The sequence below is a fragment of the Argopecten irradians genome, chromosome 11 (genome assembly GCF_041381155.1).
Source record: "Argopecten irradians isolate NY chromosome 11, Ai_NY, whole genome shotgun sequence".
Lineage (NCBI taxonomy): Eukaryota > Metazoa > Mollusca > Bivalvia > Pectinida > Pectinidae > Argopecten > Argopecten irradians.
In genome coordinates this window covers 37,805,284-37,877,372 of record NC_091144.1, presented here as the reverse complement: position 1 = coordinate 37,877,372, position 72,089 = coordinate 37,805,284, and the positions used below count along the sequence as shown (strand labels likewise).

Sequence of the window (72,089 nt, the reverse complement as noted above, 5' to 3'; positions counted from 1 at the left end):
AGTTTCAACAAAATTAATAATAAACTCACTTAGAGAACGTTAATCTATGATCGTAAAAAAATTATCGGTCTGATATGAGATTATTTCTATTTTGAAGCTTCAGTTTTTAAATTTCATTTATTTATTTATTTATTTATTTATTATTTATTTATTTATTTTTTTATTTATTTATTTATTTATTTTATTTATTTATTTATTTGTTTTTTTGCATCTTCATATCTCACATATTAAGTATTCTTAATTATCTAACCCTGTGAAATAATATCCTCGATACTCCAGTGGTTGCTATCACTTACGTTATATCCAACCCTGGACTATCTTATACTAAAACTGGAGGTAACAGAAGACAGACGTAATTTCATTAAACATTAACGGTGTATTGTGGTTGACTGTGTTTCTTTGAAGTTAGGCATCGCGCTCTCTGTGTAATCATCAAAGGAAGTCTTTACAGGCCTGTGATTGGTCAGGTTTTTTTACGGAGCTGCGTCCAAATTTACTATGAGATAGTCCAGGGGTGGATATAACATCAGTGATAGTAACCCATGGAGTATCGATGATGGTGAGATAACTTCAAATCATTTATTTTATGTGCAAATGAAATACATTCTTCAATTAATAATGTAGCACACTATATAATTTAATATTACATTCAGAAAACATGATCCAAGTCAATAAGTTTTTTTTTTTTTTAATTTTAGTTCTTTAGTGTAAGAATATGAAAGATTCTTTTTTACAAAATTCTTTTTTACAAAACTATTTTTTTTTAAACTGAGATATTGTTTAAAAGCTTTTCATAAATACCGTATAGTTGTAAAATTGCGCGGTTGTAAATGTTTGCGATTTGTTGTTTGGGACTTATTCGCGGGGTTTTATTTCGCGAATTTTATTTGCTTTTTAATTTGACTTTTCAAAAGCGTCTTGCATATGAAAGGTTGTAATATGTAAAAACCTTGATTTTAAAGATGTTCCACCACTGACAAATGGTATTATTTCACTATCAAAAATAGGAGCAGATAATTAAGTATTTTCCTTCAGTCACAAAAGTTACTTACTTTACACTATTACCACCACCGAAAAGTTTGAGTTTCTAATTTTACTTCAAGATAGAACTATTAAAATTAATTAATCGCATCCCGAAAACATTCCGTCGTACTATTTCCTTTATTAAAGTAAGTACTGATTGCGCATGCACCAAAATTAAAACGGATTATTTTATATGCATTTCTGTGTTAATTAGACAAATATAAACATGATTATACATCAGTTATTGTTCAAATGATGGGCATCATTTATGCTATGTCGGCGGTGGAGCATCTTTGATTTTCATGAGGTACCAAAGTGCGTAAATATGGATGAATCCCCGAATTTAGCGAAATTAAAAAACCCACAATTATTGGCTAGCAACTACATGTATGTAGATATAGTATAAGTAAACATAATTCGTTTGGGTGTATATGTTGGTTCATACAGTAAAAATTGTGTATGATTCATCAGCTATTAAATTATATCTGATCAATTTCCTTGCGTCTTAATCATGACATCTCACAAATTAGATTTCCTTGGTAACCTAAGTCTGTTAAATAGATGAAAATCCAAAGAATGCCGTATAATGTTAGTCAATGTTATCACATATTAAATCAAAGGACCCGTGCGAAATAAATTATATGATTTTGAGAACTCGTGAATTGCTAGTTACAGTACCATCCATATTTACACAGGAAAGAAATCGGTTGTTGTTTTTTTTAACGGTTTTTTCTTCTTTTTCTTTTTCTTCTTGTCATTCATGTAGCTACACTCATCTTATACTTATTAAATACTGTACATGCATCTACAAACGAACAAAATGTTAGGCTTAAATTACAAGTAGGTGATATGAATTCGCTGAAATGTACGCGCTTAAGAGCAATTTTAACCGAAATGTTTGGCTTATTTCTAAGCGTTTACATGTTTTACGAACTTGTCTAAGTATAGTATATACTCGTACTTTGTTTATTAGAAGGAAACTGGTCAGCATCATTTAATAAACAGCATATCAATTGATTATTTTTTTATTTTGACTGAGACAGCATCATCTTGAAAACAAAAAAATATTTTTCTTCAAACAGGAATTGTCAGAAGATTTATGCAAGCAATATTTGTAATACATGGCTAATTGTATTTCAAGGGAGGCAACTCTTACATATAAAAGATACATAGAACGGAAAATAACTTATCCACTGGTGTTGCTACATCTGCTCAGAAGCGATTTTTGAGAAATATCCGTTTATTATGTAGGTGATTTATAATTTAAAAGCTCTTGTATAGTTTTTAGTTTTGCATGGCGATTTATATCCATGAATTCTTATCTCCAGCAAAATATGCAAATGTATTCACAGAAACACGGAATTATTCGGCAAACCTCTATTCCGTTATCCAATATCGGAATCGGCCGAGTTTTGCCGAATGAGACGGATTTAACGACGATGAAGAAGATGATGACCGTTCAACCTTGATAACTACTGGACTGACATTACACTCAAAGTCAGACACTGGCTTAATACCAGCAGAGGTTATGATCTTATTATAAGAAACTATCACACGTCTATATGCCTATATAATTTATATCGTATAGGGCCTTATATAAGAAAAAAAATGTCACTGCAAACATTTGTACCGAACAAATAATACTGTGTTTTTATTACTAAAATCAACGGAGATATGGTTTGTAATTTCAATCTTTATACCGGACCAGACAATTTTTAAAACATAAAGGGTCAAGACCCAGACTGACCTCGATTATTACTTGTCATCCAGACGTATCATACGAGCATATGACCAAGTATTAGAGGTTTCATTCCGCCAATAAACTGCAGAACACAAAACGACAGACGGCGCGAGCTGTCGGTCGTCTGCTAATTCACTACCAAAGTTGGTCGTTTATGATAAATACTTGCTAGAGATACTGGATCAGGCCGATATTACCCATCATCTTAGGAGATTAAAAGTAATAATTCTTTGTTCGTGCTTTATTGGAATCCGAGCGTTGCTTTCGTTTGATGGGAAATGCTGTAACTTTCTACTTAATATATCATGGGATTTCTTGGAAATTGTGATGGAAATTAAAATGTTCATATAATCTTTAGACTGTTTCATAAATGATGATTTTTATAAAGATTTAAGTATTAACGACTGACATGAATTGAGAGTAAAGCATGAATATATTAAATGAGAGGGATTTCTGTTGGTACAAAATACATGTTCTGTACCAAGGTTTTGGAATGTTGCCTTTAGTCTTTGCTTATAATTTGCAAATGAAGCGGAAATGGCATCAGGAGAAGAAATCTGACTCGTTATTACAGAGAGTGTTGAAAAATGAAAATAAAAACAATGAAATCAGTGTAGCTTCATGAAATTCTTATTAAATTCTAAATGAGGCCAACAACAACAACAACAACAACAAAACAACAACAAAATTTAAAAAAAAAAATCAAAAAAAAGTAATGAGTAAAGTACTGTGTGACCTAAATCGTGTTACACTTTCAAAGTTTCATATTTTGTATAATTCAAAACATCAAGCACCTGGACTTCGATTTCAATAAACCTGCATTTCACAATTTTATACTTTTGCAATAAAACAGTTGAACAAAACACTTCTAGACAAGTCAGGCATTTTTTTAATAAAGACATTATTTTGCGAAATGTGGTCTAAACGACGTTAACCCGGAAGTTTGATATTTAAAAGCATCTTGAAAAATTATTAGTATGTTCTCCTGTAAGTCAACTGGTCAAACGTTTCTGGCGTTGATGATTGCCTTCAGCCATTCTGATTTGATGTCTGTGCATATTACAGAGTTATCTGCTCATGGTGATTGATTGTAACGTCATGTGTTTGCAACTTCCCCCCGTTCCCCAGGACGGGGGAGGGGGGCAAACATGTCTTTTTGCCCCCCCCCCCATTTTCGCCGACTGAAATTTTTAAAAATGCTTATTTGAAAGAAAAAAGGGTCCTCCTGCACATTTTTCGTACTTCATTCCAGATAATTTTCCGCTGCGCGACGCATTTCCTAAAACGTTCAAGCACATAATGTCAAACCTTACTTAAATAGTAAAAATTCAATACACACGAACTAGACTAAAAATGTCCATCAAGGGATTCTATGTACTATTTAAAAAAAAAATGTCTCTTAAAAGATCAATTTGTTTATATGTCTTAGTGGGACAATTAATTCATTTTTTTATGTTACACAACAATGTGCCGATGGTGTGAAGCCGTATATTCAGATCGAGTAGGGTTGCATAATGTTATGACGACACAATTATCATTTCTCAATGCAGGTAGCTTTAAATCGAAATATTTCCATGTTAAGAACGCTTTATAATTATTAAAATACATCGTAAAACTCATCTCAGCCATTCTAAATCGTAATTTTTTTTCTCGGGGGAGACCCCCTGACACCCCTAACACCAAATTCTCGCGCCTTTGGGCGCTCGCAAATTCATCAAAATGCATCGTAAAACTCATCTAAGCCATTCTAAATCGTGTTTTTTTTTCCGGGGGAGACCCCCGGACCCCCCAAACACCAAAATCTCGCGCTTTCGGGCGCTCGCAAAATCATCAAAATACATTGTAAAACTCATCTCAGCCATTCTAAAATACAATATTTTTCCCGGGGGTCACCCCCAGACCCTTAAAACACCAAAATCTCGCGCCTTTGACGCTCACACGCTAATTTGGCCAATTTGCGTATTCGTTAATTTCCTTTTAGCGACCCCACTGTCTATAAATGTGTACAAGGATTAAATTTAATGATATATGAAAAATGTACATAAAGCATATATGGTTGGGAGTTGAATTAATCTCCTCCTGAAGGTGCGACGGCGGGAAGGGGGGGTGTTTACAAAATATTGAGGACCTTTGCCCCCCCCTCCCCCATTACGTTTCATCTTCCTACGCCACTGATACATGTCATTGAAAACGACGTGAGTTTTGCTCACAAAACAATGACGCCACAATAGCTACTTACCCGCAAGGGAGTTAACTCTATAATATCCAAAGACGGAATTTCTGTACTTGTGGGTAAATCCCTCCCAGGGTTCATTGCAGTCCACATATTCAACTCTGTCAACTGGTCGTCTGATGACTTCGGGTCACCGGATATCACGTCATGACGATTGTTAAATACAGTGCAGGGATAGAAACTAACTTTTTCAATAAACTTGTCCAAAGGACTAGTAAGAAATATATTTAGATAGACATGTTTCATTAGTACTAGTCCCTTCTGCTGGGGGGGGGGGGGGGGGGTCCCCCGGAAATTTTTTAAAACCAAGATGCTCTGAGATGAGTTTTAGCTCAGCTCTCAAATTCTGCACTTTTATGTTCTTAAAATAATGATTTTTGTAAAAGATATAGTTGATGACTGTAGTAAGTTAGCGATGTATAACGCTATCTCTCATTGGCTGATGCAATCGTGGTTTATCCAATGAACGCATTCCTTACGTAAAGGGCTACGGATCCGGAAAGCACGTTTAAGAAAGTCGTAAACAACACTCGTTCGGATGTCATTCTTACGGGAGCATCAGTATTAAATTGATATGATAACTAGTCCACGGGACTATCAGACAGACAGAATACGCCGATTCCGGGATACAACATTCAGTCAGTTTAGTCATGTTACTTTCATCACCACGTGACTTAATTTAGGGCACATTTGAAACAAAATGGCGTCATATGTAATGATTGAACACGGTGGAAAATTACATATCATGATAGAACATTTAACATTAATTATCAGAACATATTGTATTAAATTTAATCTAAATATGCACGAAAATTGAATTTAGATACTTTATACGAAAATGATATGTAAATTACGGCATCAAATGGAGCTGTCGCCTAGCAGTTGGAAATCAGCGGTATCTGACGTCTCACTCACAAATATTTCATAACTTACCTTGGTGCATTTTCCCAAAAATCGATAACAAATAAGAAACACAAAACATAACAGTTTATCTTAGTTCCGTTATCGAGCAATTATTACCGACTATGACCTTTGCCAGGACATTGGTATTCTCTGCCTATAAGTGTCACCGCCATGACGGAAAAATGTGCCCTAATTTTTTCGCGGTCACATGACCAAATCAACGTTTTCTAACTCCTACCAGAAGAGTTCCTTAGCTTGTATCCCGGAATCGGCGTATTGACTAGTCCTTCAGATTTTTAGCTAGTCTCGGACTAACGGACTAGTGTTAGTTTCTATCCCTCAATACATTGCGCCTCCTTCATATATGACGTCAAAATGATTGTTTTTGAAACGGAAGACGACGTATGCAGTCATACTAGGAACTGGGAAATCGTGTTAACGCCGGTTGTCACGCAAGAATACATACACCGGTACTCTGATTTCCGCAAGTATTTTTAATGCGCATCAGATGTGTGTTGTTTCTGTATTTTAAATTCTTCAATTATACAATTTGAATGTAATTTATATCTTTAATTTTATTTCAGAAAATAAAATATTTGAGAAATTTGCATCAATGGAACGAAAAAGATGGTATTATTGTGGAAATATATTTTGTGTACTTTTTTAATTTGAAAACATTTCCAGACAAATTGGAGCCAGCTGTTTCGGGATTCCATCAATTGACTTGCTTTTACAGAAATCGTATTAAATTACAAAACAAATATTTGTATTTTATCAAAACATTGAATTTTTAAGAAACAGTCGGTTGAAATGTAAATATAAGGAATGATTGATTATTTTTGTTGTTTACTGGAGTGTAAACTGCATTTCTTGGACAGATATTCCAACATGACACGCCAACGCGCATCATTTAAAATATCTGTCCAACAAATGCATTTTACACCAGTAAAAAAATAATAATAAAAATAATGTCTTACCAAATGTAGTGTATCCGCAAAAGAATCCATAATTATTAGGTTTGATATCGTATGATTAAATCATATTATGTCGACATTTACAATCATTTACAGGAAAATGAAAATAAAAAAAAAACTTACAGTATGTTTAAAGATGCTCCACCGTCGACAAATGGTATTTTTTCACTATCAAAAACAGGAGCAGACTATTTAGTATTTTTCTTCAGTTACAAAAGTTACTTTCTTTACACCATTACCACCATTGAAAAGTTTGAGCTTCTAATTTTACTTCAAGTTAAAAAATATGAAAAATAATTAATTGCATCCCGAAAAAAATCCATGTCACTATATCTTATATGGAATGAAGTAATGATTGCGCATGCGCCAAAGTCGAAATAAATTATTTTATATTATTTTTTTGTGTTAATTAGACATATGTATACACGATTTAACACCAATTATTGTTCAAATGATGAAAATCATTTATGCTCTGTCGGAGGTGGGGCATCATGAAAGGCCCACTACCTTCCCGGAGCAAAATTTAAATGTTTCTTAAAAACACTAATAACATCAGAAAATACATACCGAGGGCCAAAGATAAGGTAACAACACCAAACATATGCAAGATTTCCTGAAAATGGACAATTCCGGAATTAGCTTTTTTCTCCTTAGACCATAAATTTGATCTTACCAGATATCTCGTAAACCAGAAAATACATATATATGACACAAAACATACTTAAGTGAGAAGTAGGTTACTTTTTAAAGAACAGTCTAGGGAACGATACCGGTAAACACTAACTATATCAAAGACAAACGAGGCCAACTTTTTATGGCTTGTCAATCATAATACAATTGCACGTATTTGAAGACCCACTATCACTTTTGGTATTTTTTTAAGTTGAAAATTAAAATAGAATGGTTTAGATGTACTCACATCATCAACGATGGCTGGGTATTGTACAAATATCACTGATTAGGGAGTGATTACATTTTTGACCCTCGTTTAGACAAGACTACAACTTAATCAGCCGATTTCCTTCTGTGTAAGGTAAAAACAAAGCCTGCAGTTTGTCACCTAGTAATTATGGTTAGTCCAGTCGTTTTCTGCAGACGCTTGCTGATTATTTTGTTGTTTTTGTGTACCCTCAAACTAATTATTTTGAGCAATTTTGCAATTTCTGTTAAAAGATTTTGGAATGATTACTACATGTGCTCAGGTTTATCATTACACTTGCGAACAAGCCTAAAGCAGCCCCCCCCCCTTCCATCCTAACATAACGGTAAACGTTTCTGTCTAGTATTATCATCATTCTTGTGGTGCACTTATTATCATAACTAATTCATTTCACAATTGGATAGTGTAAACTTCCTATAATGTCAACTCAAACTTAGAGCGACAGATGACAACATTTTAAACAAACTGAAGATATTTTAAGGTATGAAAAACACCAACATTAGAAAATATAGGGCATGGTATTGCGCTACATTTTTATTTCAACTCATTTTTATTATAGTTCATCACTTTATATATCCATTTGGACTTTGGATTTAGATTTATTTTAGCGAAATATGTTTTTATATATATATATATCAAAGAGAAAACATTTTTGTGCCTTTATTTACAATATTTAGATGTTTCATTTCTGAATTAATGCAAGATTGGAATAATTTAAAGAGAGACAATTCCGTTTTTGCATGTAACAGAGTTACCTCCCTTGCGGGTAGGTATCAATTGTGACGTCATTATTTTGTGAGCGAAATTCACGTCGTTTTCTCCGAAAAGTATGACGTTACGCTCTTAAACGCATGATGTTTCAACCAATACTACCCGCAAGGGCGGATAACTCTGCAATATGCAAATATAAAATAATCAATGATTCGACATTTAATTGACGTTTTACTAGTTACAACCACCATCCATCTAGGTATATGAATCATAGCTGGCCATCCGTGGTAGCGTTTGGTGTTTGATAACAACATAAACATTTTCTATATTCTTAATTGATATATAGATATGTACATTATGGCACATAAAACGTTTAAAAAAGTTATATGTGTCATTATTTTCATACTCAAGAACCACGTTTTTAATATGTTTAATATGTTTACCACCAACGTTTTGAGAAGAGTAAAACTTAAAATGCACAGTTATAACTTTACAAATCCAAATAAGAGCTCAAAATTAAAACTTAAAATGCACAGTTATAACTTTACAAATCCAAATAAGAGCTCAAAATTATATTTTGTCAATACAGTTAAAATCTCGATAATTATTATTTACGTGTAAAGTGCAACGAAAAGACTACACAAGGTCTAAGCAGAACGCCTAAATTGTGGTCTAACATTCCATCTGACATTGGTACAGTGATAATAGTAATTATAAAGTGAATTCATCAGATATATTTTCATCTCAATATACATCAAGTTCATTAAAACCATTGGTTTTCATTAGATACTGGAGGAAAGGGACATGTCTTAATTTTCACACTGTTATGCCACACACAACTTTTTACTTCTTTTGTTGATGATCTATTAGCAATCTGCACAATTGCAAAAATCCTAATTTCGAAAACTCATAGCAATTTTCATTAAGTAGTCTTTCGGCTTTCTCGATCATAAATACATTTACAGTAGACAAAAAACAATGATATTTGACTCTTGGGTTTCAAGCAAATGTCTACCTAACATAGTATGTGTTAATTTGGGAGAAAAGCTGATTTGACTTCTGAAACTGCTAAAAACCAAGAGTCAACTGGATGCTCTGAGTTGTATAGACGTACTGATGTCGTGTTTACGTAAGATTTCCATACATCTGTGTGTTTACCCTGCGGACGTCGTGTAGACTTTTCGTGATTTTGTCCAGTCGCTTGTTTCGTTTCATAGGATAATTTGATAACTGAGCTCTCTGTACGTGACTTTGACCACTGAAAAATATGTCCATGTATTCGTGAAGATCATAATAGTATACAGTCATTGAAAATTGAACGCTGTTGGTCGCCGATAGGATGGACAAGACTCTTTTAGCCAGATTATCAGCATGAAAGTAATGACGTGTGGGTCTACCATGATACGGGGTCCCTGTTTTTTGTATAGTTGGAAGCTTCCTCCTGATGTATAGCAGCAGATGCTAAGAATACAAGATAGTGTGTTTGATTGAACGCCTCGCAACCAATTACAGGTCTGTTTCCTATCACCAAATGACGCCATTTCACGGCATCAAGCGTTTCGATAAAGCATTGGAGAAAATGGAGTTCTTAATTTGGGGTTGTTACCCCCAAGTAGCTACAATGCAGCGCCGTAGAAATAGAACTACTGTTTTTATCAGCAGGTTATTACCGTTCGGTCACTCAACCTGATTTGCACGAATTGGATAGGAAATAAAACAGAAGAGATAGTAAGAAAACCTTACCTAATTACAAAACACCAAATACAGGAATCTGAACTGTAGCGTGAAATACAAGGAGAAGTATTTCGTGTTTGACTCTATTTCTTCACTTTTCATATATCTACAGGAAATGAAACAATAACGATAAAAGAAATCCTTACCCCATTACAAAACACCAAATAAGAAATCTGAACTTTGGCCTGAAATACAAAGGAGAGTTATTTGATGCTTGACTTTATCTTATTATTTTTCATATATCTACAGGTAATAAAACAGAAATTTCAGGAAGAAAACCTTACCTAATTACATCAAATACAGAAATCTTAACTGTAGCCTTTAATATTAAAGGATGATATTTGAATTTTGATTTTATTTCTTCATTTTCTATATACCTACATTGATGTGTTTAAAGGCTGCTGCATGTATTTAGGTATTGTTAATATAAGTTTTCATATATTTTCGCCAAGTTTTTATTCTCCGCAAACATATGTCATTTCATTTCTATGTTATTATTTTTCATGTTCTGTTAAAGTTATGAGCTCAGCTTGAATACATTTATGAATTAACTTGCAAGTATTAAAAAACGTATTTCTTTTTCAGAATTATTTCAAACCAACATTTAATACTACATAATAAATGAACAGTTTTGAAATTCAACGGAGAACGAAACAATGATCGCGGATACCTGGAAATCCATCTTGTAGGGCATGCAACAAAAACCTATTTAGATAAATGTAATGACATTTTTTTTCTAGGTATTATATTTGTTTCCTTGCGCTGACTGATTAAAAAAAATATATATCAATATTTCTTTTGGAACTGATTAAATTTTGAAATTAAATTATTTTGATTTCAAAATTTATATACAACTTATATAAGAACTCCGTCAACATTTTTTTAATGTCGATGTTTCGTTTGTAAAATATGTTATAAATTGATAAACTGATCATGCAAAAAAAGGGTCTTTGTTTAAAATACAGTATGCAGACAAATGAGTTTTTCAAAATGTACCTTATGTAGAAATGTTACACGTTTTGCAAACGAGATATGATATTTGTAAAAGATTTGTCTATCTTTTTTAATATGGGAATATTTCGTCAGTCTTTTTTGACATTTGGAAAGGAGTTTTGATTTCCAAATGAACAGGTGATTTGTTATATAGAAATCTGAAATCTAAATCATTGTACAATGTTTTGACCTTTAAAGATATAATTATGCGGGTTGTAAAATATTTTATTTTCAAGTGTATACGGGTTTGGTAATAAAGTATAAAATAGATTCTGGATGTAATGTATTGATTTCTAATTCTAGTCCTATTTTATATGAATTAGGCATACGACAAAATATATATATAATCCAGTGTTTTCTGTTGAATTTTTTTCTTCATTTTGGTATAGAGACTGCATAACTAAATGATTTCCCATAGACGATAATGTTGACGTTTGCCACTGTCCAGGTTAAATGGAGTTTTCAAGTCTGATCACCTGTCACTGATCTACATCATCTTGCTAAACTTTTATGTGGAGGTGCCATCTAATGTTGAATTCTGCACTAAAAATTGACGAAAATATTCATGAAATTCCAATATTGATTCCTCCCCTTGTCAGAAGCAGACTTAACAGAATTTTAAAATTTCTTTACATATCTACATATATTGCGCAACCAACACATTTAACATTTGAAACTGTTGCGCATTGAATACCTAATCAGCAAGCCCCGAAACATTCACCTCTCTATATGGACTCAAGGGGATTTCCAGGAATCTATTTTTGTTTGATTCTGCGGTCCCTATAATGAAAACATATCCTGCAGAAATCACTCGCTAGAGACATATGAATTGTGTAGGCTACAGTTTTATAAAGATATATTACAAAACATATATAGTTTTTTTTGTGAAAAGCCTAAACAGATATATAGATTTATCCAAAATATTTAACAAAAAATGCATCTAAGCGATAAAAGGTCAATGAAATTGGCAGAATAACTTGGTGAATAAAAGGTTATTTTAAAAGCATTCATGACAAAAAAACAATTTATCTTTCTAGAAACAATATGTCCTTTGTTTGAATGCCATCACAAATCTATATTTTTTGTTGTCCTTTGCTCCTGTGAATTGTTCCTGTGAAATCTGCATTAAGTTTATATGACATTATCACGTTACGTACATATGTATCATTATCTTATCACAATATCACAAGCTCATCTACAGGGATATATCGCATATTGTTAATGAACCCGATACCCTCATTGTAGACTCATGGCTTTGTAAGTGACGGACATTGTCAGTATACTACACGGAAAAATACCAACGACCTGATTCTGTATCATCACACAATAGCGATGGCGGGTGTAAAAATAGGTGAGATAATATAGTGTGTAATACTGTATAGAAACTAGCAAAGTATATTGAATTAGCTAGGTATGTTATAGTACAATAGGAATCTTTACCAAATGTAGAATATGGTAGGAGCGTATAATATTTATCAATGTTATATGGTAATTGATCAGGGTATATTCACTAACAGCACAGCTATAACAATTATCTGGAGGCGTTATGGGCTTTATATATATGTTATAAGCTTATTTTTAGCATAGAATCGTGAGACATAAAAAGATCTATTTCATATTTATATTTTCCCTTGTGATCAGTTTTAATGGAAAGTTCAAATATTCTCAATTTCATCACGTATCATCTTCATCGTCGTCGTCATCATTTTCATCATCATCAAGAATATCTTCCTCGTTCCTTGCATTGTCTTTATCACCTCTACTGCTACCATCATCACTAGCACCTCCTCATCCATCCCCATCATCACGATCAGCAGCAGTAGCAGTAGCTCTTGACATCATCATCATCATCATCTCATCATCATCATCATCATCATCATCATCATCATCATCATCATCATCATCATCATCATCATCATCATCATCATCATCATCATCATCATTATGCTGTATCATCACCACCATCATCATCATCATCATCATTATTATCATCATCATCATCATCATCATCATCATCATCGTCATCATCATCATTATGCTGTATCATCACCACCACCATCATCATCATCATCATCATCATTAACATACATCATCATCACCATCATCATCATCATCATCATCATCATCATCATCATCGTCATCATCATCGTCATGATAGCTTACGTCAGAAATCATTGATTTCTCTGTACTGTATGAAAAACAAATTCCATAATAAAAATAAACTTTATTTATTTTACATCGATTGAGAAACAAGTTATACAACTGATGTAAATCACTCTCGATGGCCCGGATGTAAGCGCGCGAGGGGTCTTACTGTGGGAGGTAACCGGAGTGCCCGGAGAAAACCCACGTGATCGGGCAGGTGACCCCTGACCTTTTCACGTCCGTGCCGGGGATCGAACCCCGGCCGGCTAGGTGAAAGGCGCAATATATAATAATATATAATATACATAATATCTGATACTGAAACAATCAAGCACTAGAACATCAACTGAAAAGGATTTTTATAATAACATATCTCTCTTTATCAGCATATTCTACTACTTTACTGTGGGGCCGTGGTATCCGAGTGGTTAAGATGTCCTAAGATTATGTATTGCCTGTATTTTCAGTATTAGTGCAGACGATTCTTTGATTATTTTTATTTGTTTGTTTTGTGAGGAACCTCGGGGGACCCAACCCCCCGGGCCTTATTGACGGGAAAAATAAAATTATTTTTATCCTTGAAAAAAAAAGAAAAAAAAAGATGTCCTGACATATTACCACAAGCCCTCTGCCTCTGGGATGCGGGTTCGAATCCCATGTATGGCAGTTGACAGGTACTGACCGCTGGTCGGTGTATTTTTCTCCGGATACTCCAGCTTTCCCTCATCAAGAAAGCTGGCACGTCCTTACATGACCATGGCTGTTAATAGGACGTTCAACTTAACAATTCCCCCTACCAAAAAAACCCCACTGCTACTTTACTGCAAAACAAAATAAAAACGCTCGAGATGTAGAATCGAAGACGAAAGATGCGCTATAAATGGCTGTTGTATATCTGTTGATAGCTGACTTTCCTGATCGTTAACATTACTCTTCCTCCTAAAGTGTTGTAGCAGACAGCAGTTCCTGTCTGGACATGACCAGCCAGAATAAGGTTATCATATACGTAGAGCCCAATAAGGCAGACGGACATTACAGCTCTGGAGAGCAGTGTGATAATCCACCCACTGGTGTGGTCTAACCTATCGTATCCACAACGACTGGGCATAATGGGATATACCGTATAACCGGTAATTTTTGCGAGTCAATATTTCGGCAATCTGGATCAAAACACAGATAAAACAAATTATGATGAGCTATTGTATTGAGCTTTACGAGTCAATATTTCGCGGTTTCCCGTAGCAAACATATTGGCGGCGGTTAAATTTAGCGGTTTCCTAGTTCCTCAATAATTCTTTGAACTACTGTTCTTAGGCATGTCACGGCATTATACATATGTCGGGGCTTAAATTTCGCGAGTTTCAATGAAAATGTGAATAAATCGAAAATAAAACACTCGCAAAATGTATCTGTTATACAGTAATGCTGATCATGCGCAATTGAAGATAAATGTATGTTGGATGAGAAAAATGATGCTCCACAAAATCGATATCCTCTGTCAATGTTTAGGATAAGAAAACATAACGGTCATAAAGAGTTCTCCATAAACAACAAAGAGAGGCAGACAGCGCTCATTTATCAAAGACATGTGTTTTCTAAAAATAATATCCAGTTAAGATAAGGATTTCTGGCAAAGATGTAAATCATATTCTCACATACTTCAAAATGATATTCTGTGGTTGCTAGGGAGATGAAACTTTATCTTACATAGGAGGTGTAAGACAGCTCTTACGTACTAGACAATTACGTGACGTAACTGCAAAGTGCGTTGACGATAACGTCATCAATTTTGACGTACCACGATGTTCCTGTGTTTATGGCGCGTTAAAAAACCTGAAAAGCAGCTGAAATTTCTTCAGTTTTCTACTAAGTATGGGTGAAAATATTCAAACATGGATATCCCAATGGACAGGGATAGCGACCCTCGGTTTGACATGCCAGATGTTTTCACTCGAGATGATATTATAAGACTCTTTCATATGTGGTTATGAAGGATAGGGATATTCTACCCGAGGGTCACAAAATGCAGTAAAACCCGAGGCTTGCCGAGGGGTTTTACAACATTTTGTGATCCCGAGGTTAGAATATCGCTATCCTTCATTTCCACATATGAAAGAGTATTTTTCTCTCATACCTCGAGGTTTTTATTGCAATTTTACTACTATGATTTTCCGTCATTTTGAAATAAATTTGAAAGAAAACTTGACTACCAATTAATTCTCCATACATGACAATTGCGTAGTATTTTCTACTCAAATCCCATTGTTTGTATCTTTAAAAGTAAATCCAGACTTATTTCTAAAACAATGATAAAATTTTACCCCAAAAATAGTAATTTTGTCAACGCTGTGACGTCACAAGGCTTAAGCCTCAGGTGACATGAGTATATTGCCCTAGACCAGCCAGTATTACATGTGTAGGTATGAGAGAAATCTCTGTCCACTTGAGACACTAGGGTAGACACATGTAAGATTCTTACTCAAGACTGCACAATCCTGTCTATGGACTTCGGGCTTTATTGGTTTCAAACGCTATAAAGACTACCTTTAGATTGTTGAAGATAGGGCCTAACTTATTTGCACTTTATTTACGACAAATTTTGTCCCTGCAGGTAGGGCGTTAGAAGTGTACCTGCTGCCCCTATTGCATGATCGTAAAAGGCGACTAAATTTAGGTATCTTATCTTTTCTCTTCTTCCTAACTGACTTTATCTTTCCTAATGCCTCCATTGGCACCGCCTCACTTTTGGCCTTGAGTTGAGCGTTCGCCCCTGTGAGGAAGGCTCTGGGTTCTGTCATCCGACCGAGACACACTACAGTCTATAAAAGTGGTAGTTTCTGCTCCTGCTTAGCGTTCAGCATACATGGAGTGGGACGACTGGTTTTCCCGATGTCAGTATAATGTGACCGGGTGGGGTGTGTTGCTTGGTGTCTTCGGCGGCATGCTTCAGTGATATAGCACTATAAAAAGGGCAACAGTTCCACTATACAAGAAGACACAACACGAACATACCGCAGTCTCCCAGTACACTCACCTAGCACAACATACACACAACACACCGCATACATTGGAGGCCGTCCTTACATGACCATAGCTGTTAATAGGACGTTAATAAATCAAACAAACAAACAAACAAACGACAAATTTGGTATTAATGCAAATTTCATATCATATAAAAAGAAGATAAAATAAAAAAAGAAATAAAGAATGAAACAAAAAATGAAATGTGTCTGCGGAGACAAATGTGTGCAAATACGCGGGTGCGCATCTCCAGCAGTTTTGAGGAAGTGTTTATGAAGCTATTGAAATCAATCTGAAGGAACGGAATTCGGCTGATTCACACCGTGAAATGGAGATAAGGAGATACCTATAAGATCTTATATTGTTCTTAGATAGATACATCAATGAAACAACGTTAATGATACATCATTACTCGGCAGGGTATGACGCCACCTTACGTGACTAGAACACAAACAATGCAGAGACTTCCGATTTTCGAAAACATCTTTGTTTTAATTGAGTTCTAAAGTCCTATTAATTTGACATCTAGAGAGACATGCACACATTAGAGGAAGATGAACGACAACCTTTTGTAGGCTCAGTGCATTCTAACGAGAACTGCAAACCGTCAACGGCACCGCTTTATCTAGTGAAATGATACAATAGGATAAAAAAATAAAATCAATTCCACAGGAAAATTTATTGTGACTTTCACTAAAGACAACAACAAACACGCACGCAGCAGGAAAATAGGTTTGTGCCTGAAATAAAACCCCAGCGGATTAAACAATCCTGAGCGTGATTTTAAAAATTGATTATTATACATGCGAGGTTGGTTACTTAAAAATGTAAGAAATACTGCATAGTCGCTAATTTTCGTGGGTGTGCTATTTTGCGGGACATTATCGCTTGGAATGTTTATTCTGTAAAAAATACGTGATAGGGAAATAATTTGTACTCTTTTCGTTAGATCGTGAAATATTAATTCGCGAAAAGAAAATGAAATTTACTCAAACTAAGTCAAAATTGCAAAAATGTTACCCTCAAAAATGACCTTAAGCAGTTAATTTGTGATCAGAAAAAAAATTGTCATGGACCTGAACTAAACGTTCCGGAAGATGCGGCATCATCATCGTCAGCGACATCATATTACAAACATATAATCACATTTATCGTGCAATTCATATGAAAGAATAAACTTATGGTCAAAATTTAATTTAACATAATCTGTTTGTTAATCAAGTCTTGGCATTTATTTTGGAAAATAACATGTGTATGTTGAGTTTTAAGTAATGTTGAATTTACAAGAAACATAACAAGATCATCTATGACACCTTCACTCAGTACCCACACATAACCGATTACAAACCCTTAAAACATCGGGGAAGTGGGGAACAGAGTGCTTTCCAAATCTAATATTTTCAAAAATTGCAAAATAAATACAATCCATGCAATTTAACCACTTGATAAAGTGCAGTAGAGAGATTGCCAAAATTCAAGATCACGTGTGATTCTTGAAAGTAAACCCGATAAATCTTTTGATTTGTTTTTATATTTTGCTAGGGCCAAACGATTCTTCAATTATAAGAGACACCATTCTAGCTTTTCGCTTGACGATACTGTTGAACGTTATAATTACCGGCACTTTGTTTAACTAAAACCTAACGCAGAGCGAGATGATTATTATCATTTTTATGTTGTTTGTTCTCCACTTCGATCAAACCATTCGTTTTGCGAGTAAGATACCAGTGATAACGCTATGTATAATCATCAGCCTGATTAGTGACTCTCGGTGCCGACAATATATTATTATTATTGTGTGACCTCATTAGCCGCGACAGACTTGTTAGCAGACGGACGGCACAGCGCCCTCCGCATCAACAGACTTTAATTTCGTTTACTCCTTATACCCCTTTCTCATGAATTTTTTCATTAGAATGACGATTTCTTTTAAAGATAAGGATACTTAAGTGCTCGTATATTCACAGACATTTTTTTTCAATTGTTCATTTATTTTGGTCATCAATACCCTTGTTTTGTTTGTTTGTTGTTTATTTTTGCTTTTTTTCTGAGGGAGGGGGATTGAGGTTGACTAATTGATTTCAAAACGCAGCAAAAATAAAATAAAAGAACCAAAAACAAATACAATAAAAAAAAATATAAAAAAAATATTTTCATGAGTTGAAAAAACACGTCAAAATATTTTCTAAGCGTGACATAACACGTTCTTCAACAAAGGTGCGTAATAATCACTGTTTGAACCTGCAGATATATCATTTTTCAATTTCATTTGAATTGTTAAAACTTTTTTTTATTTTTATTTTTTCTAAAATGATTAATAGTGAAGAATCTGAACAGCAAATAGACTCTATTTTCCTTCATCGAAATCAATTACTTTTCATACATGATTTATGCTTTCGTCTTGTATCTCTCCACCTTTCAAGGAATTTCATTATGTATTTCAGGAAAAACCCTACTTCAACTCTCTCCGGGATCAATCTGAAATCTACACCGAGGGTCTACAGCGGAAATAAATCATCGAAGAATTCATTTCTCCTATTTTTTCGCAGGATTCATCTGTGAAATATCACATGAAGGAAATTGCATTCTTTTTTTAGTCGAGAAAAAGAATCTCCTTTGTCATTTTTGACATTCCAGTAAGTATACGACTGTAATATTTCAGAAGATTGGCGAACGCAATACAAACACGTTTTTTCACCCTGGTGGGGATTTCATTTAGCAGCATGTACATATCAGGAAATATAGTGCCCGATGTAATATAAACAAAACTGCCATTTGATTCTACAATGATTGTTTTTGAAACAGTACTTTATTTTAAATTGTGACACACTGAGATTCATATGATTTTGTTTCGTCACGATCAGTAATAAGTTTACCCGAATGAAAAATGATGGCATTTCAACGCAAGCCTTTCCGAGTCCTGACCTTCCAAACGCTTTCATGAACATTTAAATCAATAGGATTGGGCAACAGGCTTAGCCTATATAAACCCTCTCCTAGCCTTATATTAGACAATTAAATTATATATACAGTTGATAAATGTAACAACATTTAATTAAACAAATATTCAATATTGAACAATGATAAAGGTAAGTATCGAAGAAGAATGGAATTCTATTAATATACCATGTATTTTTAATAATGTTCCTATAGGTACATTTGTATATATTTCTAAAAATAAATTTCATATAATAAGTATTTGTTTTAAATTGTATGAGGAAGGTAATTCAAAAATAGACATTATAATAACATAAGTATTATAAATATAGTAAAATAATACTATAATAGACTAGTAAGCCACAGATAGTTTTGAGATATTCCTATTTACTTGATAAACTCAATGTAAGATTTATATTTTAATCATCATACCAATGCAAAGGCTTCAACATTAGTTTTAGATGATGCATTTGCAACGCGTCCATAGTCTGCAGGTCAAAATTGATGATTTTTTTCGACAATGTGCACAGCGGTTACATCCAATGTACTGATGACGTCACATTATTGCTTAGCCCGTACAAGCGTTTCGCCTATGCATTCTATCATACCCTTGGGGTTGATAGAGAAAATTTCTCCATATCTAAAGCTGATGACAAAGGCTGCATTTCTGTATAGAAATATTATCGATTATATACTTCTTTAAAATGCGCAAACATTCACCAAAAATTTTAGTAATATAATATGAAAGTATTAATTTATTTAATCAAATGGGTCCCTGAAGTAAAAAAAATGAAAGTAAATACAATTTTTATAAAGTCTGCGTTATTATAGCTTACGGCAGTACGTCTATGCAAAACAGCTATTATTTTGAAGGAAAGAGAATAATACGATATGTCATTCAGGGAACAAAATATGGATAATGTAACGAAAATGACTTGCACATTTCTGCAACATCCAAACGTAAATTAGTTGCTTTTGTTAAGGATTATAATTATATGGTTAGATATCAGCTAATTACGTTAAGCCTTATGACATTTGAGATGAATTAATTACACGGAATACCATGTAACGATGACCTTGTGTTGATGAAGTAGATTGTGTCTGGGTTTTTTTATTACGTGGTGGCGTTCAATGGCAGTTTTCTCCGGGTTTGTACTAGCAATGGTGATAGTCGACATTAGGCCTTATTACCTTTGATTTACATATACACTCAAACATGCCTGAGCGACCACCTCAGTATAAAGTCATCCTGTTTAATAAGACTTCTTTCTCAGCATACCAAATGTTCAATTTTAGCATAATTTGTCCTGGGTATAAAAATTACCTTAGTCCAGGTGGCTATAAAGCACATTTGTTCTTGGTCCATTCAAGGATGATCTGATGGACAAACATAATTACAATTTAGAGAAATGTAGGTAAAACAAACCGATGGAAAATGCCAGGAAAATTTGGTTCAGTTAAGTGAAATAACATGACACAAAGTTTACCAATTTACAAGATGGCATAAGCATGTGATGTTCTTGGCATCACACGGGGTTCCCTGTCCTTAGTTCTGTACTTCCCGCCAGGTTGCGCTCCACTCACACGTCAAGCGTACACAAGGGAGGTAACTAAGGCGAGAACTAGCCTATCCTTGGTATGCAGAAGACTTTAAGTAAGATATAGTATATAGAACGGGGTATGCTACAGAACAGGACAATTCCCGAAACAAAAACAAAATGTCAACTTAAATCAATACATTTATTACGTTCTGTATTTCCTTAGGTAAATTATGTCAGAAATTGTCTGAAGTCCGTTTGGAAACTTCGGTGTCTGAGCGTATGCATGCGATGGCAGATCGCTAGGCAATATGTCGCCATGCCTCGTCCTTGAACACGCTCTTTTTCTTTCAATGTCGGGGCAAACGTCGAAGCATACACAATACAAAATGCATTACCCGAAGAGTCACATGTGGGTCTATACCAGAAGTAACGTAAATTTCGTTTATTTCATTAACTGAACTGACCAAAGTGTGCGAAATAAATCTGATAAAATCACCATAGAAGGTTTTCTACATAGAGTCGACGCTACAACTAGGATGGAGAAACAGATTCGTGAGAGCAAATTTGTGAATTTTCAAAATTTATACATGGGTAATAAATCTGTAACATTTACCAGTTCTAAACTACTCCTATTATCAATCAAGGTAAGAACATTCACACCATTATTTTTTAACCAAACGACTTTTAAAATATATTATCCACTTTTTATCCGGGTCCTGTTTCATGGACATTCTTAAACTATAATGGATTCTTTAACTTAAAATTCTCCATAGGAATGCATTACAGAGTTTACGAAAGATTCATTGACTTAAAGAATTTTTTCCTTGACTTTACTATGAAGAGTTCCTTAAAGTTAAGGAATGTTTGTGAAATTTGGGTCCAGTTTCATGACCATTCCTGAACTTTAAGGAAGTCCTTAACTTGAAATTTTCCATTAGAAGGCAATTTTAGATGTCATGGGAATAAAATCTTAAGGACTTTCTTTAAAATCTGTCGTGCTTTCCTAAGAGGAGTTTTTAGTTAAGGGTTTCTTGAAGTTAAGTAATGTTTGTGAGACTTGGCCTAAGTCTTGGTAATAATATATTTTCTTTAATTATCATATCATCACTTTATATGTCCATTGCGCACACAATATCTATAAGGAGAGGGTTTTAAGGGCTTGACCAGTTGCCATAACATCAGACACAATATCTTTTTATTAAAGATATTTGAAAGAGCAGCTGACACGCCTACCAGCAGCCTGGTAGATACGAGGTGTGGGAAGACAGACAATGATCATCTTTCCAATAACATCGGAGAAATTCAAGACTCTGATATTAAGAAAGACATATCTATATCCATTGATAGGCAATGGAGGCTATAAAAAGTCCACAAATGTATATGTTTGAATAGTAACGGCGAAATTCATATATAGATATACAACGTCCCGAGAAGAGAGACTTTTTATAGCCAGCCAATGAAATTGCAGCCGAAGCCTCGTTCAGGCATATTATATTGGCCACGAAGCCAGTATGACTGTGTGGCTTTGATGATGAGCGTTTCCCTCTCTGTAATCTTCAAATGAAGTCTCGTCAAGCCTGTGATTTGTCAGTTTTTTCCTGAACTATTAGATACTGCAGGAATGGATAAAACATCGGTGATACTAACCTCTTGAGTATAGAGTATGACACAATTGCTCAAAAGTACTGATAAGAGGCCACGAAGAGTTCCAAAGAACAAACGCATCGTTTAATATCGTAGCATATCTCGCACAATGGACTTCATGCGAAAAATGAGTTTGCTAATTGCAGTTTCTGTTTTTTCTTTTATTTTTTTTTCGAACAAATATGATGAATGCGCGAATGCATAGTTGCAATCATATGACCTAAAAAAACTAAAATTTGATTGCAATTTAATACGTGCATTAACGTTATACGATTAAATCTGTTGAAGTATTGTTTAATTATCTCGCGGTGTAACACAGGGATCATAATCTCTTTCAAATCTGGAAAGTTGTCTAAATGGAGGCGTTACACGAAAGAGACAATCGCTCCCTCGACGCCACATGATACTTTAACGTGTCATTTTAACAATAATAACACTGGAACAAACAATTCAATAACGCATGAAATAAAATACTGGCTTGTGTTTTTAAAGATCGACCCTAGACCTGCTTCCGGCTTCCGTTATCTGTTACATCCGGGATGGTAATATTTTACATCTCCAATAGACTTTAACCAGCTGTGAAAAAATCCTGATTGGTCTATTCAACATCCGTCATTTAATTGCGTTCATGAGACTTTCCAGCATCTAATGCGTGTTTTTCTCCCTGCCTGTCATACAAATAGACATTAAGTCCACCGTACAAATAATTCACTCCAGCAGTTTCAGTTGTGGAAAACTGTGGAATGTTGTCTTAAATTCCTTGTTGTGAAAACTTATCACAACTTCACACTTCCACAATCTTCTAATTGGTCACATGTGTCATATTCTTCCGAACAAAAATGCAATATATTTCTGTCGTATCAGGCTGCATTACATGGATTCTCATGCACTGCAATCTTGTGACGTCACTGTTTTCGTTCTAAAATCTAAACGATGGCGTACGAGGCTGTATTACATTGCTGCTCATGCAATGAAATCTTATGACGTCACTGTTTTCGCGGTTAATTTTAAACGTAATTTTAGAATCCAGACCGGTTTAGTTGTAAAGGAGGCAAACAGCGGGATTTGTGTTAAAACAGATATTAAGAATTAACTTGCAGTCGCGGTTTCTGAGTTTATTACTACATGTGTGCTTTTAAGTTACATGTACATTATCATTTTCATTCTTTTGTAGGTGAATATTCAAATATAACCTAGGATAGTGTACCCTCGGGATTATCCTCGGGATTATACCATCGGGATCACAAAATGGTTGAAAACCCTCTGCAAGTCTCGGGTTTTACTACTTACATGTTGTGATCCCGAGGGTAGAATACCTATCTTAAATCACGAGAAAGAGTCTTACAATGTTTATAAATGAAAGTTAATAAAACTTACGAACATCAAATTTGAAATAATCTTTAAAAACAAAGTTCAAATAAGATTCAATTGAACAATAAAAACATTTCACATATGTTATGTAGATTTTAACTTATGAAACCTTCTTGATTCAGGCAGAGGGCTTATATAAGCATATGTTGCCTGTTGCCCATTTCATATAGTCCTGAATATATGACAATAGAATATTCCAAATGAAGGAACCCGTTTTGATCATTTAATTATGTTATATCATCAAAATTTAAAAAGTGTCCTACATATGCTGTTATTTTGAAATTACATCAACGTCAATGGATCGTTAATTGAGCTAAACTTGTTTTTAAATCTCGTGGCTCTATTGGAACCACTGATCGATTTACGTCACGTCAAATCTATAACACAGATCAAGCCATCAGAATATCCGGATTTATGTAATACTTAAAAACCACTGTAAATGGATCCGGAACGTTACCGGATATCCCGGTACCGATTCGAGAGTTAGAAAAGCCGCTATTGTTATCATAATGACGTTTCCTCGCAATGTTTATTTTTTATAGCTTTTATTGATTCTTTTTTCCCTTGTCTTTATTTTTGCCATGATTTTAAACACACGGTGAAATCCTTCTGAACATTAAGCTAAGTGGAAGATAAAATTCTTTGTTTATTCTAATCTCAAATGGTGTTAACACGCAATACAAAACGCTCAATTATAGACAAAATCTCTGTGTTGTCGGGAATAATGGTGATTTGTGCTTACTAGAATGTCTTTATCAGCTATCGAACACTCGAAGGCGATTTATTTAGGCTGTCACTAATGCGGCGGTTGTTTGGAAACATCGGAATCCAACAAGTGTAATTATATCTTATATACTATGACGGCGGCGACGAACGACGACGACGAGGATGATGGCAATTGTAACATTGAAAAGAAGAAGAAGAAGAAGAAGAAAAAGAAGAAAAATAAGAAGATGATGATTATGAAAGGAAGAATAATATGCTGTTGCTGACGACGAGGACGACGACGATGATGATGTTGATGATGATAATGGTGATAGATGATAGTGATGATGATGATGATGATGATGACGATGATGATGGTGATGATGATAATGATGACGATGATGATGATGATGCTACCAAATTTTGGAGTTTTGCGCGGAGATTAAGTTTTGCAGGTTCAAAAATGAATGGAATATATGGATAAAATTTCGCGAATTTACCTTGATCACGAAACTCGCGAAAATAACTCAAACGCGAAAAAAAGATTGTTTACAGTAACATGTTGTCTCTTTTTCTGGTAATATATTTCGCGATTATCAATCTGCGGCGAAGTACACGAAATTAAAACACACGCGAAAATTAGTTAATTTTCAGTATGTTCGGTCTAATTCACACAGTTAAAGTGAAGCTGTTCAGAAGCTAACCCTTACCGCCTGCTACAGGAATATACTCGATTAATAAGGTGACGTTCCCTTTGCTGGTCAGATCGATAAGCTTATAGCGGTTCGTTACTATTACGTATACTTATTTTGATATACGCCCTGGACTACAGTTATATATGGAAACAAGTTTATGTCTGGTAGGGAAGCATCAACCGGGAGTTAATTGTTTAGAATTGTAAGGTAAATTTGACGCTTACCAGATGTTTTGATCCAATGGTCTCCGACTTTATCAGTGTAAAGATATAGCTGTCCTTACTCAGTCCTTTTCCATCAGTGTGGATGTCCAGAGCATCGCATGACTAGACGATCTAAAAATACACACAGTTGATTTATTTGAGCAAATCTCTAATGATAGGCTTGTCTGTCTTATACTGTACTTAAAGTATCCGGAGTGTATTTATTTATAGTTGTTTTTATGTGAAGATGTCAATGGGAGGAGAAAAAGAAGCACTGCGTATGCTTGTATTGATAACTAACATATTATCGGAACTATCTGATTTATTATTTTTATATCAAGCTACGTTTCCCCGACGATTTAATTTTGCGATATAGACTTCTATGGTTCAACTTTTTGTTTGCAATATTTTTATAATGGGAGTTCTTTTTTGCGCGATTTGGTTTCGCCCGCAAATTTAATCTTCTCAAAACTTATTTGTTTTTTTAGTATGCCATTATCTTTATGCATTCTCGACAATTTATACCAATAAAGGCAATCTTATGACAACTGAAATTTAATGTAGTGGAGATGGAAGTCCAAGGTTCGATGTAAGTCCATGAAGAATGCTATTAAAGAGGGTAGATTTTAAAAAGAAAAAGAAACAACAATGGAAATTTCAAAATAATAAGATTAAATGTTGTATTCTTTTCAGTTAATATCTCCGCAATTTTTTTTTTTAATTATGATTTTCTCAGGATGTATCAGTTAATTCTATATGAATTTTGCGTTAATAACAAATGTATCAACTTATTGAAGTACTTTGAATAAAGACCTCTTACTATTTTACAAAAATAGTTTTAAAAAAAAAAGGAAAAAATAATTAAGATTTAATTATTCATACAGTAATTTGCTATGAACAACAGATGGATAACTTATATATCCCGAAAAAAGTACTAATAAAAGAAATTTGTTTTCAGAGATCGAAAAACGAGCGTTTCACACTGAAACACAACTTAAAACCTTAATTTGGCCCTAGCTTTAACATACATACGGTGTGACTGGCAAAACTCGATCAGCGTATGTTCACATGCTTTCAAAAGCCTTTTCGCACTTTTGTTTGTCTTGATTATTTAGTCTTATCATAAGATCAGATTAAAGGTTTTGGTCCTAATGAATCTTTGTATTTGTAATGGTAGGAGTGCAAAAATAAAACAAATGTGTGACGATTGACTTAATACAATTATAATCATTAACACCATTGCGGGAGATGGCTAATACGGTCATTGCCTATTTACAATAAAATATTCTGAAATAAAAATCACCATTCCTACTCATCTGATTAAATAAAAATAGCATATTGTCAATTGTAGTCTACACTCTCCCGTATTCCAGACTATCCTTTAACCCCGTGTAAAATGTTTCTTATAAAAGGTTGGTTGGTTTTTGTAGGGAGCCGAACACAAATATGGAACTGTCTGGCTATCTGAAAGACATTATAATCTGTATTTCAATTTTGCGAGTATGATAGGTAGATTTTGATATCAGATTTCAGCACGTGCTATTTTGTAATGGAACGCTGTATGAAAGTGTATCTTATTAAAACTAAACAAGCCTTCAGTCGAAAGTTTTGACAGATTCTGAAATGAACTCTAGCCCGATCGGGTGTGTATTTGTATGTATTACATGAAACATAGTACTAACCATCGTGGGGCTTATAATTCTCTTTTTGGGGTGTGCCTGACCAACTACAATTCACAAAAACATATTGTACCATTTCTCCATGACAAAAGTTCCGTTTATAATGTGAATGTAACACCTATACACACGCTCCATAAGTACCTTACTACGTTTTGAAAAATATTATAAATCTATAAGAAGCGGATTCGTGTAACAAAGGCCTTATGTCAAAGCAAACACAATCACGCGAAACAATATTGGGAAACCCGAGGTTTATATAAACGTGTTTTCCTGAATGTAAATATGAAATCGGTTTTCATGTCAAACATTTGATGTAGTCCCGCTGTAACCGTACAACAAAGAAATGTACACACCAGAAAGGCCTCAGGCTTTCCCCAAGAACTGATCTACCAGTATCGATATAAACATCGTAATGTCAACTCGTGTTATTGTAAATAGATTTCCGTAATTAATACACCATCCACTGTTTAATTTTTAGAGATCCCATATCATTTTTGTTTAATATCTACTTTTAACAACTTCAAGATGAAACGCTTTCATTTGCTTAAATTCGCTAAGCGTATCATTGAAAATTAGAGAACCTAGCGCATCGCGTGATTTATCAATATTTCTGGATCAGATGGCTGTTTGCTGATGACAAAGCTCTGCCTTCCACCATTGGTCTCGGCGTTGTCAAGCAGAGCTGTACTCATAGCAGCTTCTGTGGAGGACGCAATACACACAAAGCCGCCAGCCTATAATAGTCGAGATCTACTCGACCAGCTAGTGTTATAACATACATCTATACAACAGAAGCATATATCCATTGAACAAATTTGAAATATAACCGTTGTGTTGTATATCAGCGGATAAGAGTTATGGCATTTTAAAGGACCAATTGGTATTTGAGCAGACGACAACATCTGCGGCGCGTAGCACTCGGGAAGATTTTTCTTGGAGCAACATTACCTGAATTGGTATGTATTTTTATCGCTTTTTTCCACATCCTGTTGATAGATGTTTATACAGGTATGGCTAGGTGTTAATTGATTTTATCGATCATGTCAAGAGTTCTGATAACCATGGCTAATATAATGTTCTATTATTTTTATCGTATAATGACATTAACTTTATCACCCGAAATGGTTCACTTTAAACAAAACCCGTATAACTATTACGGTAATATCATCTTTTATCATTTTCATCAGAACATATAATCCCTTTACCAATATTACTCGAACAGGTTCACGTTAAACATCGTGTTCTATCATTTCATTATAACATATAATGACATTAACGATATTACACGAGTAGGTTCACTTTTAAAAATGTGTATTTATTATGCTCTTTCATTTTTCTCATAATAATATTACCGATATAACCCGAACAGGTCATTTCAACAAAATCTGTATAACTATGATGCTAATATCATGTTCTACCATTTTCATCATGACATATAATAACGTCACCGATATTACCCGAACAGGTTCAGTTTAAACAAAACGTGTACAACTATTACCCTTATATCATATTCGATCATTTTCATCATATAACGCCATTACCAATATTACCCAAGTAGGTCCACTTTGAACGAAACGTGTATAACTATTATGGTTGATCTGATGAGGTTTTAATATAAATCTGATGTTCCGATAAACAGAGATTACCAGAAAAGATATTTTAAGCCATCCGCGGTGTTTGGTGACAGCACGTGGATTAGTGTTCTGTAATCGTTTATTCTATGAGAATGGTGGACAGTAGTGAGGTTTCCCGACATGTGCTATAACCCTGAGCTGTGGTGTCAATTGTGAAATTGATTAGGCATCTACGGATTACTTAAATAAATAAATAAATAAATAAATAAATAAAGCTTAAGTTAAAATTATCTTATTCCCTTATAATTATAACCTGTAAAATATCATAAAAACTGTTGTTTTTTTTGCAAATGGACCTTTCGAACATACATGTTAGATTATATTACCTTTATTACGATACAGATTTTGTATTATTTTATGCAATGAAAATGAAAAGCAAACGTATCTAGTTTGCATTTGATTAACGGCCTAGTAGAAGTTTCCTTTTTGAATCATGTTCATTAATGTACATGATAATAATAAAGTATATATGATGTGATCTGTGTTTTCTCCATTGTCTGTATATCCGCCTTTGTCTTCTGATAATAGTCGGATCTCATACCTGTTTTATAGTGCTATCCCATTGAATCGTACTGCCGTAAACATCGCGTATCATATCATACTAACTGTTCAGGAAGCGGTCACCTCACTCATCTGATGATGGTAAGCGTCAATGCGAGCTATAGCAATAACTTCATTGTTAGTAATTTTCAAAAAATCAACCTGATGATTGCCATACTGAGTTGTTGTTTTTTTGTAAGGGAATCAAAGATTCTAAATGTTCCTTTTAACCCAATTTCGTCGTTCTTATTGTCTATTGCCTCTAACAAGAGATCTAATTAACAGCGGATACGGTGACTGAATGGTTAAAATAATAACCTTTCGCAAGCAGCCCCCTCCCCACTCTCACTTGATATAAAGCGATAAGTAAATATCAACAATAAATGATTGATAACTACTGCTATTGATAGCATTCTTATTAATGATTATTTTAGAATTGTGATTAGCGAAAAAGAGATAAATATTTAAATAATGGTACCTTATTTTCATTATTTACTGTTGTGTTTGTAAATAGGAGTTTGTACATATTTAAAGTCGATGATTTTATCTGCGTTTAGTTGCTCGTCACTTAATTGTTGTGTCCTGATTAACTATGACATCAGAGAACACATGGCCTTTATGGAACTATATTATTTAGTGTTACAAGATATGTATTCATGGGCAAGTATAAACAAATGACGCAACCAGACTTATAAATAATTCAGTCCAGATACAAAATACTGATTGGCAATGCACTTTTTTTAAACTTTATATCAAGGGGTCTACAATCAGCGTAAGTTTAAATGCAAAATGAAGCCCTTGTGGGCAGGTATCAATTGTGACGTCAATATTTTGTGAGCGAAACTCATGTCGTTTTATCTGAAAAGTATGACATAGCGATTGCTAATGATTGGTTGGTACAGTTGAATTAGAGATATCATAATGATTGGTTGATAGAGATGAATTAGTGATATCATTATGATTGGTTGATAGAGTTGAATTAGAGATATCATATTGATTGGTTGATGTAGTTGTATTAGAGAAACCATAATGATTGGTTCACAGAGATGAAGTATGGAGATCTTCCTTGATAGTAACCGAAACTTACATAGCGTGAAACTAAAATTTACAGGAATGAACTAGAAATCACAATGAACTTTGATGTAAAAGGCCAATTTACACATGACTGAAGTTGTGGTTGAAAATCTTGTGTTGGCAGAGTGGAATATACATGATGTGACGGACGTGTTGGTTGACGAAGATGAAATAGAGATGGCGTGCCATTTTTATGTGATAAAGCACTATAAGAGTTCCACTAGTTAAGAAGACACAACACGAATATACCGCAGTCTCTCAAAAAACCCACCTCGCACCTCACACACGCAAGATATCACGTACACCGGAGGCCGTCCTTAAATGACAATGGTTGTGAATAGGATAAATATAACGAACAAAATCAATCAAATGGAGATGAAATGGGAGCTGGTTGATGGGATAAAATATAAATAAGAATGATCTGTGTTTGGCAGGTGCTAAATCGACATAGCATGGAGCTTTGATTGATAAGGCTAAAATAGAGATGAGAACGGACTTTGGTTGACAATAATGAAATAGAAGTACTAATACGTCATGCTTGATAGATCTGAGATAGAGATGCAAAAAGATTGGTTTACAATACTGATAAGGATATGAAATGACTTAAATTGATATTACATGATGCGCTGAAAAGGATTTTTGGTTGATAGGGCTGAAATTGAGATGACATTGAACATTGGTTGCTAGAACAGAAAAAGAGAACATTGAGTTTTGTGTCACAAGATGTGAGACAGAGTTATATTATATTAGGGAGAAATAGAGAGGACTTTGGACATTGGTTGCTAGGACTGAAAATGAGAACATTGAGTTTTGTTTCACAGTATATGAGACGGAGCTATGTTCCATTGGGCTGAAATTGAGAGGACATAAACGGAATATTGTATAATTTTGTCTAAAAATAGTAACAGTACTCTATAAGGTACAAAAAGGGCCAAAATGTTATCATGATATTCTTTTTACCAGAGTTTAGCATTAGCAATATTCACCGAATATAGTATTGGTGCGTTTTAGGTAATTCTATTAATTTCAATCCTTTTATTCTGGTTTTTCATTTATTGGAAAAAATAATCTAATACAATCTCCTTAGATTATATTGTACAAACGTCCTAATAGAATTGGACTTTATATTCAGATCTCCTCGCTAAGATGACCGTCAAAATGTAAGAGATGTGTCAGAGAATTGGCTCTAACAATGGCCTCATCATAGAGACACTTGTCACAAATGCATTAGGGATATCGATCAACACGTGACTGGCTCCTACTAGTATGTTCAGTATACAGCTTTTCGATGTTCGATTGTCAATTTTCAGAGATTTTTGGTCATGGAAAATATTCTGAATTTTTTCCTGAAATGCGGTTTTAGCAGATGCTTTCGAAAATACATATAGTATCTTTATCACACTACAACTAGTTAGTATGATTTTATGTAATGAAATGAAATTAACGGTTCAGTTTTGAATAACGAAGATCTATATACATACCCTGATAACTTCTACATCGCACTACTTTCATTCTTAATCTAATTATTCAAGAGGTCTTGCCTGTTCTATGCTTAGTGAAACCCTTCTTAACAGTCGACACACTATTATGTTCGTCTGTAAGATCATTATCAAACCTCTAAGGGATTCATTAGTCGGTTTTTCAAAGGTTACGTCCGCCGTGGGATGTATAAGAAGGGTTTATTTCTCAAATAAGGAGAAAATTGTGTGAAATTGTCGAGCCTAGCTTTCGATTAGAATCCTTTACTTGTAAATCCGAGGAGGAAATGTCAGCCTTCAGGATTTGTAACATCATTTCTTAGATATATAACGGCTGCATCATATCTTAAACGATGAAATTTATTTGAATAGATTTTCTGGAGATGAAACTAAACATCAAGATGCATCCTTAATAAGATGCATAGTGTAACAGCTCTATCACACGATAAAAGCCTATCCAAACAATTCCTAATAATTCACCTGATCTAGTGAAATTACAAATTTCTTGAGGAACTATTTTCTCTAAGATATCACTACGTCTTTGTATCTGCCAATAAGATGCAACGTTACTAACTATGTATATATTAGTGTCTTTGTTACAAAAATTACTTATCTTACAATATTACCACCATTGAAAATTTTGAGCTTCTTATTTTATTTCAAGATTAAAATATTCAAAATAATTAATTGCGTTCCGAATGACGGACTGATAGCGCGTGCGCCAAAAGCTTAAATGAATTATTTTATATGTATTTTATGATAATTAAACACATATATTCACGATTGAACATCAGTTATTGTTCAAAGGAAAAAATGGTCAATTCGTATAAATTTAACTTTGGATGGTTACTATCATCGATGACGCTTTCTCACCAGGAGCGCATGATATCAATCTTGTACTCATTCATTTGTCTCCAGGTAATGATATACTTAACTGAATAGGCGTGTACACGTTTTTAATAAGAATTTTGATTTGGAAGACAATTTGTGAAAGGAATATCCAAACAATGGAATACGTGTAGATTGTTAACATACATAACTATGCATATCATCTCTTAAACTAACGAGCCAAAAACTAGTTTACAGAGGCAAATCTAGAACTCAAAATAACCTGAATCGTGATTATGTCAGAAAGGTTAACTCTTGAAGAGTAACTAATAGATTATCAACCCAGTTTTCCGTACACATTGTAGAAGCGTGCGATCATTATCTTCTCTCCTAAGAATTGTGTTCTGTCCTCATTCGATTTTGTCATTATTAAGAAAGATCGTGATTCTAATATTTTGAATTATAACCATTTCCATTTGACGGGGTATTATTATTATCATTATTATTTTTTTTTGATAATCTATTACGCGATCTGGTAGAATACGATATGTCAGCTAATGTTAGCAATGCATTAGAGCTTTCAACAGATATCGGTTAATGTGTTCATTTTTGTCTGAACGGAAGGGAGAGATTCGGCAGCGAACTTCTCTAAACAGGTAATCAATCCATATTCCTGAGCAACGTTGTTCAAAATGCTAAAAAAAAGGTTTTATGTTCTTTATTTGAAAACAACTATACGGTTTGTTCAAAAACTTTTTAAGTTACAGGTGTCGTAATTTTCATGCTCACGAATTAAGTAGAGCTTTTAATATTGTATTCACCACCTAAAGGTTCCAGCATTTTGAGAATTCCATTACTTATAATACATATGATTTTACAAGAACAAATTGATAAGAGCTGAAAATGAATTTTGGCATTACTTATATTTAAATCTAAGTGCACATGCAGTCAGACCATGAAACCATTTTGTGGTCTTCACTTCCATTTCTCAAGTTTTACTTTTGTTTTTCACAAGATAATGAAAACTAATACTTATGAATCAATATATCATGATATAGTCACAGGAGTATACGTATTTTGCACATTTCTAATTATATTACGGATCACATGTTCGCGTCTATGTCAATGATCCCAATATATTTTCAAATGCGTCTTTGCATATTACAGAGTTAGCTCCCTTGCGGGTAGGTATCGATTGTTACGTCATTATTTTGTGAGCGCAATTCACGTCATTTTCTTCGAAAAGTATGACGTTACGCTCGCAAAAACATGACGTCACAATCAGTACCTACCCGGAAGTGCAGATAACTCTGTAATATGCAAATCCGGAATATCATGATCACAAGTTATTGACGTTTCTATAATAATTACTGCTCCACCTTTTTCAAAACCGGGAACGTTATTAAATAACCCCATTGAAAACAAATACAAAAATGCGAATAAGATATTTCAAGATTCTATGAATTCATTTAGAACCTCACACTTCAGCTACTATCTGTATTGATATGTTCCTTCCTTTTAGCACAGAAATCGACATTTTTATCATGATTCACTGTTGAATAACTGAAGACCAAGCTAAAGATATCCTTTCCGAAATTTGTGTCGGAAGAAGATGTGGCACATTAAGTCTGAGGTGGTCATTCACGCTATTATCTTTATTCGTCTGATGTCATTTTATATTACCAATGACTAGAATAACTCTTTTAAAGGAAGGTACAATAATTCAACATATGCTTGATATTCGTCTGTTGTCATTTTATATTACCGATGACTAGAATAACTCTTTTAAAGGAAGGTACAATAATTAAACATATGCTTGATACTCGTCTGCTGTCATTTTATATTACCGATGACTAGAATAACTCTTTTAAAGGAAGGTACAATAATTAAACATATGCTTGATACTCGTCTGCTGTCATTTTATATTACCGATGACTAGAATAACTCTTTTAAAGGAAGGTACAATAATTCAACATATGCTTGATATTCGTCTGTTGTCATTTTATATTACCAATGACTTAAATAGTTCTTTTAAAGGAAGGTACAATAATTCAACATATGCTTGATATTCGTCTGTTGTCATTTTATATTACCAATGACTTAAATAGTTCTTTTAAAGGAAGGTAACATCATTACTCATATGATTGCTATTCGTCTGTTGTCATTTTTTTTTATTTTACCGATGACTAGAATAGATTTAAAGGAAGGTACCATCATAATTCATATGCTTAAAGACGTTCTAGAAATAATTTTTATTAGTTTTTTTTTTACTATTTCTTGAATTTCCAAGACAGATTAAAACATATTGAAGAAAAATTTGAATTTTTCACGTTTATAGCTTTAAAGATTAAATGAAATTCAAAAGTAGATTTATTTACGTATGAATCCTTATTGTAGACATTCGACACAGCTATAAAAGATCATTTAAGTGGTCTGCAACATAATTTTCCATAGAGTTAAATTTTCCTAGGGCTAGATTTTCTATTATACAAAATATCATATTCGTGTCAAACTGTCGTAAATAGCACAACCTTATCACAACACTGAACATATTTTTTTTTTGTGTGTCTTTTTTTCTGAAGTTTGTTTTCTAGCCTAAGTCCCTCCATTTTTATGTTCTACAATCACGGGGAGAAATCGATAGCTGTACATAAAAATCCTCCATGATTGATCCTATACCAGTTCAACAGATCATTAATAGCCACTTTGTCGTTACAAAACCGACGTAAACTATCCCAACAATTATATTGTATTACAGTCCACTTTGTAACGACACCTTCGTGTGCTGTGGGGTCGGCCAAAGAAGCGTCCAGACGCAGCGGAAGTACGCCAGGAGAATATCCAAAGGGGAGACATCATTATTTGTGATTTATTATAGTAAATTTATTGGAGAGAAAATCAATATGTTCCTATTTTGATTTACAAACATCGGGAAGTTGACGACATCGGTAATTACATTGTCTCCGGGCTGTAATGATTAACTATTTAAATGCCGGCCTTATTAAGTCTGTCTGCCTTATATTTATATAATATACCGTAATCTACTAAAAAATCAACGGTCGATATAAACATCAAACATGTGAAACATGTTTCAAATCAGATATTGCATAACTCTATTTCAATCAGTGTTTCTTGTTCTTGTTTGAGTCTCATTTATTGAAAATATGGTAAATTCGCGTCATGTAACTTTGTTTCAATCAATATTTCTTATTCTTTCATGTTACGATGTAAATAGCTTTGTCAGTGTTATTTATAGAAGAAATCGTATGTTTTTAAAGAAACATTATGATCATGTATTGATTAACTTTTATCATTGTTTTCTATATGGTTCCTCAATCAAAATTTCCAAAAAGTCACGCAATCGCTGTTAAACTTAAACTAGGCACAAGGAACAATTTGATTACCCTTTAAATGTCATTTGAAGGTAATTTAAAGCATTGGTTGGAAAAAATAACGACAATCAAAATATTGGAAATTGGACAAACACAAAACTATCTAGGTTATTGAAATCTATATTTCTTGTGAATCATTCTAAAGATTGGTTAAAAAAAATGTGGAAACTTTGAGATTATTTATCAAACAGAATAGCTTGTTTTAAAAGTTTTAAAAACACAAACTTAGCTGTCTCTAGCCGATACTTAAAATCAACTCATTTTCGCGGGGACTTAACTTCAAACGCGAATTCATTCGTAAGGAATTTCCATGGTAAATAGTCTCATACGGATCCCTTGAAACAATACGCGATGATTGATGTACGCGATTTCTGATCAAGCTGTTAGCAAAATAAATACCCCAAAAAGTCATGTTATAACTCGACTAGTCGATATGATTATTTCGGCAAAGTTACGTTACATAGCTCGACCTAAAATAACACGATGGCAGAAATATGCCAACATAATCTGGAAATATACATAATCGTATGTCTCTAGGTGTTGCTACCCTGTTATTACCGGTATAGCGAACGCCTACGAGAAATCAACGACAAACAAACTACTATACAATATCGACGTGCTTGAGACTAACAGACACAACAAAATCATCATGATATTGAATGAAATACTATACGATACGTTGAACCATTAATATGTAATATGATACCAAGTATACGATATTCACGGATTCAATGATGTAGATGTGGCGGATTAAAGGCCCACTTCCCTTCCGAAACAAAACATAAAAGTTTCCTTAAAAATAATAATAACATAGGGAAAAATATATTGATGGCCTAAGATGAGATTACAACACAAAATAAATGCAAGATTTCCTGTTTTAATATATGTTAACAGTGAACATTCATTTCGCTGTTTTGCCGTCTGGTCCAGTTTATAGTAAACTAACGCGCGGTGATTAGGACGACGGCAGGAAGCATAAGACGACCCGCGCTATGAAAATTAACATTTACTTTATTGCAGTTCAATTGCTTTGAAGGTGATAAATATAATATTACATGTAAGCTTTTAACTTTGCCGACTCTACAACATTGTTAATCGCGTTTTGTGTTCCAATTTAAAAAAATTAAAAGCCATTTCGGAAAAGATAAAGGGCCTTTTAAACTATAATGAGCGTATATATATCTTGAAATTGATAGTTGCTACATAAGAGTTATATGTGCCGTGTAATTTTCAAACTCGCGAATCAAGATAAGGTTTTGCTATTTTATTCACCACCGAAAATTACCAAAAATTCGATAACTAGAATATTTACAATGAATAGGTTTTAATTTTATAACAACAAATATAAGCTGTAAGTATTTTTTGGCAAAGCATACATGTACATCAGGCATAAATGTACATCCGGCATAAATGTACATCAGGCATAAATGTACAATGTGTTCTGGGAGACTGGTATACTCATGTAGTGTCTTCTTGTATAGTGGAACTGTTGTCCTTTTTATAGTGCTATATCACTGAAGCATGCCGCCGAAGACACCAAGCAACACACCTCACCCGGCCACATTATACTGACAACGGGCGAACCAGTCGTCCCACTCCCTATATGCTGAGCGCTAAGCAGAAGCAGAAACTATCACTTTTATAGACTTTGGTGTGTCTCGGCCAGGGGACAGAGCCCAGAGCCTTCCTCACAGGGGCGAACGCTCAACTCAAGGCCAAAAGTGAGGCGGTGCCAAGGGAGGCATTAGGAAGATAAAGTCAGTTAGGAAGAAAGAAAAGATAAGATCCTAAATTTAGTCACCTTTTACGATCGTGCAATAGGGGCAGCAGGTACAATTCTAACGCCCTACCTGCAGGGCAGGTCTGGCAAAATAATAGTTTCGTTTTATATATAACACATTTAAAAATTAAAGCCGTTTCGGAAAGGTAGTTGGCCATAATTTTATTTTTATGCATTAGGAAATTCTTATGCATTTAAGGTGCGGTTCATGTATAAGCACCGTGATGCATTTCGATGAAAACATTATGCTTAAGTAACTCACATTTTCAAACTTTAAAAAATTTAAGTAACTTTTAATGAATTTGCATTATCGCCATTAATCCGTAATATGTGGGAATATATCAAGCACTCGGTCAACAATGCCTCATACATTAATACCATTGATTTAAGTACATATAAGTAGATTTTATTTGTATTTGTTTTCATACTAAATCCGACTTTCGAATTGGTAGATTCTTGTTCTTCATACTACTATGATGAAAAAATCCGAGAATGGCGCGAAAACCGGACGTTATCATGACGTCGACGTTGCGTAAGAAAACAAAATCCATTGGAAACTCGATGGCATCGTACGTTAGACTTACTTTATGTTATGAAGTAGTCTGAAAAATGAATTTTAAGCATTGATGTCACTTCTTTATACCTTCATTGGGGTATGGACTATTTTTTTTTGCCAACTTTTGTGAGAATACGCTACGCGGATTCACACAGTTTGCAAACAGAATTTATTTCATACCCCAATGAAAATAGTGACATCAATGCTTAATTACAGTTCATACTGATACAGTGAAGACTGAAATATTTGCTTCATTGATCTAAGAAAATCACATTAATGCTATTTCGTATCTTTTATAGAATTATTCCATAGTATTCAAGGGTATCAAGAATTTAAATCTTTTACAAATGTGTCACTTAAGTGCAACATTTCTGCAAATATTTTCCTTTACGTCGCTCTTAATCAATAAAACAGATTGTCTACTGGAATGTTACAAGTTCATTTTCAATCGTCTCTTTGCCCCATGCCACATACAATGTAGATTATCTACCACAATGGCTCCAGACGCATACATTGTGGTTTCCTAATTACATTCATTACTGGAATCAGAAACATTATTTCCGTCCGTCTGGTAGCAGGAATGTTCTTGACTTAACACGTAGATCTAAAGCCTATGAGTCCAAATATATATGTAACCTAACCAAGTAACATAATTTCACACTATTCTGACACTGAAAAATGTTACCAGATATTTTTCTTTAAAAGCACAGCAGTCAATTTGGGAAAACAGTTTCGTTAGAAGGCAACGCAGTTAATATGTAAGCAGTTGCAACATCAAACAGAAAGTAACGAACGCGTATTTTAATGATAATGAACGCAGTAGAAAACTGTATTTATTCAAAGATAACCTACCTCATTTGTAGTGTATCTTCCGTGTAGTCGCTTACGATTTATCAGTGTTTGTTCCGCATAACTTCTAATTACATAATAAAGTGCTCTGGGTGAACCTTACAAGACAAGTCAGCGAATACCCTGAAGCCTATAGTGACATGTTTGCTCGTAACAGGAACAATATGCATCCAACAAAGCAAAAATACCCACATGCAATATAGTCTAGAAATTAATGATTTTGCAAAGAATTCTTTCTTTCTGGAAATGTCTCTCGCAATTGAATCAGCCAATCGGCAAATGTTTCTTATGAAATTAGTCTGGTTAGAAAATAAAGTCACACTCTTCATGTGGTGTTTTGATTGACCTGCAAGTACAGTATTATCATATCTGTTATTTATCGGAAATGCATTTTCACAACTATCAGAAAACACTGATCTTATTGAAATTAGATGCAACCCTGGCGGAAACAAACAGGTTCAAAACGACCATGTATTGTTGCAAAATAGCACCGTCTGTGCATGCAAACGCTCGATTTCCCAATTCGGACAACTGTTTAACTCTTAGAAGGCTTTGAACCTGTCAAATAGGTCGGTATATATGTTATCCAGTATTATTCGATATAATCTAAATTTCAAATTAATTATTTTTATCATAGTTATTCGTAATAGCTAGAATACAGCAATTGATTGTGTGAGATCTGGAAAACAGACAAAAGCATCGTTATCTGTCTGAACTGTAAGATAAATTGTATTTTCAGCCAAACTTTATAGTTATTCAAGATAATCATTCTAAATCGCTTTAAAGTGAATATTCGAAAACATTTCCTCCGTTCTTTTGTGCTTCTGTGTGACATTATATTGTTGGCGCTTATTCATATCCTGATTGGTTGAACGACAACGCGTGATAGATCCATAAATCAGTTACAACGACAGCGAGAAATGTATTTACCGAAGTCACGCAATACAAGTAACGGACAAATAGTTCATTCTACTATCTAAATGTCGCGTGTTCTGTTCATGTCGAGATCAGGGGAGATAATCAGGAATCTTATTTACGGGGTTAAAGTTCAAAAGTTCACGACAGGTGACAGTAGTTAACCGTCTTGTCGTCTCAACGAATTTCCTGTTTAATGTTAATGTAAATGTTAGAAAAATGACATTTACAGATAATTTTAAGAAAACAACTCTTGTTCTAAAACGAATTATAACTCAAAAATGTATCCAGTGACTTCGCCCGTGTAATATTTTTGCATATATATGTCACGAGTGTAATATGACCTAAAACGCATAACAGAACAAAAGAGTATTTGCGCTTTATTTAAAGTACACTCTGATTTTCGTGTTATATTGCTATACTCACATAACAGTCTATTCAAATTAATCCTTTAATAAATCGTTATTGATTTCGTTATATAGTACACGTAAACGTAGGTAGATGAACTCTAATTTAAGCATCTTAATAGAAATAAAATACTTTTCGTGCTGTTTTCATTACATACATTAGCGAGCGTATTGATCACCGGTAGAGTCTCTTCCCTGTTCAACCCCGCATGTACAATGTATATTCTGAGAACCTCAAAGAAATAGTATTGGCAACCACGGATTTTGAATGACCTTTCCTTGACACCACAAATACAGTTCTTAAAATGTGTTGATTTAATATAAAAACGCATGATTTAATGATATTTGAAACGACTGTTATTGATTTCTGTGTGATTGACAGGGTGAATATAAATAAAGAAATATATATACAGTAATTAAATTAGTTAAACAGAGAAAAACGTTTAATGTAAAATTGTAAATCGATGAACGAAAACGCTATATCGTCGGTTTTGGATCTCCCGTGAATGTGAGGCATTGATATGTAGGAATTTATGATCAAAGCAAATACTGTACAGTAAATCAAAACATATTAACAAACAATGATAATCAATCAGAAAATACGTTTAACTTATGCACGGAGAGATTCAGCTTGACAATAAACATGGTTCTTGTTTGTAATTTTATCCCCAGTGAGTTATTTCACATCAGGAAGCTACCTGACTTTGAAATGGTTTCGTATATTGTATGAAAGCATAATTAGCATAAATAACAAAGTACGCAAGGTGTAATTCCAGACAGAGCTAGTTACGTACGGATTAGCTGTAATGCTCTATGGTTCTAGTGAATGAAAGAAATCAGGTACTATTTTACTGAAAAGGAAGGCGATATCGATTTTGCCTTATCGCGAGAAAAACTCCTGTGTAAATCAGTTGTGCATACGGGTTCAATTCACCTGTGCTTTTCATTTTCAAACATATCCTTTATATTAGAAAAATGCATTCTTAGCAGCAAGATTTTCACATCGATAAATCTTATATTAAAATGGACTGTTTTCTTCCTTTTCCTAGACTCCTGTATATGGTTCTTTTGATAGGTGACGTGTATACCTGTCAATCTAGCATTACCTTTGTATAAGTATCACCTCAGACAATGGCAATCGATCAAGTAAATCAGTTAAATTAGATAGGTATGTAGAAGAACAGGGAAAAATAAACATGATCACAGTCGAGTGTCTCGACCAGGAATCGAACCAGGGTCTGCAGCTCCGACTGAACCAATAAACAGGTCTGAGTGACAGAGACCGTACTTAACACATAGTAATTAAAACTGTTAGAAAAAGGAGTTCGGTGAAAATGCAACCAATACCTACCCCAGTTACAACATGCACTGTGCCATACTATTCTCACTAGAAATAAAAATTCTTCTTTATGTTTTATTCCCATTTGGGATTTATGTTTTGCCAACAGCTATGCAAGTTCATGCATGTCAAGTATCCTGCATTGGACAAATGACTCGCTATATTTCAAGCAAAAACGCAAATTCTCCAATTTGAAAACAAAATGACTCGCGCAGATGTCAAACGTCTCAAATTATCTCCTGTTCGTATGAAAACATTGAGAACCTTGGTACATTATAGTATCATATTTTTCTTTTTAGTTGTCTAGATAAACCCCACACTGCACACATGACGTTACAAAATAGTTATGTCAGAGAATAACTATACAAGAAACGATAACGTAAATCTGACTAAAACACACACCTGATCGATTGTGATTTTTTTCATTTTTCCTTTATGTTACTGTCTAACAGTCTTTGATTCGGAATCAATTTATCAAACCCTCATCTAAAGTGGGGGAGGGGGTTGTGGGTGCTAGTAAGAGTAAATGACGTTTACTGTAACGGCATAATATTATAAACCAAGTTTGCTTTTCATGCTATCTAATTTCGTAAAAAATCATCCCCCCGAATTCATATAAATGTCGTACATATTGAAAGGAATTTCCATTCAATTTTTAATCTGCGAATATTAATCTTCTTGAACTTGTTTTGAAATGGAAATCGCAAAATTTGTTCCTTTCGTAAAATCGAAAAAGGATAGTATACATCATTTGGTTATGTTTACTGTTCTGTAAATGTACAAAAACACTTTTAAAAATGATATAATAAAAGATTGCTATAAAATTTCAAAATGATCTTAAGAGAAAGTGAATTCAATAGTCTGTAGCGAGCTCTTTGAGGAAGGTTGATTGTGTCTAAGAGGTTTAAGTGATATGATATATTGAGAATTTTTGATGAAGTTTGTCAATAAATATCAGCATTTGTATAGCGACAACACTTGAATGAACGGCATTGTCTTCCATTTATATTTAGGCCACCGAGTGAAGGTTTTCATAAGCCTTACACAACCAACAGGTTACGTATTGTTCGCGCTGAGAGTTTGTGACAGCTGCTGACAGTTGTGATTTGTAAAGTAACGGTTATTAAATAGCAAACCGCGTCATAATGCGTCTTTTAATCTTCTTTGCTAAAACATATATTTTTTTTATTATTTTTTGTTGTTATAATGATAGAGATTTAAAACCATCCCTTTGTTAAATCAATTTCTGACGTAATCTTTTTGTATTTGGTTGGGAGGTTAAAGCATTAAGTACGATTGTCAGTTGATATTAATGATAACTGATATCTTTGTGATGGGTTAAGTGAACACATACTGTTAATGTGGCTATTTCCACGAGCGCTTAACTTCGCGATTTGTATGTATAAACCTTTCGTGGCGATGTTATCCTCGCGCACGATTAATGTACTCGAACTTTTCGCACCACTGTTCATACATATACCAAATACTACGCGTTGGGGAAATATCACGATAACATTTTTTCTTGATTAGCGTTAATTTTCCCAGTGCGTACATTTCCACGCTTACCAAATAGGCACATACAAAGAAAAATATCTATGTGTTAGAATATTCATAAAAATATACTATGGAGTTGTAAGAAGTATTGATGGGGCAAAAAGAAGGAGCTTTGTTTTGACATTTTGATAATTTATACATAAACATTATTATTGATTGGATTTCAGGAAAGAACTTTCATAGTCTGCCAAAAATGACAATTGTCACTGATGCAATTTCTGATAAATAATCTTTACACATTAAAAAATAGTACACGAATTTTGGAGTCTGGAGTTTTGGTCCACCCCTTAACAACAAATTTGAAACTAGCAAGGGGCATTTGCATTGGCAGGGTTTAACTGTAGGTCGGTTTCCATTCTCTGCATACTCTTGACTTTCCTTTAAGCAGCTTCACACACTGTAATTTTCTTAATTGACTCTGGGTGTTATTGAGACATAAAAATATATTAGAAATATGAGTTCCGGGGACATTGGCCATATTGGAACGAAGTTTAAATATATGCTGTAAAAAGTAAGAAAATGATTTCTACCTTAATTAAACTTCATTTATGATTTCGATGTAACATCCTGTTTCATAATAATAAATGTAAACTTATGGAATATATCGCACTTCAAATGAAAGAACAAAGATAGCAAAACCTCTCTTAACGACCATACTTGTATAAAAACTACCTGCATATTATGACAACTTTCTAAGGATTCCAATTCGATTAATTTTAAAATAATTCGACCTTTGCATGCACTTGGCTATGTACCGACTGTTATTCGTATCCTTTTAGCGGTCTTTTTATAGATTGGGTTGTTAATTTGAAATACACAGAATGTAATTATATTTAACAATACGTTTCCATGGCGATATAAGTATAAAATAACAGTTTCTGCAGACTTAGGCAAAATGTTGAGAATTATAATTCATCTCCACATCGTGTTAAACGATCTAGCACGGTACTGACCTGAATCGATTTAGTCTCGAGTTAGTCACCAAGTAGAGAGCGCACAGCTAAGAATGCTTGGATAGGAGGTGATCTTGTTTGTGCAGGGGGTAACTATGTTCTTTCATAATCTGAAAACGTTGTCTAGTTTCATCATATTTAAAATTATCTTTCTGTGCATATTCCACATCTCGGCACTACTTCATGCGTTTGTAAAATTATCGTTTTCACCAGATCTTGACATTAATTATCTTATGGGGTTTGGAAAAACATTATTTTCCCCAGATTGCGACATCAGCTCTTGTGTTTTTAAAATTATCATTTTTACCCGATGTTGGCATAAGCTCAGCTGTTTTTGAAATTATCATTATTTTCTCGATCTTGGAATTAACTCAAACGTTTTTGAAATTATCTTTTTTTCTCAATCTTGACATTAGCTCAGCTGTTTCTGAAATTGTCATTTTTTTACACGATCTTGACATTAGCTCAGCTGTTTTTGAAATAATCATATGAAAATATATTCAACAACTGTATCCCACTGACTACAATACTGATGTGTACCTCAGTTTGGTACCATGTATGATATCTCTTACATATTTTTTTTAATATGATCACTAAATTAGTGGTCATAACAGATGTACCTTTAACATATATAACTTACTTTTGTAGTTATTTTGATATAGTTTATATGAATGCTGCTGTTGTAACAGCATTATTTTGTATTGGTATATACTGGGGGTATGTAGTTATTTTAGTACAACATATGGATGCAATTTACAAACAGATGACTTATAATATTAGATTTTCGCAGTGAAATATAAGGTTTTATGATGAACATAAAAATGATGATTTCACTGGAGTGAGGTGGAAACTTTGATATTTTCACTCGCTTTTGACCAATCGTAGTGCAGCATTGACAGTGAAAATATCATTTTGATTGTTACGTCATTAGTTTGTACACAAAAATGACGCCAAGTAAATGAAAGCGAGAAAACAAATGTAATAAGTAGAATATTCCCTGTTTCTTGATGAATATCAAGTATATTTCATCGAGTGAGGTGGAAACTTTGATATTTTTCACTTCGCACTCATGACAAATATCACAGTTTCCACCTCACCCGAGGAAATATAACTGGTATTTATCAAGAAACAAGGAATAAACTTTCGCGACTTTTACCATTAACAAAGATGCGCGCAAATCAATAATATTGTACTCTATATAACATGATACTTTCGTTGTGCTCGTTAGTGCTTTTAAACTATTAATACAAAAACAACCAAATTTATTTCTCACATTTCTGTTATTCAGCTTTTGAATATAACAAAGTCATTTTCCTTTCAAGCAGGTATCTATAGTGACGTCATTGTTTTGTGATCGAAAATTATACATAATATTACGCTCTCAAAACACGACCTCACAGTCAATAGCTATTCTCAAGGGCAGTAACTTTCAATGTGCAAAGACGAAACCTTGTTACAAAGACCAAAGACTAACAACTGCAGATATCTCTAAGAGGGAAATGAAAATAAGTACGAATACTTCATGTAATGCAGTATTTTTGTGAAACGATTTAACCTCAAAATGATTAATATAAATATGAAAATATAATTTCTTATCGAACCAATATTTTCTTGAATCATCACAAAGAGAAACAATATCTAGGTTTATCTATCAACCGCTATACCATGTGAACCAGAGTAAGAGCAAAGTTAGATGATTTCTGATAGAGATCTCTCCTCAAGACGACTTAATTGATTATTCATATATACATATTCGAGCACTATCTGTAATCTGTCTGGGAGATGTTTCATCCATGGGATAGCTTTTGCTGCAAATGTGTCTATTTATAGAGCACATAAAAGAACATCGGAAAGGAAATTGACATTTCAGACAACATTCCACAAATAGCAATACGTCCTATGAAATTATGTTTTCAATAGCAACAGTATCCCATGTATAGATTATACATTTCAACGTTTGATAACTTGTCCGTTTTTAGATTTGCTTTGTTTAAACTGATTTTTTTCCGTTTCAGGAGCTCATACCGAATTTTCGTCCAACTACAAATTGAAATATAAAAACAACACAGAACCGGTGTGATTTGGAAGTTAACATTGCCATATTTAAATGTAAAATCACCATTCCTACTTCTCCGACACAATACCATATAAAGGACTTGTATAGAGACAACCATACCTAGCTGCCATTAATATGGCACTTATCGACGGCCAGGAAACATACATCGGCCTTATTCTGAAATGGCTACACGACAACAACAGCACAGAGGGCGTGGACTTCACTCAGCCGCACGTGCGACGATCCCTCCGGTACGTCTACCCATTGTTTATGTTTCTTCATGCGTCAGTGGGAATATTCGGATTAGTCGGCAACATCGCCATTCTCATCGTCATTGGCAAAAGAGGGCTGTACAAAGATCAGACATTTTTTTTCCTTGGAAATATCGCCTTTTCGGACCTAATCAAATGTATGTTTGTTCTGCCAGTAACATTATCAAATTTGTTAATAGGTAATTGGGTTTTCGGAAGTTTTTTGTGTTTCTTCCTTCCCATGATGCAGTGTTTCCCAATCCATTCAACCATGTTGACCTACTTAATGATCGCCATAGACCGGTATCGTTTGATAGTGACGCCATTTAAAGCGCGGGCGCCTGCTGGACTGTGTATTATAGGTGTATGGGTCGCAGCCGTATGTCTCGTGCTTCCATTCGCTGTCTATCTTCGGTACATTGACCTCGGATCCATATTGGGCGACAGATTTGAGGGGGTAGGCATTTGTTACGTCAATCAGGAGCGACACATTGAGGAATATATCCGCGCCATGTTTGTTACGCTGTACGCAATGCCATTAGCTGTGATTGGCTTCTTATGTGTCAAAGTTTCTGCGGAACTCAAATCTTTGGAGACGGTTACAATATCCGTTCATTTTTCAGCGCCAACGGAGATGTGTACGCATTCGGAACAATCATATAACTCACGCATCAGGTGGGGCGATCCCGACACCGAATCCTCCCGATGTGACACGGACGCTCCGAGTAGCGAATCAAGATCCCCAAAGGACTATACCGACGGAGCCATGCAGGATAGCGACGATGACCTTGACCTCGCTAAGGAAAAGAGAACACAGAATTATCTCATCGCCATGGTAACATTATTTGCTATTTGTTGGTGTCCATTGAATATTTTGATTCTGGTGCAGTTTTTCGTCCATGAGAATGGTAACAATACCGGACATTTTGACATCACATACACGACTTTTACCGTGTTCGGTTTCCTGTCTACGTGTATTAATCCTGTTCTGTTCGCTTCATGGCGAATGTCAAACTCAACGAAAGACCGATTAAGGGGTTATTTCCGCTTCAGCAGCAGAAGTAGGACAGGAAGTCAGGTTTAGAACTCAAAAGCAGACGGAAGATCAAAGGAAAGTCAAACATAACAGTACGTATTCAATAGATTATCCTTAACAAACAAAGCTACCGGTTCCGTTAATATCAGGAAAAGACAATAAAAGGATTACTTAACAGGCCAACGACTTGTACGTCGCTACTGGTACTAGTTTTCCCGATAAGAACTAGTAATTTGAATAATTAGAACACAACTGTTTGATGCTCTTTTACTGAACCTATCACACAGATATAGAAAATTGATATAATTGACATTTGTGGGCTTGATATGAACGTTTATCAATTGTTTCTACTAGCAATGTGAAGTCATGAATATAAAACCTGGACGGGAATATCAGAAAATATTTTCTCCGATGATAAATTAATTTTAAAAAGCTCCCTATTAATGACGCAGATCTTCTCACATTTTTTAAAATCACTAAGCAACCACAATGATATTAAATCTTAATTAATCGACCGTCACATTGGATACTGTAAAAGAGGAATTATTTGGGACGTAGATATTTTTACTTTAATCGCGGTCTTTTAAATTTCTACGAATATATTTACTCGTAAACATAATTTCAAGTGCGATTTTACATTTGAAAATTTACAATAAAGTATATAATACAACGTTGGTAAATCAGTTTAAAAAGATAAGTTAATGGAAAAATCCACGCGCGAAAATGTTCACGTTTCATATTTTTTTCCGGTGGTTATGACGTCATGAAACTCACGCCAAATAATAACGTAATAATCAACGGATGGTGGGACTAATCGACGGTAAATTGCAATTTCCCCACGTCGTTTTGAGATCTAAAAAAACCCATATGATACACTGTAGTGGTACTAATATTCGCGGGGGCTTTAATTTCGCGCCATTCTCGGATGTTGTTTTTCATAGTGGCATAATTCGCGAAAATATACGAAAAATGAAAAAAACAATTGAAAGCCTGATTTAGACCCGCGAAGTTTAACAACTATACAATACTCTTTGATTTGTTTTACTAATATCATTCATTCACATAATTTTATAAATATCATCAAAAAAATGATATAATAATACCGCACTTGCTTGAATTATTCACTGTTCTTATTTATAAATATTTGTTAATATAGAAAATAAATATTATTATGTGAAGAAACTGATAATTCAAGAATTGAGTGCTCCTACTGCATTTTAAGAAATACCTTGTAATTTCTCTTATTTTTAAAAAAAGTAACCGTAGTTATATGAGGAAAACCTGCTCTAGCCATACGAAATTGTTCTTATCATAATTATCATTCAAATCAATAAAGTATATTTTTATTTATTTATTTTTCAGTTTGCGCTTGATGCCTACAACAAGAACCACGTGGTGCCGTTTTCGTTCTCCAGCATTTCAGCATGCCATTTGTACGAATTTTATGACATCATAAACATTTATTGTTTGTATTAGATATGCTATGATTTTCTGCTATTTGCATTGGCTAATATTTAGATGTCCATATTTTCCATATTGACTCTGTTTTTAGAATCATTGAATTAATGTTAATAATATATCCAGGTCAAAATTGCGATTGTGACGTCACGGTTCCTCGGAACATTTTCTTACCTTAATGTCATAGAACTTGAAACAACTATCACATATGGCATATAAGGAAATATCATACACCTACGGTCATTATTTAGTCTGACAGGTTAGTATAACACCATACTGACATCATTCAAAGTTCATACGTTATAATTATAATTTACACGTATGGGTGTTAGATGTCAAAGTATTCTATTTATCAATAATGAACCTTTGGAACGTTAATATGGTGTTTTAATAACCTTCTAGTCTCACTGATCGTTGTGTTTTGTGATGAAATTAGAATGATATATAATTTACAATCGTAATTTATTTAGAATACTTCCAGTCAATAAAGTATTGTATAGTTGCTATTATTTGCGGGTTTGAATATCACAAAATTCGCGGGTTAACCGATATTTGCGAAATTTTATACCTCGCAAAGGTCTAGACAAAGCATAATTTGTCATTTCAAGCTCTGTTAGTAAATGATGCTTCATAAAGATTCGCGAAAATAATTCCCCGCAAATAATTTCAGTAAATCTCAAAATTAAAACACTCGTGAAATTTAACAAATAAAATTATTATTCTTACGAATAGCTCAAATACACGTAAAACGCAGAAATATACTTTAGTAAGCCACTGGCTGTTATTGCAAATTCTGATATCATGCCTATGGGAAATACATTACATGTATATTGCGTTACGTCATTTTATTTGTGATCATACTGCATAGTGTATATATATCATCCGAAAATAATCGAATATGTATGATTGTACGTATGTGTAAAAATGCTAAGTAATTTGGTTTGTATTGTGTATTAAGGTTACTTCGATTGACTGAGAAATCTTCTCATAAAAATGTCGTGGCCATGTATTTTTGTAACTGAAATATTTTATCGATTTTGATATAATATGTATAGCATTATTGATAAGATTAATTTACTCACATATTCGAAAAAAATGTCTCAAAATGTTCAAAATACAAAAAAAATATGATTTTTACTTTTCTGGTATGCTAAAACACTCCATCAAGGCCTAAAAGCCTTCATATCAATTGGTCTCGCATAGATGGGATATTTAAGGAAGACAGGATTATTTATTTATCTGCGAGCAAGAGACCAACACGGGCAATATGTGATATCTAGTCTTAGAATGACGACTGTAAGAGGTCTTGGCAGAAATCATAAATCATTATCGTCGACAAAGTGCTTAGACGGAATACCATTGAAGATGAGCTCACGGACGTGATGTTTGTTTCACGGAGACACTTATATTCCCAATCTGATATGATTTTGTTTTAACCTGTTCTTCGTCAGTTTTGTCACACGTTCAGTTCATTTACCCAAACTCACCTTGTCATTTATAAACTTTTTGTCTAGACAATGACTTATGTTGTCTGTGACCTCGATTTCTTTCCTTATTTAAGATAAAGTGGACCACTGCCCTTGAAATAAAAAATAATATATATGAATATATATATTGTAGCAGGTTCTAGAAAACTAGTGATACTATAGCCTTCTAGCTTCGCTCTAGAGGACTTTCCCGTTAGCCCAGTCGGTAGAGAGGCAGACCAATAAATACGGGCTACGGGCTTAAGTCCGGCTGGCAGCACACTAATCTTGCCCTATAACAATTGATTTTAGTTATCCCATTTTTTTGTTTTGAAATGATCAATTTTTGTTTTTTGCAAAATAACTGTTTGCTATAATACATTGTTATATGGTTAGAAATAATTATTAACTTGCATAAATATTTCAGAAATCCCACCGTTTGTTACAGATTTTGTTTTCAAATTTCAGTTTTCAAAATATTTTTTTTTAACTTTCAAATAACATATATGGTGAGGTATGTTTTTCATTGCTTGTATGCTCAGAGGGTACCCTTAGGCAAATATTTATACTTTTTAATTTACATTTTACCTTAATTAACTCGATAGCAGAATAACAAGGTGACATCATATAAAGGTTTTATAATATCAATTAGAGTATATGTATAATTTATAATCATACGTCTAATTACATATTGATTATGTTATGCATCTTCTCCCTCTGAGCGACAAATGTTTGGAAAATACATTATATCGATGACATCATTAACCATTAAAAAGGTCAAAAATGGTACAGCGAAGCAATTTTTGGTAACCTACAGTTTGCTGAAGATATAAATGTATAGATTTTGTATTGATTATTTTCCCAAAATTGGTCCATGCGTAAATATAAATATTTGATTTCTAATTAATCACAATGATGCTATTTAATTTCCAATTACAGTCGAACTATGCTATCTTGATGCCTGATTCTTTGATTACCTTAAAGTTGTTATTCTAATTCAACATCGATATATAACTCCTAGATATTTTGATATTTTCGAATATTGACTTTGAGATAATGAAGTTCGACTTTAAATGACAAGTATTAATATCAAAATATTATTGTGTACATACCTAAACATATTATAAACCAACTTATTCTCGCATGTGATCAAATTTTGCGTACTTTGCGAGCGATTGCAAATCGCAAATATTCATTGCAATGGACAGATTTAGTGCGTAAACAAATAACTCTAAATGACAAAATTAAAAATCGCCTTTGCAGAGTCGTTAGGTCTGCCAACGCAAAATTATGTCTCAGCGGAAATGCGTTAGTTTATTGAATGCCATCCTTGAAACTCCTGGTATTACTATTACGTCGGTGATAGTAACCCCTAGAGTATCGAGGGTAATTGAATGCGCTATCATACTAATAGTTTGTTCAGAAATGTAATTGTGCCTTCTTGAATGAAAGCTTAATGAGTATGTATATTTTGAATCATATTTTGTTACCGATATCCCTATTCTTCATTCATGTCATTATTTTGTTCTCACATATCAATCTGAATAAATTACAGAGAGCATCTGACAACATCTCATAAGGGGTCATGTTCTAATGAACTTAATACCACATGTACTTAATATCAAATGCATTTATACACCATACTTTATTAATTTAAAAAGCCATTTCGCCCTAGTTTACATATATACATTGAGGTTTGTTGTGCACTTTGGGCGAGATGGCCTCATACATGAAAATGATTATGACAGCTTTTTCAAACTATTGCAATTCACTTTCAAGATTCAGCTATTTGATTGGCTATTTCCAAAGTTCATCCGAACATGACCGTTTATGAGATGTCGTCAGATCCTCTTATCAAACGTAGTGTTAATAATGTTTGTATGTTAATTATATTGAGAAAATGTGTCCATTACCTGTATATGACCATATATAGTATGTTATCTCATTAATGCTTTCAGTTTCATTTAATCGCCTGTTGCATTTTTCGTTAGAATACGCTACAATTGTATTTTGTAACCAAGTGAGTTCGTTATGCTATTTTGTATGGTTGTCACTAGTGTAATGGTACTTTACATAATGATGCTAATTTTTTTGTTAATAAGCCAACAATGTGTATTCCGTGATTTAATTCCTGTCCTCATTTTTGTGGAATCCATTAAGATATCATTAACATGGATTCTATTTAGCTGTAACATCTCCATACGTGCTTACCCGCATCCAGGCACGTTGACAAGAATGGACAATATAATTAACTTGATATTGAAGTCATTAGGAATGATGGACACATATACATTTGTATGTGTTCAAATATAGTTCAATAGGCAATTGAAATATAGTGCAACTCGGTTAAAACGATTTTGAACGGACCGAGATAAAACTTCGAGTTATCAGAGTGTTCGAATTAAGCGAGTTTTTTTGGAATACGAATTTTCCGAGTTTTTTAAACGAAGATAAAGCGAGAATTCGGCCGGGACCTACAAAGTACTTCGTATTAGACCGGGTTGACGAATTATCCGAGTTTTTATTAACCAAGTTCCACTGTACTGTATTACACATATACTGTGTTAGGAATCCTTATTTCTAAAAAAACACCAAATATATCGTCTTACAACTTGTGGAGACATTATGCAAAGGACATGTATGTGTTTTTTCATATAATTTCCTGAAGATTATCATTGGAATTGTTTAATGATTCGGAAATACTATACTAAAACTACAATTTTGAATAGAACATCATGAAACTAAGACTATGAATTTTGATCCAGATAGGATTTCTGATTGATCCAGATAGGATTTCTGATTGAAGATAGGATTTCTGATTGCTCCAGACAGAGTTTCTGATTGATCCAGATAGTATTTTTGATTAATACAGATAGGATTTCTGATTGAAGATCGGATTTCTTATTGCTCCAGACAGAGTTTCTGATTGATCCAGATAGGATTTTTGATTGATACAGATAGGATTTCTGATTGATACAGATATGATTTCTGATTGATCCAGATAGGATTTCTGATTGATCCAGATAGTATTACTGACTGATCCAGATAGTATTACTGATTGATCCAGATAGTATTACTGACTGATCCAGATAGGATTTCTGACTGATCCAGATAGGATTTCTGATTGATCCAGATAGGATTTCTGATTGATCCAGATAAGATTTCTGATTGATCCAGATAAGATTTCTGATTGATCCAGATAGGATTTCTGACTGATCCAGATAGGATTTCTGACTGATCCAGATAGGATTTCTGATTGATCCAGATAAGATTTCTGATTGATCCAGATAAGATTTCTGATTGATCCAGATAGGATTTCTGACTGATCCAGATAAGATTTCTGACTGATCCAGATATGATTTCTGATTGAAGATAGGATTTCTGATTGATCCAGATAGGATTTCTGATTGATCCAGATAGGATTTCTGATTGATCCAGATAAGATTTCTGATTGATCCAGATAGGATTTCTGATTGATCCAGATAAGATTTCTGACTGATCCAGATAGGATTTCTGATTGATCCAGATAGTATTACTGACTGATCCAGATAGGATTTCTGACTGATACAGATAGGATTTCTGACTGATCCAGATAGGATTTCTGACTGATCCAGATAGTATTACTGACTGATCCAGATAAGATTTCTGACTGATCCAGATAGGATTTCTGACTGATCCAGATAGTATTACTGACTGATCCAGATAGGATTTCTGACTGATACAGATAGGATTTCTGATTGATCCAGATAGGATTTCTGACTGATCCAGATAGTATTACTGATTGAAGATATGATTTCTGACTGATCCAGATAGGATTTCTGACTGATCCAGATAGGTTTTCTGACTGATCCAGATAGGATTTCAGATTGATCCAGATAGGATTTCTGATTGATCCAGATAGGATTTCTGATTGATCCAGATAGGATTTCTGACTGATCCAGATAGGATTTCTGATTGAAGATAGGATTTCTGATTGAAGATAGGATTTCAGATTGATCCAGATAGGATTTCTGATTGATCCAGATAGGATTTCTAATTGATGAGGATAGAAGTTCTGATTTCTGATTATGACACTGTATAGTAGTTTTATTTCGAGGCGAGAACATTTCGCGGTTTTCCCTTTAATAATAACTCTCGCGAAGAGCATTGTTCTCACGATGTCAATTTCTAACAATTGAATAATGAAATACAAATATTATCTACCTTACCAATCTTACCATTTCATTCGTGAGTATTAAATTTACGTAAATCACAAAAGCTTTACTGTAAGAAATTAAAAATGATCTACAATCCTTTTTCCGTGTGTTTCTTATTGTAACTAATGAAACAAAGAAACATAAATATATATATATGTATATATTTGTCTACCGACAGATGGCGGGTGTTATCAATGAAGTAGAACTTTCTAATGATCGTTTTTACCTTTTACCCCATTACCTTAAATGAAGAAACTGTGTACATCGCCTTTTACATATGACATGTACATAGCCCTCTCATTGAAATTTCTATTTGTTACCATCGTATCACTAGAAGTATATAATATATTTCTGCTTTTGTTCGATTTCTAAGATAGGGATAATTGGTGTTAAGTGTTAAACAGGTGCAAGTGCTTCTGACAGGAAATAAAATATGTATATAATGTCAATACGAGTGATGTTGTCATTTTTGATTGTGCTATGCCAGTAATGCTTTCTCCAAAAAGTGTTAAAATTTTGGTAGTGTGACGTTTATATTCAAAAGCAGTTGAAGGACATCGTTCCTGTCTTAAAGATACTCCACCGCTGAGAAATAGTATTTTTCACTATCAAAAGCAGGAGCAGACGATTTAGTATTTTTCTTCAGTTACAAAAGTTACATACATAACACCATTACCACCTTGGAAAAGCTTGACCTTATTTTAATTCAAGATGAAAATATTTAAAATAATTAATTACATCCCGAAAAAAATTCCGTGGCACTATGTCCTATATGGAATGATAATTGTGCATACATCGAAATGCTTATTTTTGATGATATTTTAGTTATTTTTTTACTCAGTAACGCTTTCTTGAAAAAGTGTTAAAATTTTGGTATGGAATGATGCACTAATTGTGCATGCACCAGAAAGCAAACAAATAAATAAATAAATAAATAAATAAATAAATTAAAAAAAATCTTGTTATTTTTTGTGTTAATTAGACATATATACATATAGAATTACACACCAATTATTGTTCAAATTATAAGTATCGTTTATGCTCTGTCGGCGGAGGAGCATCTTTAAACTGAATCACAGTGCCTACTTTTACAATTTGATTGCCTGATGAGAATAGAGATACAATCGCTACGAACAACATATTTAGGAAGAATCGGAAGTCTTTTTTTCTCATTTTCTGCAATGATTTACTAAGAATGTATATATATTTTCCAACAAAGTGTAAGACATACTGCAAACCAACTTTCTTTCGCGTACGATTAATTTTCGCGAATTTCGCGATCAAGGTAAATTCGGGAAGGCTTATTTCCTCGAATTGATATCTTCCACAATTCTTACACCATTAAATCTGTTACATGTTACCTGTCGTAGAGGTCTTCATATTATAGGCCGGAGGTCTCTCTGACCCATCACATTATCCAAATGTATTTCCATTCAATTTTGTTCGCGAAACTGAATCTCCGCGAAAATGTTTTGAAACGGAAATCGTGAAATCAAAAAGTCACGAAAGAAAGTTTGATTACAGTATATAGAAAGGATTTAGTTAAAGTGATGCTTGATTTGTTTAATAAAGGAAAACGCAGCATGTCGTCATGGTTCTCGTATTACTCTGTTCAAAAGGTTTCATGCTATCCAAATCATATCCTTTCCTAGTTCCTTTTATACTCTTACTGGTAATACAGCATAGTCGTTCTAAGACCATAACGTTACCTTACTTAGGATACAAAATAGTCAGTCGGAGATGATCGTATTTTCCTTCTCGGCATCGTCTGTCTCAGGATATTTGAAAGTCAAAATATTACCGTAACGATAACAATACCATAATAGCTGGGAAGCTGTGTACAATAAGTGCATCCAAATTCTTGAGAAGCATTTAACGGAGTGTACATAATTGTCGCCTTATAAATAAATACCAAATTAAAGCTTGATAAGGACAAAATAACAAAATGCAGAAAAGAAAGGCAAAATAACTTCCTTTGTCATGGTTGCTAGACGTTTGCGTACTACATATGCAAGAATCATGCCGGAGAACACATGCGTCCTATTTGAAAATCGTTTACATAAAAAACCAGAGGAAAGGACAAGAACTGTCACACTTTCTCTCATAAAATATATTGACAAGACCCATCAAACGAGTATATCAATGCATCAATATACTCATTGAAGTAATTTTAAAGAAATAAAGTGCCCTCAATAGACCACTGGATAATTAATACAAGCTAGCATAAAGAAAAGACGTTTTCAAGACATACTTTATTAACAGAATCATCTTAAGGGTAGTCATGGCGGAGGCGTTAACTTCAAATCAATATCAATAAAGAATATCCCGACCTATATACTAGCTTTTCTTCGTGACGGGATTAAAATTAACTTCACATTTGATAAATATCGAATTAATCAAACTTGACAGAGTTTGTTAAAACGAATCTTTTGGGACTTGTCATAAATTAATTTTCTAAGTATATGAGTCTTCCCCGAAATATTACATGTCAAATTTAAAAGGATCGGGGGCTTATGCAATTTTCGTTTTTGCTTCATCAAATGAACTTCCATATTTCTTAATGTGAAATTAAATGGACAAAAAAAATGTTGTTTTAACAGGCCTTCCATAGTGGCGAAATCTTCTTATATTCTTATTTTATTACTTATAATAAATTTTGGAGAATTGATTTTTTATTATCAAAAGCATTAACCATGCATAACTTTAAACTTCATTCATTTAATATTGATTGCGAAACAAAAAAATGCATCTTGTACAAATCACTCTCGATAACTCGGGTGCAAGTGCGTGATGGATTTGAGAATGACAGGAAATCGGAATGCTAGTTCTGCGAAAACCCACGTGACGGGAAATGTGACCCGTGATTTACCCACGTCCGTACCGAGGACCAAACTCCGTTAACTTCAACGTAGAAGGGAAAGGTTGTTATCCAATTAGGTGAACTTTTAGCACTCAGTAACTCCAAGCCCAAACACTATGAATGATTTCTCAGATGCCATTCTATTTATCTTCCTTCCGGATGGGCCTCATATCAACTGCATGTCCAATCTGGTAACAGTTTATTGCTTAATTTACGAGTAGTGTGGCACTGCTGATCGGAGCGAGTGTAACTGACAGGCGCGTTATAACATCATCCGAATAAGGTTCCAGACATTGATCTTAGGCAGTTGAAGGCTTATACTGTCAATAGCATGTTTTATCGACCCCTGATGTTTGACCCGGACAAGATGTGTGGTGAGGCAAGTCCCGATGAGACTGTGATTTCAGAATAAGCAATTATGGATAGTTAATAATTGTCTACATAAACAAACGCTTGTAAGCGCCGTGTAGGTCTTTATCTTAATATTCAACGGTAAAAAATGACGAAAATCCCTTGGACAAAATGTATTTCCCATTCTCTGTTGTTCTTTTTTATTTAACGTGAGCGAATACAACGATTCTGAATATATATGGTAATGAGGAAACTAAAGGTCCTTAGATTAGATCAGTTCAATTCTGACCACATCACAAAAATGTTACTCTCTAAATAAATAGCGTAACCACTTTCAAAGATTCCTTATCTTTATTTCTCTCATATATATGGATGCAATACTGGTTTATCTGATGTGACACACTCATGTCGGCAGAGGTTCTATAACATGTCTATCAATGCCGTCTTTGCATACTAGAGTTAGCTCCCTTGCGGGTAGGTATCCATTTGAATTATTTTGTGGGCGCAATTCAGGTCGTTTTCTCCGAAAAGTATGACGTGATGCTCGCAAACACATGACCTGACAAACAATACCTACATTGTACCCGCAAGGGCAGATAACTTTGTAATATGCAAATACAGAATACAATACAACATCGTCGCGTCACAACGTCAGCAAAATTACTATTTTATCGGTAAAATTTAAACTTTTTTTCAGAAACGATTCTGGTTTTACTATAAATGACACAAACAACAGGTCTTACGTTTGAAAGATCACAAAAGTTTCATGTAAAGAGAATTTATATGCAGTCAAGGTTTAATTCTAACTTTACTCAAACTAGCGGGGTATCATAATCATAAACTTGTAATAAAAACGTCAAGGTATAAGAGAAAAAAAAACCTCTTTCATAGGTGGATATGAATGGTAGAGATGTTCTACCCTCGGGATCACAAAATGTTGTAAAGCCTGCTAGGACCCTCTGGTAGAACATCCCTATCCTCCATATCCACATATTAAAGAGTTATTTTTATATCATTTTAACAATTAGTCAAAAAGCTTTTGTTCAAACCATACAGACATGACGGTGACATTTTAAACAAATACTAAAGTATTTTGAAACAGACGTCTCCGAACAAGGAAATGCACACCTGGTGAAGTACTAGAATGAGGTTTTTTTCAATAAATAATAAAAAGTTTACATCTTTGTGCTAATGGCAGATAGGACATAATCATGTTACATGATCGATAGTTTCACACTCATACACAATTCTGTCAGATTGACCGGTTTCTGTATATAGAAGAAGTGACGGTCGATCCACATTTGTCTATACTCTTCTCCTTTTTAGTCTCTTCCCAAATCACTCTCACTGTTATAGTATTCATAGATTTTCCGATGTGCCTTCACAGATATTACATCATTACTTCTTGCACCGGGCGAATCAATATTGTAAAAGTGCCTATTTTAGGGTGCGGTCAAATTTTAGCACAAATGCGCAAAATTGTAAATTAGTCAGCTAATTAGAAGTTAGAGGAACAAAAACTATAATTTGAAGGAAATGTTACAGTTAGCATCTGATCACTTTAACGATATTCGGTCATTTTAAAGGGAAATCATGTTGATTGAAAGAGAGAAGGAACATATATATACTTTCGATAATACATGTAATAGTCACGTACATGAAACGACTGCATATGCAATCACAACTTCGACCAAAGCAGTAAGGTTAACCTTGTCGGGCTGTTAAAGTTTGGATGCGGTTGCCATTGTGCTCGCTATCTCTCATTAACCCAATCTCAACGTGTATTGGCATTATCTGAGATCTTAACTATCGGCTAATAGCACTATGCTTAGCTGATGCGCATCGCTATTGCTACAATCAACCGAGGGTATTTGCAAATACTAAATTAATGTATGAAATGTCTATAACTAAAAGTAAAATGTCCTCCGAATAGAAAATGTTAAAATATTACACGGCTCTTTTGGTGTACAGCAAAGGACTAAATTACCTGTTCTGTTGCCTCCAGTTTTACTGAGAAAGTCCAGGGATGTAGAGATCGTATGTGATCGGAACTCCTGGAGTACAGAGGATGTTGTCAATAGTAACTAAAAATAAATTGTCTTCAGAATAGAAATTGATGGAATAATATACTCTATTGTTTACAGTAAGTAAAAATATATTAGCAGACATGCACTATATGTAAATAACGTGAACCCAGACATTACACACGATACGTCACCACCAACACTTATCAAAGTCACTGCATTAGTAAGACGAAGATTTCTCGGGGGGAATGATTCCTCAGTAATGCTGTGGCTCCGACAACCCGCTTAATTAAAGTTCTCCTTATTTACTCAAACACATCCGCTAATGATACAAGTATATCGATTTGGTGCTGCCGGAGTAGTGCCCATATTTACCTAATAGGTTTCGAAATGTTTCAAATCTCACAACTTTGATACAGTAATGGGTTTCATCTAACTATACAATCCTATTTTTTTCCTTTTCGACGCCAAATTTAGAACAACCACAAATGTAGATTACACAAACGTGATTAAGTAATTATTTTCAAACATTATATGATAACTTTAAAATAACCATATAAATACTTCTTTTGAAACCTTACACGTGCGTTCCATTTGTAGAATTTTATCAGTTTTATCGATACGAATCTGCTGTATCTCAAATGGAACGCACCGTACCAGCAGAATTGTACCGTTACAGTACAAGTGGTTCGTTTTCAAAAGCGAACACTTGGATCCAAGATGGCAGACTCGAGATTTTTCATTTGTCATCGAAATATGTTTTCTTCGTTGAAAAACAAGACAGATAGTATTTTTTCCGAAGAAATTACATGGATTATTTATTTCAATGTATACCGAAACTATTTAGGTATTGCAATTATAAACATTTTTATTGTTAACACTGAAAATGCATGACTTTTATGTTAGAAGCGCGTCTTTCATATGGGTACCGCCATCATGGAAAAATTCCAAACGCGTCCTATTTTTGCGGTGTCGTATTAATTTAGTACGAATCCGCAAATGGAACTCACGGAATATGAGGGTTTTTAAAGTTTTGCGCCATTGAAACCTGTTCTTTATGCGTGTAGACATATTTGTCAAATTATTTTCTCTATTTCAAGGTTTGATATTTGAAACTAAGGATTTATCAAGATATATTAAAGACAAAATAACAGATTCCTGCTGAGTTTGAAATTCATATTAACGTAAAGTAAGGATATGGCGCGTGCGACCTAGTCCGTCTCTTGCTCTTGAGGTAGGTTGTTAGAATTATTCCAGTATAATAGCAGCCGCAACATATGTGGCAACTTTTGCGGCGTTTTTATTTTATCTGGAACAATTGTTCTTGGTCCTTACATTTTTCTTGACGCCTCCTTAACACAAGACTTGAGCGTTAAAACGTTTACAGTAGAAAAATCTTAATTATCACAATGATGTCTTAAATGATATTTTCATATAAGCAATTTAACAAATCAGGTCCTGATGTTTTTGTTTGGGTATAATAAAAATTACAAATTGTACCTTTTATATTATTTAAGGATCACATATTAGAATATTAAAATTTCTTAAATTGAAATCTAATAACAGGACTGTAGGCGGTACTGTATGTTGGGTACATTGGATAAATGACCATTGTCTTAGTTTTGTATTGTTACCAGGCAACACTATCCTCTCAGTGTTCGTACATGTATTTGTCGTCTTTTGCTAGGAAAAGTGACATGTTAGAAATTATGACATTTTCTGAATTACATTTGTATAATAGAAATACGCTTCCACCTCTCCTCACATGTCACTTCAGACAAAAGCAGACATCCAGGAACTTCCTATCAATTGTATTACCACTGTAAATAGACGATTAATGAATTATCATATAATAAACGAACTATCATGCACTATAATATAGATATAAAACATATATACCACCAGACACATCCCTAAATTTTGAACCCTTGAACCTATACACTACAGCTAACAACGTTCTAACTGGCGATTGTAGAATACCTAACCGTTCTAGTTTATTTGAGCCAGAATGAAGTATAAAAGACTCAATAATATAAGAAATTATCAGAATTTTAAAATACCAAATTACAAAAGTACAGATTTAATATGACATTGTTATTTAGTTACAAATTTAAATATTTACTTACCAAATACATTTGACATTTTTCAGTGCGTGAACTTATATTCGCGTAATTGACGTCATTATCAGTGTGAGGGAATGACTGTTGAAATGACTGTTCCGATAATAAATTGATTTTTCATTATGGATATAATATATCTCGATATTTTATTAAAATTGTTATCAGATGTATATATGGTAGCATGAATATCAACTGGACAGCGGCAAACTTGATTAAGTGCGCTAGCGAACTAAATGCAGTTCAACGCGTAAGTTTTACAATTTTTCCTTTAAATTATGCAAAGTATACTTGGTCATGTAGGATAAATATGTGATCTGACAAAAAAAAAGAAGAGAATAATTGTCATTTCATACATATAAAATAATGATGACTGTTACAACGATAGATAAAGATTGGTTTTACATCTTCGTTTCTCTTCCACGTCATCCTCTTCCTCCTCCTGCTCCTGCTCCTCCTCATTTCTCCTCTTCTTCCTCCTCCTGCTCCTCCTACCCATCCTCTCCTCATCATCTGCCTTCTCTCTCCTCTATCATACATCTCCCCCTTCTCCACAAGGACTGAAAAAATGAAAATATCCTTCTTCTTTTTCAGGTGCCTATGCAGCTGCAAGAATCTTTATAATTGATTAAGTGCCTCGACCAGCTGCGACAAAACTGTGACCTTATGGCATGTGGTAAATGATGAGTTAAACAAGTTACAGTGGAGGCAAATTGTATTGTCTATGAACTCTCGGACAGAGGATGTTTCGTTGACTGTGTTTCGCAACTCAACGTGCTACCCACCTGTGTGAAAACATAATGATAATCGACTGCTATGGAATTTATCACATGGGTTTTTCATTGTGAAACATGCATAGTTATGGGATAATATTTTTGTAAAATAATGTTCTCCTTTTAACGATTTGATATTTGAAACTAATGATTTATTATGATAGATCAAAGACAATATAAGAGATTCCTGCTGAATTTTGAATTCATATTGACGTTAAGTAAGGATATGGCTTGTGCGACCCAGTCCGTCTCTTGTTCTTGAGGTAGGTTGTTAGAATTATACCAGCATATATAATAGCAGCCGCTACATCATCACAAGTGGCAACTTTTACGACGTTTTAATTTTTTCTGAAACTATTGTTCTTGGCCATTACATTTTCCTTATCTACGCTTAAACACTCGACTTAGTTAAAAATTGTACCTGTTATAATATTTTAGGATCACATTTCAGCTAACTCGTCAATATTTATCAAACCCCTGAAATTGAAATATTGGCGAACATAACCATGACTAATAGGACTGTAGGCGGTACTATATATTGGGTAAATTGAATAAACGGCCGTTGTCTTAGTTTTGTATTGTTACCTGGCAACAATATCCCGTCAGTTTTCGTGTTTGTCGTCTGTTGCTAGGAAAAGTGGCATGTTAGAAATTATGACCTTTTCTGAATTACATTTGTATAATAGATACACGCATCCACCTATCCTCACATGTCACTTCAGACAAAAGCAGACATCCAGGAACTTCCTATCCATTGTTGTTCCATTGTAAATAGAGGATTTATATATAATCATACAATAAATGAACTATCATGCAATAGGATCTGTATATCAAACATATATACCACCAAACATATCCCTTAAATTTGAACCCTTGAACATATACACTACAGCTGACAACGTTCTAACTGACGATTGTTGAATACCTAACCGATCTAGTTTATTTGAGCCAGAATGAATTATAAAAGACTCGATGGTATTAGAGAAAAAAAATACCAAATTACAAAAGCAATGGTTTATTATGACATTGTTATTTAGTTACACATGTATATAGATTATAGATTTACTTACCAAATGCCTTTGACAGTTTTCAGTGCATGAACTTATATCCGTGTAATTGACGTCATTATCAGTGTGAGGGGATAGCTGTTGAAATGACTGCTCCGATAATTAATTGATTATTCATTGTTGATACAATATACATGTATCTTGATATTTTATTAATAATTGTTATCAGATGTATGTATGGGAGTATGGATGTCAACTGGACAACGGCAAGTTTGATTAAGTGCGCTGACGTACTAAATGCAGCTCAACGCTTAAGTCTTGAAAGTAAGCGAAGTATACTAAGTCATCGAATGTACGGAAAAATCTGTAATCTGAGAAAAAAGGGAAGAGAATAATTGTCATTACATACATATTAAAAATATATGACTGTTCGGACGATAGATAAAGATTATTTTTACATTATCGTTCCTCCTCAATGCCCCCTCCTCTCCCTCCTCATCATCATCATTTCTTCTCTTCTTCCTCCTCATCCTTTTCTCCTTCTCCCCATCCCCTCCTCATTGTCTGCATTCTTTCTCCTCTATCGTACTCCTTCTCCACACGGACTGAAAAAATGAAAATATCCTTCTTCTTTTTCAGGTACCTGCCCACCTGCACGGTGTTTGAAAGAATTCTAATTACATTTAATATTTATAAATGGTTATGAACTTGAATGAGTGGATTGTTCTGGAGTAAAGTATTAGGTTTCGCCCAATGAAATATAAAGACTACGAAATTGAAATTTATCCTGTACATAGATATAATCTTCAGATCATTTTCAATGCATACAGCTAACAATATGGGTGGTCAGTTGCCTAGCTTGACCAGGAAAATACTCCTCTAAAAATAGAGTGAAGTCAAGCTTTACATAGAACATGACGTATTTTTTTCCAAAACGAGGCCGCATCAACAAACGGAAGCGTGCAACAAAATGTCAGATAGTAGTGACAGTCTTGACACAGCATGTTTAGTTAAAACAACAACAACAACAAATCGAAGTGCGATGGACTGTTTATACATGTCATATAGTCTAAAACACTTCATGTTACTTACATACGCTTGCTAGCTTTGTACACCAAATATACATGTAGTTAGTCTGCGGCTGTTTGTGCGCTGGCATATGTGTTGAAATTTAACTCACCACATGCAATGCCGTTACACAAGTCCCAACAGATCGGGCAAGTTCCACTTGAGATTTGGCTTCTGTTTCTTCTATTGTACATGCCATCTCTGAATTAAATTCCCTAAAGATATCCTAGGGTGCTACCGAATTCATTATAATTTCCTCCACTTTGTTGCCGATTCAGTATATTTTTCTTTATCTCACACACTTTCGTTCAGCCATTTTGTTTACTTTTAGTGCGTGACAATGCGCATCTGCGAAACTTCGACAACACAATCCATCGCAGCTTCATTTGCATACTATTTTGTCTGACGAACACCGTAATAAAATCAAGGATTTCCTTCAATTTTGTATTCAAGACACATTTGTTCAATCTCAAACGCATAAAGAAATTAAATTGAGGTATTTTAATATGTTTTTTCATCTTTTTTCCTTTTATCGCATTTCACAAAAAATATTTATTTGGTTGGGCGAAACCTACCTTTAAGTAAAGTTTATTGCACAAATAAAAGAAAACGATGACTAGATAAAACAAATACTGCTGAAATCAGCCCACGGAGAGACGCTAGCTGTGGAAACGGTCTGACACAATATCCATATAAAGCATAGAGACAATAGTACCCCGACCAGCTGCGACAAAACTGTGACTTTACGGCTTGTAGTAAACGATGAGTTAAACAAGTTACAGTTGAGACAAATTGTATTGTCTATGAATTCTTGGACAGAGGATGTTTTTTGGTGGTGTTTCGAAACTTCACGCGCTTCCCACGTGGAATGTGACAGCTTATAAACCATGTAATATTTTCATATAGGGAGCACAGGTGCTCTAGTGATGTTGAAACTAAGAAATCAATATACATCAGAAATAAGCCTATACATAGTCTCCGAGAAATTCGAATAAATGTCAATATTACCTAAACAGCAATAACGTTAAAGTATTTGGTTTTGGTTTATCCCGACTTGCTGGATATCAATGTCATAGATTCGTCTAGTCAGAAATGGAGATGCCCTTGAACTATTCTCAAAAACCCGATATATACTATGAACCAATTTTCTTTCGCGTGATATTTCCTTTTTGCGAATTTCGCGGTGAGAATGAATTAATATCAACACAATATATGTCGAATGGAATTTCAATTCAATTTTTAAATCCACAAACATTAATCTTCGCAGACATTGAAATAAAAATCGCGAAATGTAGTAGCCGCAAAAGAAAGCTCGTTTACAGTAATAGGACTTAGTATGAAAAGATTCTAGATGATACATGTCAGACGGATTCCACTTATTGAGATATACTTTGTTGAAAATCATTGAGCGTTATTGAACAATGTATCAAAACGGATCTGGTAAGAGACGCTTGAATGTTCTTCGTCAACCCCATCGGAATATGATGATTACAAAATGTAGTAAAACCAGGGGTTTTGCCGAGCTTTTCATGATTTATTATAATTGCACGCCATTTTGAAAAAAATAAAAGTTTGTAGACATTGCTCCGCGTGCCGATCCCTTTGTCTGTGTTCTTTATAGTGAAATCAGCTAAAAATAACATTGAAATTCATCGAGAAAAAAACGTCATGACGTTGTTTCGCAAGTGATATAGTCTCAGCCGACATGGGTACACACGTGCGTATGAGAGATAATATCGTTACTGTGTCGTGATATTAGCACAATGGAAATAGCTTTAACATTTAAGAAAAATGTGACCAATGTAAAAGAGTTACTCTAAACGTTTATCTCACAAAATTGTGATGGTTGGTTTGCAAACAGAAAAATAGGATTTTTATTCAAAGAGAAAATAAAAATACAAGATGTTGCTATTTCTCGAATGAAAAAGAAACCATATTGTAAAAGTAATACCATCGAAAAAAAGGTTTGAAATTTCACCATATCGATGTTCTTTTACTTTTGTGAACAAATTGTTTGCAAAACATATACAACCAAACCATGTAAATTCCACGTTAAAAATATTAACTTACATATCATGTGAAAAGTAAATTTTACGTGAAATTGAATTTCACGTGCAAAATCACGTGAAATTGATATTCACGTGAAGCGTTATCGGCGATGTCTACTTGACAGTTTAACAGACAGCACAAGTCTCGATCGATAATGTAAATGAGATTCTAATTAATCAAACCTGTCTATCAAAATAGGAAATTGACTTTGTGTAAATATCATACATCTAGATAACAGAAATATTGATCCCAGAGAGATTCAGGACCATCAGGATCACACGAGACACCGATGGGTCCGGGCTTGTGGAAACTCCTACGTGAAAGGTGTCCATGGTAATAAAACTCTAGACATGTAAACTTCCATTCATTCAGATTTTATCATTTTTTCTCCTTTCAAGCTTTTTAAGCATTCCCATACACTGAAGTAGTCTCAAATCCTCTATAAGGGTTTTAGGTTGGCGTATACGTGTAAGAACTGGATTGTCGTAAAGATCTTAAAGAACACCTCGATCATGGTCAGATCCCAAAATGCGCCGTGCATGGGTGACTTGAGTTTGCATTTGTTTTTAAATAGTTTAACGTCTTATTAACAGTCAGGGTCTTTTAATGACGTGGCTGGTTTAGATTGTGGAGAAAAGTCGGAGTACCCGGCGAAAAAGCACCGTAGCTGGAAACTATCCCATATTGAATTCGAACTCGCATACCTGCCATTCCAGAGATGGAGTGCTTGCGGTAAGGAAATATTTTCTACTCTTCTATGTATTATAAATGATAATCTACAAATTCTTTTTTAATTATGAAATAGCCTACTTCTGACAAGTAATTTAGACTTAAATATTTACTTCAGTGCTCATAAAAATAGATATATTATTTAAGTCAAACAGAGAAAGATTACAAACTGATAAGTTGATATTCGTCATCGTTTCCTCCGAGATCCGATTACGTAAAAGTCATTATATATTAGTCTACCTCGTGAGTTTAAGTGGCCGAGAGCTCTCTATGTGTAGGGTCTCCCTTTGTCATGACAGATAGGAAATAGTTGAATGGTTTTCTATCTCGAAAAGGTCGATTGAAACACACACTGAAACAAATCAGAAGAGAGACTGATGAAGTCTGCAGAAGTGATTTATACAAATTATTTGGCATTAAGATAAGGCTGAATTACTAGCACATGGACTGAAATACATTGCGACTCTAAGGCATTTAATTAATCAACTTGGTGATTAATTAACAAGTAAAATAAATGAAGTTTAACACGTTTTCTCCGTTCAAATTAACACGGGTTATACAGACACTAAATCGTCTACCAAGCAGTTACTAATTACGTAAAATAAGAATCATTATGCTGAATAAATTATAACTTTAAACGAGGTCTGAATTGGAGTGAATTCCAAGTCAAGAGATATTTATTGCAGAGGAATTATGAACATTAATCCCAGGAGTGATATAGATTCAAATGATGCGACTAAAATGAATTTACGGAATACAGATAAAATTTTTGGGATCATTTGATGGAAGAATTCAGCGATCTATCCTGTCATAGTAGATCCCGTTCCGTCACGCCAATGTCTTTCCAACATTACTAGTTGTATTGTTTGTTGTCTTATGAAGAGTGGGGATACGACTAACTTTTATTTTCCAAATTTTACAGTGTGTCAAATTATTGAGAAAAATGGAGAATTTTTTTCAAAATAAGGTATTAATTTTAACGCCATAAGCATCGCCAAATTGAGACTAGAACTTGAATAGGTAGGATCAAAGCCATGTCCCTTATCTGAATCAGTTTTGACGCTCACCTTAAAATATTTGGTTTACCCAGTACAAAAAGGCTATTGTACATTAGACAGGCTATGGAATTCCATGTGCAAACTTATTTACTTCTCATTTTGTTGGCTTTGCTGGAGAATTACTCAACTCAAGATGTTTGAAAAAAGGCTTTCCACGAGGTATACAAGTTAATATTGCGGATGTCAGCATTCTGGATTGGTTTGTTAGCCTTCTGACTAGGAGACGTATAAAGGTGACAGAAACAGTCAAAATGCCTTCAGGTAAATTCATGTCAATTTCAGACAATATGTTTTTCCGCTCACATGTTTGACCTAAAATCCTCCTGAAATTCACCTGCAGTTTTCTTCGTGTGAAATTGACCTCAATATGCCCTGAAGACATTTTGTCTTTACTCTGTGTGTCATTAAAGTGAAATGTAAATGCAGATCTTCAGGTATATAATAAAAGGATACTAAACAATAATTTTCAAAAGTAAAATAACGATGACAAAGCTGATGCAGTTAAAACAATTAAATGTTTTCGGTGATCGCGGTGAAAAGTCCTTAAAAAAGGGGTAGTATTTTTTTCTCCTGGTTAGCACTCTGTGTATAGAGAGTGTGGCGACTTATTTGTCCAGTGTCAGTATAGTGTGACCGGATGGGGTGTGTTTGTTCGGTATCTTTATCAGTGTGTTTCAGTAAGACCGCACTTGGATACAACACAAATATTCCGAAACAATACAGACATGCACACACACAATACATTGCATTCAGTGGAGACTGATCTAAGATGGCTAGTCATCTCGAACAGAATGATGACATCCACTTGGAAAAGAAAACATCTTTGGCTTCAAATGTCAGCCTATCATCTATCTGACAACATAAACTTTTCATTTTGTTTTTGTGTTATTAGGATCAGCTTTATGCAATGCTCGCTGAAAATTGGCAGTAATAGAGGTTATTCGAAATAATAAATTGCTAATTATCGAAATTGTTATACTTTATTCTAAAAATCCGAACAAAGTGTCTCGTGTCGTTCTTAAACTAAGATGTTAAAAATTTCCGAAAATTGTAATGATACGAAAACACGGAAAATAATATAAATATTTCCATAATCGAAATCCCTAACGAAGAATGTTCGCATGTTAATGGTTACATAATTGGCGGTAAAATGGCAGTAAAAATTGTCATATGATATGGGAATCAACCACTCATTCCATTCTTATTCAATCGACACTTACGTCTGAAATTAAGAAAAATAAATCATTCATTTGTCACGCGATAAAAAAAACGGCACAAAACGATAGTTCAAGTACCTGGCTCTGTAATAACGTGGTATACATACTGCTCATCAATGTGTTTTTGCAGCGACTTTATTTCGCGTTTTCATGACTAATAATATTTTCGCGACAATTATATTTCGCGATTTACAATTTATTGCGGTATTCAATTTTCGCGAATTTCATTCGCTCCCAAATAATCGAAATTATTTCGCACGCAAAATCAAGTTGATTCACAGAATTATAAAGTTGTTATTCATTTTGGCCAAATGCAGAAATTCTCTTAACATAACTGAAGACACAAGTTATCTTTAGACTTGTTGGGTCGCACAGGAGCGCCATCCTTCAATTGATCTTATGAGGACAATCTTGTGTAGAATCCCACAGGAATCTATTTCCTGCTGCAGCATCCAGTCACCTCAGACACGGAATCACTCATTACACTAGCCCAAAATCCCTCGGGGCGCAATTCCTCGCACTGTCTGACTGTTCCGATGAAAGTGCCTAAAGACATTCGAGACACGATTCATCTTAGCAGTGAAAAGATTATCGTTCAAAACCGCGGATAAGATATTTAAAACATCAATGGTAAAGATCGTATTTTTATTCTTGTGGTAATAAAAGACATTATTTTTTGTCTTCAGCCTTCGGCACGAGGAACCGCTCTCTTTCATCTTTCTATTTAACTGCAAATTGGTTTGCCGGGTAAAATATTTTTACATTGGGAAAAAAATGAAAGCTAAGAGTCGTGTAAAAAGATGAAAGGGGTACTTCTAAGTAATCATTTTCTTCTCATATATGTTTAACGTAGACCAAAGGCCAGAAAGCGTAAGTGCATTCGGTTAGCATCCGGGTTAGACTAGAATAGAATTAAAACCAAGAGTGCACCAACGGCAAACACCAGCAAAACAACAGAAATTTTCCGCTGCGAAAATGTTTGAATAAAAAGGAGCATTAGAACAAATACCATATAAGTCTATAAAAAAATAGCAATTACTTAATCCTGAATATTACCAAAAATATATATCATATGATATGATATGTTATAAACGGGTCTACAACATTTTGATTGTTCCTAGCGATGGCGAGCAAACATTAAAACAAATTGACGAGTTTTATAAAATCTTGTATGAAATGAACAGAAATTTTATATACGTTTTACCACAAAACTGCCATAACCTACTTTTCGATGAATTCCAACGATAAACTGTCTAACATTTAATATCAATCGAAGACCGCCATTAGACACGGAGGAATGACATCAGAATGGATTTCCGTCTAGCACAGCCAGTGATAAGAGTCTTATGTCATATTTGTGACATATGCAAAAATACCACATGAGCAAGGTCTCTGCGTATCAAACGGATTTTGCGGTAATTAGTAAAACTATTCAATAACTATATATATAATTTTATTCTCATGATTGTATCTTTTGATGTACAAATCAAATGCATAATCTAAAATCTGAGTGTTTTTTTACTAGCACAAGTACAAGTTAGGGTAATTTCAGCACTGATGCCATGCCGACGACGCTTTTGTGGAAACAATACAAATTTGTGTCGAATATTTTGCTGTTCAAATATTGTTCCTCTAAATCCATTGGGCGTTTCTGTCCCGTAGACCATACAGTGAATTCCATACTTGCATATTACAGAGTTGTCTGCCCATATTGACGGGTATTGATTGTGACGTCTTGTTTGCGAGCGTTATTATCCATCCATGTCATGTCAATAAAATTTGTTGAAATGAAATATTAAATTTGTGTTCATTTTTACTTGGTGCTACCAGGGCTAGAATATCTCTTTGCTCTTCCAACACAACGCTTTCATCTTAAGCGTT

General features: G+C 34.1%; 1 protein-coding gene across 1 annotated transcript; it reads left to right on the top strand.

Annotated features, from left to right (window-relative positions):
• Nucleotides 1–27,878: 27,878 nt before the first annotated feature.
• LOC138335484 (prolactin-releasing peptide receptor-like) lies at nt 27,879–55,404 on the top strand. The gene is made up of 3 exons (XM_069284590.1): nt 27,879–28,149; nt 46,508–47,927; nt 49,198–55,404. Exon 2 carries the CDS (start codon nt 46,684–46,686, stop codon nt 47,881–47,883), a length of 1,200 nt encoding a protein of 399 aa, XP_069140691.1. The 5' UTR covers nt 27,879–28,149; nt 46,508–46,683; the 3' UTR covers nt 47,884–47,927; nt 49,198–55,404.
• Nucleotides 55,405–72,089: the final 16,685 nt, after the last annotated feature.

Coding starts and splice junctions, on each gene's coding strand:
- LOC138335484 (XM_069284590.1), top strand. CDS start 46,684: ATGGCACTTATCGACGGCCAGGAAACATACATCGGCCTTATTCTGAAA.